Below are 72,089 nucleotides of genomic sequence, written 5' to 3'. Positions count from 1 at the left end.
GGCAGCTGCATGAATCAGCTCATCCATAGAGGAACTGGATAAGGTGGTACAGCCAAATTTACTCCTAAGGAATGAAAAAGCAGGTATACATGTGGCCTAAATCTGAGCTAGTAAAACACTGGGTTCCAAAAAGGAAATACAGTAAGAATGTATTGAATTAAGTGCCAAAGTGTGTGTAGTATTGATTAGCTAATTTAACTGACACATCTTCAAGCTTACTGCCCAATCCTTTTTTACGGCTGAAAGCTTTGCTTTTTGGTTCCAGCAGGCCATGGCATGGAGCCCTACTGCCCACGTCAATCTCTGCTTCTGGCAGCTGTCAAGCAACACGTGCAGTCAAAAAATAGTCATTGTCCAGTCTGTGGAATTAAAAGGAAAAGGTGGAATGAAAACATCCCTTCCTGCATTTCAATGAAGTGTGGTGTATTTTTGATCACCTTCTTCTAGATGTAAAAGCAAGCACATTTCATTTTGTGAAGGCAACAGTAAGGGAGAAAGCAGGAAGGCTAATGAAAGGGTAACTGACAGATAGGAATGACCATCCTCTTCACTTTTGAGCAAATGAGAATTGTAAATGACATTGAAGTAATCCTGAAGTCACTTCTATTCACTGCAAGCACAGCCTAAAGAACACTGAAGTTATAAACTCCTATTCAATTAAATTGGCTCTCAGTGGAGGCAGGCTTCCTACAAATCCTCCTGAACTAGAAATTTGACCTGGAATATTTCAGTCCATTGAAATCTGTGAGTGCCCAAACAGTGCCTCCTATATGCAAAAGACGGGCAGCCCAGTCTCCAACATCGTGCTGCATACACACGTGTGCACCAAGTGGAGGGTTCTGCATGGAAATAGCCTCAGCAGCTGAAACCATCTGGTGTGGGGATGAAAGCTCATAAAGGATGCCGTTATTTTAGATAATTTCACAGAGATTTTCTGCTTGGCTGAAGGCACAAGGGAACTCTCTTGCTCAGTGTTTTGCACAGCCAAGTGTTGAATCACTTCATATCAGAGCTGAACCTCAGCCTCATCACTATCAATCTTCTTGATTGGCTAAAAGTCTTTGCTTTCTGTCAGAAGATCTAAAATCTGAGTGTCAACGATTAGTATATGAAGACTTTCCGGCAGAGAAGTGACCTGCCTTTTTCACCCCCTTTTCCTCTGCTGCTGAAGGGAGGGAGCATCCTCCGTGTTATCTGCACTCCACTACTGGCTGTACAACCAGCCTGAGCTGCAGGTATAACCTTCTAACACTCACCTCCCCAGCTCAGTGAGGCTTTGTACTCATGTACTCCTTATTATTCACCTATATCAAGTAGTTCTGGCCAGGAAAACTACAGAGTTCCTTGGGTGTGTGAAGTTATCAGTCCAGAAGATTAAGTTAAATGAAAATGGTGCTATACGGAGAAAACGGTCTTTAATCTCCAAATCCAACGGCAATTCCAGCTCTTTTTGTTGTATGTCACTGACAGAATTTACCATTTCACCAAAGGCTGCATCCTGGTCTTTAATGAACAGGAGCTGGTTTTGGCTCCTAGGTGATCGGCCACCTTTGTGCTTAAGAGGTGTCCTCCCTAGACTGCAAAGCCACTGCTGCAGCCATCCTCAGACTCACACTGTGGATCTGCAAGGTGTAAGACTCCTCCCTTGCCCACCTTACACTGGCTAATGCTTCACCCATCCTCAAAGCAATCCATACAGGGCACCCAGATTGCCTCCCAGAGAATATAACCATAGCAGGCACCTGCCCGTGTTGCAGGTCTTGCTTCCCAACAGCAGAGGAAGTGATGTCCAATGAATTACAAAGATGTTTTCTTATGTCGGACTTCATGCCTTCTTGTCCATCAGATCTCTTAGACAGCAGCTATGTGTCTTAAGCTTGCTGTCTGACTGACACCTTAGTCACAGGGTATTATTTCAGTTTTGTAATTGAATGACTGAAAGATTAATAAAACAAATCAAGAATAACTAAAAAAGGTATGGTGATGCCTGAACAGGCGAATGAATATGAGCATTAGGATGATCAATAGACATGTCTCAAATACTCGTATCAATAAAACTTTGGTGGCGTAAACAGACCATTAGGAAATAAAAGCAGGATGCCCAAAAGGTTGAGGAGGACAAATGCTCGGGAATCAAATGGGTGTTTGAAAACAAGTTTTCACAACCTTTCACTGGTCAAGCAGTGTGGAAAAGAAACATTAACTCCCAGCAAGATTCTCTGGGACCACTCTTGTGATGTGCAGCCATGTGAGATGCACTGAATGCAGAAGTTCATCTCTGTGATTACCGTGCCTAGTAATGATCTATTTGCAACCACAGTAACTCCACTGGAAAGATGCCTTGGTGAATAAGGCTGCCAGAAAGCTTGCTTACACAGTGTGTGTAGAGCACTGTTTCCCTCTGTGAGCTCTTTCTTGCAGCTTATCCCCACGGATCTGACAGAACCACAGTGGAGCTTTTGCAGAGCAGCTTCACCCGAATTTGGAAGGCATGCTGCTGGTTAAAGCTGAGGTATTTCACTGCAGAAGGTAATGTTTGCACTGAATGTCAATGCGCATTTTGGTTTGGTCAGGATAATGCCTAGCCAATGACCTTATTCAGCCCCAATTAGCTGATAACTGCCAGTGAGTCTCATTCCTTATTGTTAGGAGAGAACAAGGCGATCATGGGAGAAAGGTAGCAATAATAGGAACAGCTAATTAGACTGTGAGTGGTACACAAGGCAAAGAAAGAAGGAGAGATGTGAGTGTTTCTAGATGGTCTGGCTGCCAGCTGAAGATGAAGCAAGGATCTGGAGCCCAGGACACAAGCACAGAGCTTAAGTCAAGGTTCAACTCCCTCTGCTTCTACAGCCTTCTCTTCAAAGCCCTTCATTGCTGCTTTGCAACACAGCATCCTTGCAGTGATGCTCAGATAGATAGGCACAGTCCCTGTAGCATGGCATTGACACAAAGGTGCCAGCTCTGGTCCTGAATTGATGGTGGCTGGGTGACTGCAGTGCTCAACTCCTGGAGAAGGCAGTGGTCCTTCGCCCCATGCTCTTCCCCAAAAAAATAGCAGTGCTGTTTTGCCTGCACACTGGTGGCACCCAAGAATCGATACCACAAGGGGATCTGGACCTCGGGTGTCTTGGGGAGATATAAGGAAAGTGGCATGGTTTTTGGGAGCCCATTCCAGCACCTTCAAGAGATGTGTAGTTCCCCTGGGGACTTGGTGTCCCACAGCATTTTGTATCAGCAGCACTGCTATTCCTCAGATTGGGAAAACCCTTTCTGAAATATGCTTTTTGAGGAATTTTCGCTATTAAATACACAGATCTGGAGAGCAAAAAGTCATTTGGAGAACCTGAGTTCACTTCATACTGCCAAGATTTCTAGATGAGGGGAAATATTTAGGTTTTATCCTATTGCTGTGGTCATGCCTTATGCTTCCTGCACGCTTGCTCCAATTTCAGTTTGTTTTATGTCACCCGTGAGAAAAAATGTATATGTATTCCAGCTTAATCAAGCCACTAGAAATGCCTAGTCACAGCAGTATAATTCTACTGAAATTATGAGGTTACTGACATGCACCTCTGCAATTCCCTTACCTGTGCCTGCAGGAAAGTCACTTTGGTGGCATTTTTTAACAGTATTTGCTTTGGGCCTGCTGTCACTAATCCTCCTTAAAATCTGGGAATTTCTATTAACGTTGCTAGAGCTGACCTGGACCTGCATCTAGGCTGGATAACGGAATTTGATCATCTGCATTTATAGGAAATGTGGTCTTCCGTGTACTGCTTCAGGGGAATTGTATTTCCTGAATTGGGTGGTGGGTATTCCAAGTGAAAATCAGTGATTTACTGCTCAGTGCCCTGTGTGCATCACGAGAGACTGGGGATCCAGCCTGAAAAGCCCCAATGGTTCAAATGGCAAGCTCTGGGAGGCAAGGGCTATTACAGGCTGTAATTAGAGGGGGTCCCTGATTTTAGCAGAGAACGCAGAACATCATTACTGTGAGACAGATACAATAAAGTGTAAGTAAGTCATTTGGAAGAGAAGATAAAGCGCCACTTAAGGGAACCACTGACAGATGGGAGTGTGGCTCTGCAGCTCCAAGCAGGGAGAGGATTGGGTGTTTGCCCCTTCTGTCGCTGAACCTCCTCACAATGCCTGGAGAATAAAAGCCTCATGGCATAATGGTGGTGGTGATGACAAGGGTAATAAGGCTCATGATAATAGGGACAAGCAGGGTTTCCATTTCCATTACCAGAGCAATCGATTGGGATTTAAGTTTTTTTCTTGGGCTTTTTTTTTTTTTCCTGTGTCATCTAAAGCAAGTTCTGTGAGGGCTATGAGATAAAACCTTGAGAAAGGCCTTTAAAAAGGTCTTCGGAAGCAGTGTAGAATTTTAAAATCCAATCTGTAATTTAAAGAATGAAAACTAATATAATTCCTGTCCAGTCCATTTCCATTAGGAGGATGCTGCAGAATCATCTCCCCTCAGCATAGGCTAGATTTTCTGTAGTTCCCTTCTCTAGGGAATCTGTGTTTGCAGAGTAACAAATGCTGCTTTTGGCCTGTTAAACACACATACACACGCATTTTTCTCTCCAGGATAGGGAGAAAAAGTTGCTTGTTCAACAGAGGTAGTTTTAAACCCGTCACAATCTTGAAGCTGCGTAGACATCTGAGAAGTTGCGGCACCTTGCTGCTCCCAAGAGATGTAGGCTGCATCATCGGGCAGCCCCCCTGACACAGCAGGCGGATGTGATCCCCTGCAGCACTCCTTGCCAATATCATTGAGTCATAGAATGCCAGACTGGTTTGAGGTGGAAGGGAGTTTAAAGCTCATCCAGCCCCAACCCCCTGCCATGGGCAGGGACACCTTCCACTAGAGCAGGTTGCTCCAAGCCCCTGTGTCCAACCTGGCCTTGAACACTGCCAGGGATGGGGCAGCCACAATTTCTCTGGGCACCCTGTGCCAGCGCCTCAGCACCCTCACAGGGAACAACTTCTGCCTCAGAGCTCATCTCAATCTCCCCTCTGGCACGTTAAAGCCATTCCCCTTGGCCTGTCCCTACAGGCCCTTGTCCAAAGCCCCTCTCCAGCATCTTTGTTGGCCCCTTTAGGCCCTGGAGCTGCTCTAAGGTCTACCCTTAGGAAGCCTTCTCTTCTCCAGGCTGAACCAGCCCAGCTCTCTCAGCCTGTCTCCAGAGCAGAAGTACAACCACTGACTCTTGCAAGTAAATAAATCAGAAGATTAAGTCTAGACCTCAGTGCTGCGACCACCAGCCTGGCCTGGCCTCAGCTCGAGTCTGCGCAAGCAAGGAGGCAAAGGTAGGGGCCGTGAGGAGGGATGTGGGATGCCTGGGGCCATGGAAGCAGCCAGGGGTTGTCCTGGAGAGAGGGGCTGCTGGCAGGAGAGTTGGTGTGAGCTGGGCTGGGGGAATAACCTGGCTGCTGCTCAAGGTAAAATCATGTTTTTCCCCTCCAGGAGCTTGGAGCCAAGGCTGAAACTGAAGTGCTACAGAAATAATCCTTGCCCAGAGCAGTTGGCTTTGTGTCAGGGTTGGAACTGTGAGTCAAAGACACGTTTATGTCAAGACTTGCTTGAAATCACTCACTGTGGTCCATTTATTTTATCCTGTGACTGGGAGGAGCACAGTGCAGATGGGTAATGATATTCGGGAGCTTGAGGATGAGCTTCACTTCCAAACAGAAATGTCTTCTCTGTGTTCTGCCGCCTGTTGCTCATGGCTATGTCTCAGATGATGCTTGCATACCTCGTAATGTTCTGACTGCATGTCATACAGAAAGCAATCATAAGATGTATCTTGTGAGAGTTTGCTAGCGAATGTGATATACACGTCCATCAGTCAGGTGTCCACGCAGACAGGATAGGAGAAAACTAGCAATCATTACTTACTTTTCCTCCATCTACACTATCAACTGTCCAGATTGTATCTGGAAGGAGAAAACTAGCAACCATTACTCATTTTTCCTTCCTCTACGCTATCAACTAACCAGATCGTATCTGGAACAGCAAACCTCAAGCAGATGAAATGAAGGAAAGGGATGAAATTCTTTGCTAAGTAAGGAGCATCACATTAAAATAACCATCTCGTTTGCTGTTTTCTCATTACAGCAAAAAAAAAGGCAACCTTTGTTGAGGTCCGTAGTTGAAGCAGGACTGGGCAGATGTAGCAAACATTTGGTAGGATGGGATTTTAAAAAGGCACACAGAAAAGAGTTCTTATCAGCTGAGAGAGGAAAGATGAGAGCAAGGAAGGGTATGGTTGGGATCTTGCACAGAAAACAGAAATCTTCCTCCTTAAAAAGAAGATCTGACATGAAAAAACAGTACTGAAAGAAGCTTTGGCATGAAAGCATTAGGTGTGAAACTTGAGGCACTTATGCAGAAAGAAAAGCTTAGAAACAAGGGACATTTGGTTAGGAAGAGCTATATAGTATACCTATAGTCACAACCCCACATTACACACACCTCCCACCTTATAACCCCCTTACAGACATAGAGGGCTGCCTTGCTGTCTTCCAGAAGATAGGGAAGAAAATCCATAGGCCTTTAAATGGAAAGCTTAGAGGATGGGATTTCAAAAGAGCACGCGGAAACTGGAAGCTTTGCTTTGATTAAATTCCAATAGGATTGTCGTGCCTCCATCAGTTGGATGGCCCCTGGAAATCACAAGCTGCAGCGTTTGAGTGAACCCCTTTACACATACACACAATTTATGTTTTAGCAACGCTCCTTAAGCTCACACTTTTGCAACACGTCGTTTTTCCCCTTTATGAAACTGTGACTTAATTCATAGTAATGGCATGTCAAAGGCAGCGTTACAGCCCTGGTCTTGAATGCAATGCTGAGTCTCCTGTCATGCGTGGAATGTAATTACCATTAAGGCTGAAAAATGAGGGAGATGAACAGTAGTGGCAGTTTTTCTCAAGTTTACATAAACACTGGCTGCAAGAAGAGGGCAGGAACATTAAAATCAAAGAGTTCCTGTCACATCAGCGCTTTAAATCTCTAAGCGGCTCCTTGAAAATCATCTGGCCTCGGTGAACACAAACAACCGATAAAAGCTTCAGTTAAGGTCTGCTCTTATCTGCGAATTTCAGGGCAGTCTTGCCCTTTACCCACTGTCCCTTGGAAAGTAGTGATTTTGGCACTTTCTCTTGGCTTGCTAAACTCTCTGTTGTAAGAATAATAATAACTAGCTGGAAAGGAAGTAGAATCATAGAATCCCAGACTGGTTTGGGTTGGAAGGGACCTTAAAGCTCTTCTAGTTCCAGCCCCTGCCACAGGCAGGGACACCTTCCACTAGAGCAGGTTGCTCCAAGCCCCTGTGTCCAACCTGGCCTTGAACACTGCCAGGGATGGGGCAGCCACAGCTTCTCTGGGCACCCTGTGCCAGTGCCTCAGCACCCTCACAGGGAGGAACTTCTTCCTTATACCCAACCTAAATCTCTCCTATTTAAGTTTAAACCCATGACCCCTTGTCCTATCACTACAGTCCCTGATGAGAGTCCCTCTCTGGCATTCTCGTAGGCCCCCTTCAGACACTGGAAGCTGCTCTGAGGTCTCCACGCAGCTTCTCTTCTCCAGGCTGAACAGCCCCAACTTTCTCAGCTTGTCTTCATATGGAGGAATTGAAGGTCTCTGAAGAGGAAATCCTGGTCCCACTCACTGAGCAGCTGTGAGGAAAACTCTCCATGCTTTGCCTGTGTCTGCTCATAGTTCAAGACTGGGCGATAGTGGGTACCACTCCTCTCATTTCTAAAGCTGGGTGTCGTCTCTTGGGCACAGAGCACCAAAGCCTGACCCAAAAGCTCCCAAAAGCATGGGCAGTCTCTCTCTCCTATCAAAGAATCTGCAGGGTTCATGTCCTGCTGGAAGTGCCAGAAAACAGGAATGCCTTGGGAAGGAAGAAGCAGCAGAGATGTTTTAAGATCTCACCCCCCGAGTCATCGAAGTAATTCTTTCCCTTACTTGTGCTGAGTTAACAGCCATAACACAAGCCCATGAGTTTCAGATTTCATTAGGGACCTGAAGCTCTCAGCAGGTTTGCCAGAGGATGTTTCAAAGGTAACTTTTCTACATGAAACTGGGCTGATTTATTGTATCTGTGGTTTTATTGAGCGTTTTTGGCTTCTGTTTTCTCTCTTTTGTGTGTGTGTGTGAAACCTGATGGCTTAAGCCAGGATTTGTTTTGTGGCTTTGATGAATTGAGGTCTCCTCATCCCGCTGCTCTTAATGGAACTGTGCTGTAAAGCACTTCAGGTTCAAACCCCACAAAATTCAGTGCTGGGTCGCTCATGTCTTTGTCTCCTGGATGTTGCTTCCTCCAGGACCGGTTCTGGGCATTGGGCTGCAGCCATCAGCAGGCAGCAATCCAAGCTAACTTGACCTGCATCTTAGGATAGACCTCCCCTGACTCCCTTTGGCTTCCTATATGCAGCATGGATGCAAGCTCAGCACAGAGATACCCCTGTCAGAGCCTCATCATGCTGTGATGGAGAGGAAGAGAGAAGGAAGAGGGCAGGAAAAAGAAGGGGAAAAGGACACCGCACTGGCAGTCCGTTCTCCAAAAGCCTCTAAAGTCTTCATTAATGAAGACAATAATGGAGACATTAATTTAAAGACATTCATGTCTTTAAACATAAAATAAGTGACAGTTATTTCCTTCTGCCATTGCAATCAACAGTTTCAGTGCCTGCTTGAGCTCTTGTGAAAATGGTCGTCTTGGGTCCAAATAGGCTCTTCTCATCTTCCAAACTGAGTCAGGTTGGTTTAGTCTGTGTGGAAATTGTAACCAACTGCGGATGATTTATCTACCAGCGACAGAAGAAACAACAGGAAAAAAACAAAGAATAGGAAAGTTTAATGCAATCTCACTTGCAGGCTTTGAAACTGGTACTTATTTGCAACAGAATAATCATGCGCTTTTACAAGTATCTTCTGTTTCATGAAAACATCGCCTTTTGTGGCGCAAGCATTTTTCTTGTCAAAGACTCTCCACACGGGCTAGAGATTCACGCTTGCAGAAATCCTCTCCACAAAGCACAGGAGGAGTGCCATGGCTCATAGAGACGTAGAGTCATAGAATGGTTTGGGTTGGAAGGGACATTAAAGCTCATCCAGTTCCAACCCACTGTCATGGGCAGGGACACCTTCCACTAGAGCAGGTTGCTCCAAGCCCCTGTGTCCAACCTGGCCTTGAACACTGCCAGGGATGGGGCAGCCACAGCTTCTCTGGGAATTTCTTATTCTAAAAGTGCCTCTAAGCCCTCAATTAATAAACTTTTTGGGGTCTGCCCCATAGTACCCAAGCACAGCAAGCAGAGTAAGTCTGGGGATCATCACCAGGCTTTTCCAAAAGCCCAGGTCACTAGATGAATCCGTGATGATGAGGCAGGTCCACAGCCACACCAGGACTTCCAGGAGTCAGGGATGAGGATATACAGGACCAAGCATGGACATATCAGTGACATAGCTCAGGCAGAGATCAAGAACAGGAGCCTGAGCCTCAATGAAGCTCAGGAGGGAAGGGGAGACATGTGGAGGTTTCTCAGGGGCAGACCCCCAGGATGGAGGAATCCATCCAGGGCTGTAGCATGGATACACTCACCCTTTAAAGTTGCAGACAGGTGTTTGCACTCCTAAACCCTGGAGGGTACTATGAGTACCATAAATCATTCAGGTATTCGTGTTCCTCAGTGATAGCGATCAATATGAACAACTTCAATGTTCATTGCTGGTGCTCAGGCAGGACTTCATCCAACCTTAACCCCAGTCAGGTGGGGGAAAATGCCATCCATTAAATATTAACTTAATGACATAGTTGGAATAAACGTATAAATGTAAACACTGCAGCACTCAAGTGGAGTTGAAATCACCCTGAGGGATAAGTGTTCTTCAGCACAAGTGAGACAAGAATTGGATACTTCAGAGATGGTGAGAATGTTCTTGAGAGTACAACCCTTTTTGCAGTGTCACACAGCTAAGCCAGACTTTTATCAAACCACTCTGGTGATAAAAGCCTGGAATTGAGAAAATCAAATGGAGAAACTAAAAGTGGGAGGAGGGTGTTAATGAAGTGTAATGTGTCATGTGCTGTGTATTAGTTTTTAATCAAGTTCTATATGTGGCCACAGTTAAAGAAATATGATGAGATTCCTCTGCTAATACTTGACATTCTTATTGGTGGTCTTATTTATTCATGCTGTGTTTTTCTGGATAAAATCACTGGGGGTGGGCAAGAAGAAGTGGGAAAAGCAGAGAGGAAAAAGCAGAGACCACGCTGGAAAATTAAGAACTCCTCTGAGTATTCCTTCTTTGTGGAGTGCATTCTGCATTTCATTCCATGTGTGAAAAGAAAATGCAGTTCTGCTCCCCAAAGTATCAGTGGACAAAATGGGTTTGACTCCTTTAAATATAACGGAATGAGATCATTCAGAGGGTTTTTTTCTCTTTCACTGAGTTTTTCACTTTAGTTGTAGACAATTTGGCCAGTGAGTTTTGATCAGAAAGGGATAAGCTCCGAACGAAGAGGAAATCATTATGCTGGGGATGGTTTTTGCAGACTTAAGGATAGCAGATGAGACAATTTGCATGTCAACTCTTAGCAATTAATCTCTGCAGCTTTGATCAGACACAGAATGAGTGCAAAAAGAGAGATTTTAGGCTTTTGTGTGAATTCTCTCCTACCATGCCAGGCACTGCCCCTATAGCTTCTTGCAAAGGTTTGAGTGATGGAGTTTTACTGGTGTGCATATTCAAAGGAGGCAATTTAGGAATGACTTTGACATGACTAAAGGGAAAAATCTCCTTCTGAAATGCTAGAGATGCTTGCATGTTCATTGTTCTAATAAGCAAAGATAGTACCGTGTGGCTTGTCTGAACAAATTAACCCAAAACCTTTTCATTTCTTCCACTTATATTTATTGGTCTGATAAAGGATAATATCTCCTCCTACACAGGTTGCCAAATTAGTACAGTTCAGACACTGAATATCAAACACTGGCAAAGGACTTGGAGAGGACTGAGAGAGATAACCTTGTGGAAATAAAAGCAACAACACAAAAGGTTGTTAGGGTTTGGGGTTTTTTTAAGGATGGGTATTTTGAAGGAAATTATGAATTACCAACAAAACTAAACTGTTTCTTTCCGTATTTGTTTCATTTGGATTCATTTGCCTATTAATCTGTATGAGGTTTTAAAGAAAGGAGATCAAAGAATACAGTGGTCTGTAATACCACCTATAGATAAAACCACAGAACAACCCTTTTGCTGCTCTGTGACCCTGCTTCAGCCTAGGCTGTCGTCCAGCATGTTAAATGCTATGTCACATGCATGATACTGTTTGTGGCACTGGGCACTCAGCTGCAGCAGTTTTTTCACATACTCTATTTATAATTATCTTTTTTTAATTTGGGCATCAAGTTGTACAGATAAAAATACTTCATCACTCACAAACAGCCAAAAGTTATTATTAAAAGACCCAAGTATGCATTATTTGTCATTTTACCTATGGATGAAACATAAATTGTACAGAAACTTAGAGAAGATTCCCTCTCTCCCTAAAAGCAGGTTGCGCAGATGTCTAACTCCTCACTTTCGTGCAAGGTCATCCCTAATCTCACCATTTGGAGAGGTGAAATAAGTACAGCTCTTTTAGAAGGAAGAAATGAAATCAGAGTGAGTTTTTGGTTCCACAGACAAGTGTCCTCAATTAACACTGCCAGCTATTTAATTTCATTTAAAGTAGGTTGGTTTAAAACATGATTCTTATCTCTCTACTGCAGGATGAACGAAGTCTCTCTTTTAGAGTCACCCAGCAATGGGGATTAGGGGAACTCAGTTATATTTCTTTCTACAGAAACCTGAGCTCCATTAGCAAAATATAGATTTGGGCAGATATAGACCCAGCATCTGGCCTCTTAGAAATAAGATAAAACTGTGAGGAGGGAATTAGAGACGATCTAAATCCCATTTAAATCAATAGGGTAGCTCTGTAACCTTCACTAGGTTTTGGATCCCACTCTGAGAGAATAGAACTTGTTTACCATAAGGGAAGAAATCATTCTCAGTTCATTAGGACCTTGATTTTGGTTTTGCTCTAAAATCTCTTATTTCTCTAACAGCAACTGGTTGTCTTAAATAAAATGGGCAGCAAGTGATGCTATGGTGAAGAGGAGCGGATAACGTCCCCGCTAACAGGAATGTGCCTAATCTAATGTACTGGTCCCACTCCAAATGCTGCTCAAAGTTTAATGTAACAGCGTGGTGCTCCATGTGCTGATCTAAAATTGGTAGCATAACAAAACCAACTACTGTGAAAAGAAGTATCTACTTTGAAAACATCTTTTCACGGTGAGGAATGCTGATGTGTTTTGGTTAGTTCAGTTTTGTGGGCTTCTCATTTCTCAAAGAGATTTTTGTCTTTCTTTCCAAAAATTCACTGATATTATTGATGGAGACTTTTAGTTAAAACGCACAAACAAAATCTGAGAAAGCATAAAGTGGAAAGCATGAGAAATATCTCTTAGCCAGCTCTAGACAAGCCTTTAAAAAGCTTTAATTTAATGAAGTGAGAATAGCTGATCCTGAACTGGTTGCTAAGAAGGTGTCATGTAGCATATTGGGTTATATAAACTTGTTGTTTGTGGTGATTCCAAATAGCTTCTTATCTCTGGGGATGTTCAACTCCTGAAACGTAAAGCTTGAGGGCACAGCTACTAAATTAACATTTATCGAAGTCTCCTGGGCAGTTCTACTGCCAGAAGAAGTACCCAAGTTCTAGTCCACTGGTGTCATTGCATGTGATGGCTCCACAGCAGACCCCTAAGACACCAGGAAAGCTATGAGAAACACAGCCTCCGTTCCTACCAAGGTATGGGCATCACCGGTGAGGGTTGCAGTAAGCAAAATCCACTTTGGGTGGTCTCAATCTAGACCACAGTTTACCATTTGAGTAGTCCAGTTCTAGGCAGCAAATAGGGTTTTTTTCCCCTCTATCACCAATGAACATACAGAAGAACAGCTGCAGTACTGCTTCAGCCCTCCTGAATAAGTGAACATGATGAAGATATCTTCCACCACTCACAAACAGCACCTATATAGAGCTTAAAATCAGTACTTCGCGTTCCTCCACCAGGTGTGGAGCTACCACACCTGTATACAAAGGCATACCTCCCTGCATAGGAGAGTGTATCTGGGGTGAGGAACCTACTTAAGGCTCTCACACGGTTCTGGTTTCCTTCTAGGTACTCTTGGGCAGATGCTGACCTTGCTAAAGCCAAAAGGAAAGAGTAAAGCTGTTGAGAGATGTGAGTATTTCCTGGTTAATGCGTGAGTACTCTGGTTTGCGCTTGTTTATCTGGAGGTCCTTGGGCTGACAGACATCTGCATTGTGTGTAAGGCTAGTGGTAGCAATAGAGGGAAGGGCTATGGAAAACCACCATTTACTGGAAGTTGTAGCATACACCCAGAGCATCTCCAAGGACACGTATGGGCAGGCAGCCCTTCCTTGCTATGTTAGTTTTTCAAGCTGGTGCTATGTTTGATCTCCCTTTCTAAAACTGCCTTTTTATCACATGTGGTGCTTGCAAGCAGTGATGTTATATCTTCTACAGCTGTGGTTAGCGGGCTGTCTAGTGCTCCTGAGAAATGTTGGTTAAAACTCAAGTTGATGCTGTATGTTTTAACATAGTCTTTATTAAATTACACAGAGCGTGACATGGAGGTTTAGGAAAGAATTGCCATGAACTGGAAAAATAAACAATTTTCTGGACCTCGGATGTAGAACTTTAATTATATTACAGTGGTAAAATACTGCACCATTTGAGGTGTCTCTGCTTTTTAGTCTGTGTTCTTTGTTGAGATTCAGATACAAAGAGTCTACTCCCTGCTTTTACACCATTTTGAAAAGATCTAAGTATAGAAACACATTCACAACCCAGATTTCACTTGGCAATTATCAGGGGTGGGGTGTTTGTTGTGAGCACCACAACATGTTGCTTTTCTCTGAGTATTAGTGAAGATCAGTAGGGGTCAAGGTGGGAATGGTTATTTGGGTTTGGTATAACTGAAATCCATGCATCATCTGCTTTAGACTGGTAAATGATGAAATGTTAGAATTTCTTGGATAATGTGAAGAAGCTTTTTTATAAGACAAAGCACGACATGAATGATACCTGGAACTGCTTAGCAAATTCTGATGAATCTCCCTTATGGTCAGGAGAGGTTGGAAAGGCTAGGACACTACCAGGTTGTTAGAGAGGGAGAGTGTCCTGATAGTCCAGCACAAGAAAAAACTAAATGGAATTCCATGTGTCCTGGATTCCTAATGAGGGTCTGCTTATCTCTAGCTAAAGATAATCCCATCTCTTCCCGATTTAGTGTGAGAAACTGGATGATGGGAACTCATAATCTTCCACTTCTCAACCCTCCTGTCCTAGAGTTCAAGTACCCCCAGTGCTTCTAAGTTCTCTGACACTTTTCCAGCACATCGCTCCCATTCTTCAAGCTCCTTCCCCATTCCCAAACCATTCCCACCAGGAGTTTTCTGTTCATCCCCTCAGAATTATGCATCTACCCCTCCCCATCCTCCCAATCCCCTTTTTTCACCTTAACCATCTTGTATGGTGGCAACCTTTGAATAAATCTGTCGGAAGCACTGTGTTTGGTGAGCTCTCCTAGACTCTCCCACTCACTCCCCCAGTGATTATATCTGATGACTAGGTTTTCAAGCACTCACTCCCAACTGCCTACAATGGGAGCTGCTATATGCTGAAATATTCCTACAACCTAAATAAAACCAAATCAGACCCTATTCTAAGGAACAAAGGAAAATGGCATGAATTTCCTCCTGATAGACAAGAGATAGTGAGTTTGGGAGTGCATACTAGTGAACATCTGGTAAAATCCGATTTGGTGATGAAAGCTTCCTTCACATGGTCAAGTCCCGACAATATCACCCACTGTTTAGTCTAAAGTTTTATTTCACCAAGTGCTACACTTCTGCTTTCAGTGACCTTGTACGTCAGCCAGGGCATGCCACACACGCTGCTGTTTTCACACTGAATAGGGAGGCTGAAGTTGAAAATTGCAGGTTGGAGACTCTACCGCCCCGATGCTCTGTCTCCATTGTTGTGGTTAAGCTTGTCATTGTGGAATAATTATTGCAATGTCGACAAACCCAGCACTGGGCCCATGACCTCTGCAATATCAAGAATGCTGTTTTCATGAGACTCATTTCAACAGACATTTGCAAGCGAGCTCGAACTGCAGCAAAGAGATCCTGCTGTTCTTTTGTGGTTTAGATGGTCTACGTAGCGCATGTGCGTGATAGATTCCTTCCACAATGATCTCCAGGAAACCTTGATTGTTGTGTGTGTTCTCATGTAGCCGTAATGATGGGACCTAAACTGTTCTTCTCAAAGCAGTGTCTAATTGTGCTTTATTTCCACTTGCCTTGTTTTGTTTCATGTATGTGAAAAAGGGGGAAGGGAGGGGAAAAAATACCATGCCATCTGTATGCTGGTGGTTTTGCTATAACTGTATTCTTGAGCTCTGGTACATGGAGAATTGTTATTGCAGATGTAAGAACTCTAGGACAGGAGGATACCAGCATCTAGTGCTCTGTCTTTTTGCATGTGTGTTTCTGATCACTTGAGGAGCTTTCACAACCACACAGTTGTGGCTGCACTCAAGTTAGCTGTACTACCCAATACATGCTGTTGGAACATTTTCCAAACACATGGAAATAGGATGCAAGTCACTGGTTCTTTCACAAATGGGTAGGAGATTACTACTGACTCTTAAAACTGCTTTAGAAAACTGAGAAAAGACATTATTTTGTTTTTAAAAAGAAAAGTTGAAGGGCCAAGGCATAACAGCTGATACAGAGTTTTGTAAAGGCTCCCTATGACAAGATTTGGAATAAGGTCTTTGATCTGAATGTGGACTTTACGTAGGACAGTTCCTTCTAGCATTCTGAAAGTCCCCTCTTTCATTAGCAAGCACTTCTTGAGGACATGTAGGGACAGATGTCATGAACAGGGAAGGCTGCTGCTTTGGCTTTGAAAGACTGTATGCTCAAAGGGAATGGGTGCACCAGGCGTGACACTTTGTTGACCTCTCTCTTACATGCCTATTTTAAGAGTTTTCTGAAATGTATTACTAGTGTACCACTTGATAAAGTTCTGCAGGAAAGTATCTTGCAAGTCTGTGCTGATCTGAATGTGGAGGAAAGTGTTCATGAGATAATAGTCCCCTATTTAGACAAAGTCTAGACGCAGAAGGTTGAAAACCCATCATTTAAATGAAAATAGGGCCTACTGTAGATGCAGACGGTGACGATGAAGCTGTTTGGCTGCTAATGTGCTGAAATAGAAACTCTGTGCTGTCAAAGTATGAAAGCAAGGATGTTTTGTTACTTCCAGTGTCATGAGTGAAAGATGTCCAAAGCATATTTTCACTGGCAGTATCCCTTTTGTCCCCGACCAGACAGTCATCCACAGCAGAGTTAGAGGTGGTAAAAGGAGAAAGATTGCATGGTCTATTATACGGCAGCCCTTAATATATTATGCTTGTAGCATGTCTGAATGAGTCTGCCACTACCTTGAAGCCCCAAAGGTTGAAAGACCCTTTGAAGTTATCACAAGAAAGCAGGACTGGAGCAGTCACCCTCTTACCCACACTGGTAGACTATTACAACAGCAATGCAAAATTCTTCTGAACTGCTCTAGAGAAATATTATGAAAAGTTTGGAGGGGTTTTTTTATACACATTCGCCACTACCCATGTTACAACTTTAAATTGGGTTGGACCCCTCACAGTGCTTTGCTTGTCTGGACTCTCTTCTTTCTATGGCTTCGCCCACCTTTTTCTGAGAGCACTCCCTTACTTGGATGGTCTCACTGAAAAGGGAAGCCGATCCTATGCAGGAATTCTTTTAAATGTCATATCTTGAAAGAAAATTTGAAAATCACATTGAGTGCTGTGTAAAGCCCTAAACCCCTTGTAATTTAGTAGTGACTTTTATCAGAAAACTGACATTTAGCATACTGTACTGATTAATACATGTTCTTAGAGTATCTCAAAGACATTTCAAAGGCTGGAATTTCATAGATCTTCAATAATTGCTTAGTTCTTGTCCAGCCAATTGACCTTCTGCAGAATTAACCTCTTTGGAGGTTGAAATGTTTTATCTGTATCTCTTCCACTTGTTAAGACTTCCACGCGTGCCAGGTGGACAAATATCTGTGCTGCATCCAGAAATAAGCTTTCCAGTTGCCCAAATCTACTGAGCAGCAAATTAAGAACTGGAAGATATTTAGTTGTGTGCATATATATATATATATGTAGAATCATAGAATAGTTAGGGTTGGAAAGGACCTTAATATCATCTAGTTCCAACCCCCTGCCATGGGCAGGGACACCTCACTCTAGACCATGTCACCCAAGACTCCATCCAACCTGGCCTAAAATACTGCGAGGGATGGAGCATTTATCATTTCTTTGGGCAAAACAACATAATATAAATATGTAGAATGTATTTAATTGGAGGAAATTGGACAAAAGGAGTTATAAAAGTATGATATCAAACAGGTGATAACCATTGCTTTTTCCAGTAGACATCATTGCATGGGGTTTTTCTTCTTGCTGTTAACATCAGAGCCGGGTCTTGTTTGCTCTTTACCTCCAAGACATACTGGATAGTTGAAGCCTTCCTGAGACCATCGTGTCCCAGATCAGACCAAGAGAGTCTACACTTGGCTGAAAACTCCCCTGTTTCCCACAGATATCTATGCACAGTGTGGAGGAAAACCTGTTTTTCAAGTCAGGTTCTGAGGTTGCTCACATTCACGTGGTGATTTCCAAGCTGTCTTCCCTGGAAATCAGAAAACCATGGCTTTGCACTCCTGAACTCTTTCACTAAAATTAAAAGCATCAGAAAGAAAAGGGGGACAAGCCCAACCAACAAAACTGGGATCTTTCTTCCCTTTTTAGCAGAGTTATCATGCCTTGACTGTAAATTAGAATTTCAGGACTTCAGAGAGGAATGAAGCATTTGGCTGCCTCATTTCATGCTAAATCAGAAATAATGTAAGAGAGCACTTATTTTGCAAGGACCGGGAGACTCCTGCCTTTGGACCCAAGCCCTTGGGCCCCTTTCATCTCAGACCCTGCTATAATTGTAACACCTGCTCTGGAGCTACACCTAGAGCTGAGCCGATAAAGGTACCAGTTTGCAGACCTGAGCACAGTGGAGTTCCTCAGCTTTTTGGAAGGACCCGCTTTCTCTGGCCCTAATCCAATACATCACTTAGACATCTGCTTAACTTTAACTATGTGAGTATCCCCTTTGAAGTCCTATGTATATTGTTTTGCTGGACTGAGGTCAGTGAGCTCAGTACCTTGCAGGATTGAGCTCAGAATGTCAAATTTGATTAAATGCTCTTTCTCCTCTCTCCCCCAAAAAGGCTAAAACGGCCTCAGGAAAGAAAGAAAAAAACCCTAAGCAGCTGGTGGGAAATGAGCCTGGCTCAGCTGTAGTAGCTTGGTCTTAAACTGTTGCAGACCTAACCAGAAGAAAAGCAGAGCAAAAAAACTCTGATCGGTTAAAAACTAAACTATCTACACTTCCCACAGGGAGCTGCAAAATCTCAGCTAGAAGTGACTGCCTATCCATCATGCTGCCTTTTCCTCCTCAAACTCTTCTTGCTGTTGCTTCAAGGGTACAACTGCCCTTTTCATCTAACTGCTCCCTGTTAATTGTGCTCCAGCTTCTTTCTTTTCCACCCTTGAAACTCCAAAATGTGCTCTCCACAAGCAGAATGAACACGCTCGCTCTCTCTCTCTCAGTCTGTTCCTTGTCAATTTGCATCAGTCTAAGGTCAGGAAAGCTAACAGGGAACAAGGCACTGCAGCATTTGAACTCAACCTTGCTTTCCCAAGGAACAAACTGACAATTAGCACAGGGATCAGCATCAAAAAAGAGCAACCCAGCGTGAAGCCTGTCTAATTAGTCATATGAACGGAGGGCTTCCCCTCCACTTCCTCGGGAACACATGCCTGTCAGATCTGATACAAAGAGACTTCTCTCCCTGACATAATACTGAAATGAGGTTGAGAACAGGTACCCCTGGCTGAATCGCCCGTTTAAGCAACAGGAGGCTTAGCTGCAACATCTGGTTGTATGCCCATACATCTACAGTTGCAGCGTGCTTATGACCATGTGCTTTGCAAGCGATTTTAGGATGTTTCTTTCCTTGCAAAACACAGGGAAGAAAAAAAGAGGAAAATAAGAAGGAAAAAAAAAAAAGAAGAAAAGGCCTTGATCCTGTTGCTAATCTTCTCGATTTAATAATGCTTCTCGTTTAGATGGAAAAATGAGCAAAGGGAAAAATTAGAGATGAAAGCTGAATGACAGCCTCCTAATCTCAGAGAATTGTGCTGGTTGGGAGACTCCATGTGTCTGACCTCTTTTCTTTTTTCCTTAGTTTTATAAACCAAAACATGCATTTATTCCCTACAGTCTATAAGACGGAATAGGTAGCAGTAAAACTTTGTGATTATTGTTCATTTTGCCATAGTATCTAGATAGTGGCTAACAGTTTGAGCTAAAATGAAGATCCTGTATTATTCACCCCATGAATGAAGAAGACAACCAGAGTTCATGCAGTCTAACAGCTTGTCTATACAGGGGGACACGGGGAAAAATCCCCATCCAGATCAACAGTGTATATCTTATGATTAGTTAAACTCCATTTAAATTCCTGAGTCAGAATTCTAATTGAGTTTAAAAGTCCTTAACCTGATTTTGTTGACGCTACTTTGGAAGTGAAGCAAATGAGGTGAAATAAAAGCTCCTTTTCAATGTGTCCTGGAACTTTTCTGATGTGGGCTGCAGAATACATGTGGCATGCTAGGAGTTCTGAATTCTCATTTTGCTCCTGAACATCAGGTATGTTTTATATTGGCATAGCTTATTTCTGGAGGGAAAAAGGAATAAACTACTCAGACATAACAAGCTTTTGCATGGAGGTAAAGAAACATCCACATAGGGGCTGCATGCATATAATAAGTAAAGAAAAAACCCATCCCCACCACTGCCATGGTTTTATCAGTTCGTTTCCTGGGTGTTCATGATGGTGACCTGTTGCAATAAGTCCTTCAGCACTGGTTTCCATACAGATCAGAGCCGAAATTGGGCTTGTTATTATTACTTATTTTCTTCCTGCTTTATGCCTTGGTTTCACTGACACAATTGGCCCATCAGACAGGCTCTCTGTTCTTTCTGTAGGGTTGTCAAACAGCTGTCAGAGAAGCTTTGCTCCTGCAAGGTACCTCTGGCTGTTTGTTTCCAACAGGAGACTGAGAGCGGCATCTCCAGACGTGGATTCCTAGCACGGCAGAAGAATGCCAGTACCAGTCCAAGCATCCATATTCAGGTGGCTCCTTTGTTTATACACCAAAAAGGAGCATGGATGTTTTCTGTTTGACATAGCGTAAGTCTCAGAAGATATTGCATGTGCTTCCTACCATTTACCTTCTGGTACTTCAGAGGACAAAGCTGAAACAAGTTGTGTAGTTCTTCCTTTCCTACCTATCACTATATGCTTATTTACAAAGCACTGGAATTGCACCACTGAAAAGTGTGATAAAATGCCTTTTCATCATTACTTGCTGTTACTACTATTTGTGCAGTAACACTGCAGCTGTAGCTTGAGCTAAGCACAGGTTTCATGAGAAGCACCACTGCACCTAAGCAGAAATGTCCAGGAGACTCCGCAGCTGAAATCTTTGTTTCCTCATGTACCAGAATGATTTCTCTGATACACTGAGTGATACCGAAGCAATGCCATATGTTTACCAGCGAAGCTGCATCTCTCTAGCATTCAGATGAGCGCTCCTTGCTTTCTTCATGCAGATTTTCCGTGTATTAATTAACTGAAATCAGATGCCTGGTGTTTTTAGCAGCTTGTGTTTGAATAGACACTTGGTGGCACACTTTGTCTGAAGAGTAGTGCTGAGGGATAACGTAGCTCTTTTGCTAGAGTCCCTTTTTGTTATCTTCCTTTGTCCTTGGCATGGTGTGTTCTTACAGGCTGCCAGCCTTGTCCTCTGCCTTTTGTAGCTTACGTGGAGCTGCTTTTAAGAAATAAACAAAGAAAACGCTTTCCCACTGATCTCTCTTCAGCTCCCAAGAAAGAGAATTGACAGCTACAGTATTCTGCAGGTTTCAATGATCATCTGCATGGTCCAAGCTCAGCTGAATGTCATTGTACTCTTGGAGTGCTGGAAACACAAAGTCCTTCTCTCATGGACTTCTTGGCCATCCCTTCCTACTCCTACATGGCTGCTTTATAGAAGGCACAATACTATTCAGTATTTGCATATACTCAGCAAAACAGCATGGGCTTTTGCATTAGCTAGTCCTTTGTACTAGTAGGAAGATCATGTGGTTTATGATTTTTCCTCAGGTGAATATTGATGGTGCATTAATAGTATTTCCCCTGATGCTCTTGTTACAAGAATACTTACCTGATACTATTGCTCAACCAATATATTTGCTTCCAGCAGAGTTCAGTGGCGTGAACTGGCTAACATCAGCATCATCTCTCTGTGAAAGAGCTGGCAAAAGAAGAATAGTGTACATTGCCCTGAAATTATACAATTTTACAAGGCACTCTGAAAAAGTATGGGCAGTACCCAATGTCCGTCCACCTTCTAGCTCTCATCATCTTTTCTTTATGCTGCTTCTACTAGCTGGTACTTCAGCAACACAATGCACTGCACAGGATTGGGCACAGGGCCCACTAATGAACCAGCACTAATGAACTCTGCCAAAATCTACTGCCGTTAGAGCACAAATGTAGAGAAACAGCCACGGTGCCAAGTCTTTCATGTACGTAGCCACGGACAAGAACTGAGGGGGAAGAGAGAACAGTGGGACAGTAGTATGTTGCGTGTCAAAGATGCATGTCATATGATGATGAACTGGTAACTGGTTCCCTGGTGCTTTTTCTGCAGTTCCCCCAGCCCTGCAAGCAGTACTTTAATTAACAGGCTAGTTGTCCAAAGCTGTGCTTCCTTTTCTGCTTGCTTTCCTTACTCAGTGTATTACAGCATTTGCTGGTCTTTAAAGCTCTGAGAACTTCTGTGAGGAGGATAAGAAACAGCAGATTCAGTTCCCAAATGCTCTAAAGCTCCATTTGACACCAGAGAGCGCATCAAACCTTCCTATCATTCGTATGGGGAGGCTTTGGATGATATAATAGTATCTTTTTCATCCTTTTCAGCTCTGGTTCAGCTCTGTTAGCCATTTTGGCAGTGTCCCTCTGAGGGAGCACTAGCAGTGCTGCTGCTGCTGACTCACAAAAGGCTCCACTTCCTTGACACATCACAGTGACGGCGAAGAAAGCCTTTCTCAATGTGAGCCATGCTGCAGCTCAGCCTGGTTCTCATTATGTTCCTCTCCGTACCACCGTACTTCTGCATAGATGTGGTACCCACCCAAATGGGGTCACGTCTGCTGCTAACAATCTGCTGACATCTTAGATAACTTATATGGGTTTCTTCATAGTTGCCAAGGGCAAAATATTCCCACATCTACAGTATTTCATTATCTTTTCTTTTTTTTTATAAACCAGATGCTGGTCAAGCTGCAAAAAGCAGGGAAAGTTCCCAAAGTTTTGTGCTCTCTCCTTATTAATGCTGCTTGTTTTCCCCTCCAGAAGTGTAGGATACAAAACAACAGGGAATTAGCAATCGGGATCTTTCCCCTTGGCCTGTCTGAGGAGTCTTTTGCTTTTTGCTGCTTCTCTGATGTTTGCTTCTCACCCAATGTGGACACTGTGCAATTTGCTTTCGGTATCTCTCTTTACTGAGGGAGGTCTCATCTAATGATTCACCTACAGGAACTTCAACACTCAAGTATGCAAGACATCTTAATGTCTCTCCCACAGTTTTTGACCCCAAAGCACTGTCTTTGTTTGTATAACACAAAACAGATATGCTTCCTTGTTGTGATTTTGCCATGAGGGACCTAGGCTTGTTGCCTGTTTCTTAAAACTGGCTTCCTTAAGGAAACAAGGCTGAAACAAATCTATCTGTCCTTCGTATCCCTCCTCCAACAGCACTTCTGAACTACTTAGCTAATTTCAATTTAATTTGTAAATAAGCATGAAATATCAATGATATTAAATGTATACTTGTTTTGTAAATATAGGCAGACTAATATAGGAAGCAGAGATTCTCTTTATACCTCCACTGATGGAAGAATTACAGCATAATTTGGTTCCCTTTCTTATTAGATAATTATTTACATAGCAAACTTCATCATGAGACATAAATTTATGGGTGACCAGCCTTCATAGATTCTTCTACTTTATGCAAAGTATTTCTTTATGTCCCCTTCAAAATGTGCAACTGAGAAATTGGACCTAAATTTGCATATAATGCCTGCTCCATGGCATCAGAGGAATAGCCTGGTCCTCAGTAAACCCCAGGTGGGGTAAGTATATTAGTAGCCTTGTTCCTCAAGCCTAGCAACTGGCTCTGGTTTCCCAGCATAAAGAGTTTTGTGACATCTGACATGTTCTTCCTTGCTTTGATTACACAAGTTTATGTGATTGTTTCATTTGTTATAAACTTCTGTAAATTCAAATTATACCAGAGGGGGCAAAATTAACTTTAGCTGTGTTGCATCTGCTACTATCTCATATATGACAGTTTAAGCCTCTTCAGTCCCTGGCACTTGGATAACTAAATGAGCTTCTTAGGAGCTTCACCATAGCCTTCAAACAGGACCACACCTAGGCACGTCTGAAGCTATTTGGTATCAGCATGGCACATTAATATAAAGTCTGTTGAACAGATAGAAAATCTGGTTTCTGTCTCCCTTCTTAAGAAGGGAACCCAACTTTTGTAAAATCTGGGTTCCATATGCAGAGCCAGCTATGAAGTCTTTCCTTTCACAGGAAAAGCCTGCCCCAGTGTCCTCAAGTTTCACCATCAGCTCTATTATGTCTGTCATGTCTCTTCCTTTCCCCCCCACCCCTCACTCCTCAGGAGATTCAAAGAACCAACGCTTTGGTCAGGCCTGCCTCCTCTTTACTAGAGACAGATGAGGATAAGTAGGTTTCATGTCCCCACTACCTGTTAATAAGCAGAGGCTCAGAGGTAAAAGTGATGGGCATGTTGCAAGGACCTATGTAAAGAGCCTGGTGAGGAGCTACAGCTTCTGATGCAAATCGTATGAGTCAACAAAGAAAAAGTGGCCAGGTTATGAACAGCCTATTAGTATAATTCACTCTTCATGAATATATTGGTATAATTCACTCTTAATTCACTTTTGGCTGCAAAAGTTTGCTGCAATCCTCCCCCCTTGATTTATGGCTCCGAGGAGAGGTTATTTTAAGATACTAAGAGCTCAGTTCAGGAATATGGTTAGCTGTTGAAATGACCCCATCTTTGCTAGATCATGTATGGCATGTTTCCTGTGGATAGCTGAGCTAAGTTCACCAGTAACTCTGGGTGTTAGCAAAGATCCAGCTAAATAGTGGCTTAAGAAAGTAAACTGGTGACACACTGCAGGAAGAACATCGCAGGATGAGCACTGTTTATTAACTCCTCTGGATCTGGGGTCGAATGTGATGATGTTTCAGCTTTATCTCAAAGCTTATGTACCCTGTGAGAGGGCTGGCATTTGACAGCAGGAATTGCTTCTGTCTAAAATAAATAGAAGTGAAATGAGAACCCAAGTGAGTTACAGATATCTCTACAGATGGCAGGCTGCTGGTGATGGCCATGAGCTAGCATTCAGATGACCTAGGCAATGCTTGAATAAACTGAAAATTCTTTTGTTTAAAACCTCAGATAGGAATAAGGAAGATGCCTTTCCAAAGGGCTAACCCTTCCTTTCTTGCTGCGTGTGTACAACCTCCCTTCTCTACCCGTGTAGCCCATGCAGTTCTCATTCATGTGCTTCAGATGCGTGATACCTCTTTGTGTCAACATAAGAAAAACTGGGTAAGCAGCAGGGATACATTAGAAACCCACTCTCTGTGCAGCACCTGCTTCTCCAGCCCCCATCTCTACCATCTGCAGCGCTGTCAGTGAGACAAGTGATTGCTGCTCCTGTAATTCCACCATCACCGCCACTGAGCGCACAACAGACACAAATTTCCAGGCAAAAGAGCACGGTCTAGAGACAGACAAGAAGTGCCAAGGTTAACATGTTATTCAAAACTGTATATACTCAGTTTTTAGCAGAGAAGATCAGCAAAATAATGGTGACCATTGTGTTGTGCCCCTGACTGTAGTCTGTACCCATTCAGCCTTCCAGTGCTCAGGTCACACATTAGAGAGGGATCAGTCACTGCAGATTAGCACATGTCATCCATTTTAGTGACAGCAGAACTAAGTAATACTCCTTTTCCTGCTGCAGTCGGTGGCTTCTCTAAAGACATTTCCAAATTCAATTGCTGTTGGGTTAATTCCTCTTCTCTTATATCATACTGCAAACTGGACAGCTGCCTCAGCTGGTGTCTGAATCCTCAATAGAGAAGAGGTCAGCGAAACTATTTTTCAACATTTAGCAGAAATCTACTGAAACTGTCAATTTTAGAAAGCTGATGGCAAGCTGTTTGACAGATGCCAAGTGCTAAGAGCCCAAATATACTATTGGGAATGTTTATTTGTGGGCATGATCTCTCCTGTCAAACTGAAGAAAAGGATACCACGCAGGTTGCAAATATTAAGTGACAGATTTCATAGGGCCTTTCTTTTGCTGAAAACATGAGTGTATGTTAAACATAGAAGTGCTTTTCCCAATCCCGAGGATCACATCAGAGCAAAAGGCTCATGACCTTTTGAAACAGAATTTAGGAAAGAAAGAGTTCAAATATTGGTTGCTTTGATAACAAAAGTATGTAAAAAGCTCTCCGAAATCTGACTTAATTGAATATGATGGTGTCATCAGCTGCTAGTGAGTAGCAATGCCAGCCTAAGAATAGACTCTATGTTCTCCTTTGTGAAAGCCCAAGCAAAGTCTACACGTCAAACTGTCTTCCAAGTGCGCTGTTTTATAAGCAGTATTAATACCAACTCTCTATATGAAGCTTTTAATCAGCAGACTCCAAAGCCTCTTCTACAGCAGGCTGGTATCTTTGTGCTTGCTTTGGGGCAGAGCAAAGCAGGAATGTAGAGCAGTTCAATTCTGGGCTGGAGTCTAGGACTAGTAAATTCCGTCTCATGTTCTACTTACCATCTTGTACTGATTGAGAGCAAATATGGCACTGCCAAGGAAGGGTGGAGGTGTCACCTGATGTACAAAGCTGTCATCACAGCTGTAAAAGTTTAGCTGTGCTTAATGCGCTCTTTTATTCCCAGCAAGTATTTCCACCCCTGGGACTTAACACCAAATCTTCTCTCTCTCAACCCTTTGGTCTTAATTTTCTTTTCATTACCAGGTATCAGATATGTCCATTTATTTTGCCAGAATTAACCTTGGTTTTCCTTTGTGATATAAAATACCTTTTTCAAAGTACTCAGTAAATTATGTTCAGGCTTCTCCCTCCTCACCTCTGTTGCAGCCTACTGTATACCATTATTTTTCTTTTACAGTACCAGCCTTGGTTTTACTACCCGCTTAGTAAATCCATACAATTTATTCTAGTAGGCTAAAGGGAAGTTTCAATTCCTATTTATTCTAGGCCTTTTTAGGATATCCACACTTATCACAGAGAACAGTTATAGTATTTTGTGCACTATAGGAAGGTATATATCATTTTCCATGGGATCACTTATGTCCAAGTATTTCAAACCTGAGAGTCAAGGTTTGTCTTAGCAACAGCACTCGTAGCATTCCTGGTGCTTGAAAGAATAATGTATTAAAACATTATTTCTTGTACTGTCTTTTGGCAGCTGTCTCTGAAATGGAAAGGTGCACAACAAGGTTCTGTACTCTATTCTTGCTCAAGGGTTTCTGTAAAAGAAAGATTAATGTAGTCTTAGGTATATGAAAAGGGGCTATGCCATGGACTTTTCAACTTGTGTGAGACCTAAGCTCTTGGTCAAATCCTTAACTTGCCATAAAGTGACAATGGAAAATATGTTTTCAACTTTAAATATATTGTTCTAACATATTTTAAATAATATTTTCCATCAATGGAAAAATCTTTCAACTAATGGAAGAGATTTATTATTTGACAAATACTCTTTTTTACTTTGATTCCATGAGCAGATGGAATTACAGCCTATGGCTTCAGGTTGATTTTCGTCAATCCCTTCATCAAAGAAAGATCTCTTCAAGAGAAAAAGGGAAAGTATTTAACCTTAAATTTAAGAAGCTGCCATGGAGGCAAAGTCAGTCGCTGGTTTAACTGGGCTAGGCTCAGCCTAGATCTCAGCAGTGGCTAGGGCTGAAGACAAGAAAGCTAATCAACTACTCAGGGCTGCCCTTGCTACTGATCATCAGCTGTGTTGGGATTCAGTTGTATTGGGCAAATATAGACATACAGAAAGGCCAATTCCTGTTCCAAAGAACAGGAGCCTCCTCGGAGGCAAGGGAAGGGCAATGGTGGATGGAGGGTCAGGTCTTCCTCCCCTGATGGTTCCTTTGCACAAGAGGAATCCCTTCTGCCTAGCAGTTTTTAAAATTAAAAGCTCCCATTTATCTTCCTAATGCTGGGCCAAGAGAGGACATTGCAAATGTAGTCCAATCCCTGTGTAACAAAGAATCACCAAAATAAAAGCCTAGGAACAGGGATTTCTCTGCTATGGAGAAATAAGAATCTTAGGATAAGTACTGTCTCTGTTTTGGTAGAAAAGAGCTATTTTCACACCTTCTTACTTCCCATTGTTTTTATCCCTAATGCATCAAATTTACATGACTTATATGCATTTATAAACTATACCTATGATTATATTTATTGGTTATTCACTCAACATGTGCAGTGAGGTAATATTCTATTATTCTAAGGGACGCTGGCACAGAAAGGGTTTTCATTGCAGCGGCATGAAGACAAGCATCTTCTTGTCCCATATTGTGTGGGACATATTCTATCAGTTATATGTCATTTGTACTTGTGTTTCACAGTAACAACAGTCACAATTTTGGCAAATATTGTAACCCTTTCCTGTACCTCATAAAACCCCAATTTTGTATCCTGCAAGAACACTTGAGGCTAACACATTATTTACTCTCATTTATTAATTTTACACTCATTTGTTAATTTTAAATTAACAAATTTGAGCATTACAAAATCTTCATTAGCAAGAACTGGATATTCATTTTTTTTATTAAACATAAACTGTTATAATCTCAAGTCTGCCATAGAGAAATGTTAATTCCTATGTCACCCAGAAGCCTAATTGATTTGTATTTTCATTACCACAATCGTTACTGCTGAAAGCTTTAAGATTTACCACGAATAGTGTACTACAGTCAACAAGTTAAGCTTTAATACCAGCAAAAACTCCCCGGGAGGCTTCGTAAAGTTTAACTGAAGTGTTGGCTCAGGTTCTTCTCTGATCCACGCTAAATGAACTGTTAACTTTAAAGGGGCCAGATTTTCACCTACGATCGCCTGCAAGCTGATGGCAACCTGCTTGGCTTTTAGCCACGTTTTACAGTGCAAATTCCAGGTGGATTGGTTTCCTCACTTTGATATATCTAATGGAAGCAAGCTGGCTTCTTCCGCGGGCAGGGCAGGAAGCGCTTAGCTCGTACGCTTTTCTTCACGCCGCTGCAATGAAAACCCTTTCGGTGCCAGCCTCCCAGCAAAGCACATACTGGGAATTACTCAAACTTGTGAACTGCTTTCCCCTGGTGTTCTTTACGACCACGTTATTTCAAATAAGCTTAGTTTCCCTCTGCAAGCTTAGCCGTTGCCAGATAAATCAGCATTATGTTATGGGTCCTGAAATGTGTTTTCCAAGCCCTAATCCTGAATACTTTGGAAACTGCAGGCTTAAAAAACAAAATAAAAATCCTTTTCACACCAAAACACCCCCAGTCCTGTCCTCCATACTGTTAAAATAAGCAAAAGCAATGTCTTTCCCCACACCACGGTGTGGGAATGCTTCTCCCTCCGTCCTTACAGTGTGGAAATAAGCCAGAAGTATCTGGCAGCCCTGTCTGTGGTGCCTGTCGGGCCCGGCAGCGTGGCCCTATCTGTGAGCACTAGGTTTCTGCAATCGTGGCTGGTAAGGCTTTAGACAGCAGAGAGCTGCTAGAGCAGTTTCTTGGTGACAGCAACGCTGCTCCCAGGCCATATAACACGCTTTATCGCAGGCTGCTCTGTATGATCTGGGAGAGTTGTAAATCACGACGCTTCTTTTCACTTTGTGAGTTCACCAAGCCAGAAGTTAAATCTTTGTTCTCCATTCACCTTATATCTCCTTGATTACTAACTTTTTGTTTTCTTTTCTTTTTCAAACTTCCATTTTCCTTTACTTGTGATGCGGGATACAAAACATAGATGCATCACTGAGCAAAAATAGAAAAGCATCCGTTACTGAAGCTTTTGGGAAGTGGCTGATATCTTTAATTCTTTCTATCCTCGGCCCTCAAAGCAAAACTCGTTGTCTTTGGGCGTATTCCTACTGCTGTATGTTCACAGAGGGAAAATATGCAGAGGTCAGCAGTTTCAAAGGCAGTCTCTAATTGTAGGTTCTTAGCTTTGGATATTTTGGGACAAAACTTTGGACACAACAAAAGAAGTGTCAAGGAACTATAAATCTAGATGAAGTAAGTAACACCCAGGACATCTCAAACCGGAGACCCAAAACCAGAGACTCTTCTATTTAAAATGAAATTACAAAAAAAAACCAAAAAAGTTTTAGCATTTGCCAGAAAATGTTTTTTCTTAGTTCTTGAGGTTTCCATCCTTCCCCACACTTCCCGCTATTCCTATTTTCATATCGCCATTACAGGCAACTCTGAAATTCTCCTAGTAATCCAAGGCCTGCAAAAGTCGAGGGGAAAAGAATTACCCTTTCTCATAATGCGCATGTGATCATCTTCAGACTGAGTCCTGTGTAAAATCTCATTATACTTTTAACCGAAAAAAGCTTCTTGAGACATTTTTATGTAGCTGAATTTGTTCTAAATAAATTGGCAATTTATTGTTTAGTAATATCTTTTAAATATGCAATTTAAAACTTCTAAGCAGCAAACAAGACACCTATTTAAATTCTAATCGTGTGATAAAGCTCAAAAGTGCTGATTTCTTAAGTACTTTTTAAAATTATATATGAAATATGGAAAAAGTCAAGATGACCTGAAAGAAAGTTAATTTAAAACAGGTTCGCTTAAAAGATCAGCCACAGATACACAATAAAATAATATAATATTGCTTCAGGAGCTCAGGCACATCTTCCAAGCAGTCCCACCGCACAATCACATCACTCAGTAGCCAGAGATTTGCTTCAACCAACAAATGATTGGAGGGACAGCTCTCCTGGAGCTTTGGAAAGACCCCTATACCTGATAAAAGGAGAAGGAGCCATCGCAATTTGCAGTCCACCAGGAACTGCATCTTGACTTCCATCTTCAAGTTGGAAGTCAAGAACAACCTCAGTGCTATCTCTAGGACAACCAGGCAGACATACGTGTGCCTGTCAGGACATGATAACTCCAATGAGACTTTAGAAGTCATGATCCAGAGGAGATTTTTCAGATGCTCCAGCAAACAGCTTCCACGTCACTGACACACATTTTTACATCTTTAAAATGAGCACTGAAATACAGAAATCTTGTTTTCCACTAAACCTTTGGTCCAAAGCAGTGGTTTCAGCTGACAGTAAATCTTCCACTGTGGCAGACTGCGGGTTGCTTGTGTTGACTTCTGGAAGGCAACTAAGAAAAGCACCACTGGTCAAGTTTAAGTGTGTGGTACCGCAGGGTGATGTGGATAGATATGTATCCCTACACACACATCATTTTCATGTTGAATAATGTTCCCATCCGTTAAGTAAGCAAGTCACATTTTATGCTTTACAAAATCTGGAAGAGCGTTCTGAAATGCTTTGTGTGTAATGAAATTCAAAGTGCTTTTTCTGTGAAGAAACCAGGCAAACAGCTCCTTTTGCCAGCCACTGACACACAGTCCCCTCCAATGAAGTAGCTGGAATGTGAACAGAAAGTTTTATATTCTCTGATTCTTTTAAGACCTATGAAGGAGCTTTTCTGACTCTCTTCATCCATCCAACACGCCAGCCTTTCTGCTTCGTTCTGCCAGTTAATTCAATGCATGTTTCCTCCACCTCTGCAAAACAGGTGGAAGGGCTCTTAAGGACCTTGATTTGAAAGTGAGCATGTAATGGATGTATAAAAACAGAACGCTAAAGATCACCACTGGCTGTTGTTTTAAACCCCGCATTCCAAAGTGGGTGCTTGGTGACTGCAGGCACAGGGTGCATGGCGTGGGTCCTGGCCATTCTGAGTGTTGGTTGGGGATGACTTATTTTGCTTTGAGTTTCACTTAAATGATGTTGGGAAAGTTGAGCGAGACAAAATTGTGTGTTAATTAAAAAAAAAAATAATAGTCCCAAAATCTTACAAAAAGAAAAGGCTCATGACTTCTGGTCATGATGACGGGGAAGGGGGCAAAGGTCCCTCACTGCATAGAGGCAGCTTTCTGAGTGGGGAATCCTCAAACCTAAAGAGATTTTGCAGTATTTGAAGGAAATGATCATGTCTGGAGTCTTGCACTTCTTGGTGGTGCTTCATATTATAGCTGCAGAGCATTAGGAGTACAAACCCTTAGGGGAAAGTTCATCAGCTTTTAGTGCTGGGTTTAAACCAACAAAATAAAACCTGTGGAGTACCCAAAATCGGATTTTTTTTAAATAAAAATGTCATTGCTTCCATTAAGTGTAAACTTGAGGTTTATGTGGAAAATACAGTGTATTTTCTGCACATGGAAGGGGTGTTGATGTTGAATCATGCCCAGCTGACGTGCTGATGTATGTATATACGGTATTGCCCGTTGGAATAGGTGTTGGTGCACCCATGGGTCCATCGATACTCACACTCTTGTACCATGTGTACGTGAACCAGGAGCAGATCTGCTATATGGCTTTGGATCAGGATGGATGAGTTTAATGATGCCTCTGGCTGTGAGACCTCCCGAGCCTGTGTCTGTCTGTCCGTGTGTCCATGTTGAGCTATTCCAGTTTGTGCTCTCTACGGACAAAGATGTCTCCCGTTCAGGAGTGCAGCAGCCTGCAAAGTGTGAATAATTTTCAGCGAGGAGTTACACTAAGTGGGAAAGCTTTTAGCACATTATCCACTGGCAATTGGACTATAATCTAATTGCCAGCCCTCGGGTCCTAATAGAGCCTTTCTCTTCCCACCATTGGATTTGCATCTGGGAGATGCCTAATGGGTTTAAAACGCCTCGCTTTTTTGCCCCAATAAGCCGCCTTCTCGGCGTAGGTGACATTGAGATGGTTTTGTCGGGAAATTGGATCTGGGGTACCTGGGCTCCTCCTTTTCCAGCGGGAAGAGCGCGGGAGAGGGGATGGAGCTACCCCGCCGCAAGAATAGCGCTGGGAACGGGGCTTGCTCCGAAACCGGGGCGCAAAGAGAGGGGGAACCAGGTGGAGAGGACTATGTAATTATGTGCAGCAGAGGAGTGGAAAGGGGAAAGAGCCTGAAAGCAGAGCTGATAATCGTGTAGGGTTGCGATGAGCAGAGCCGGAGCCGGGCAGCCCTGCGGGCTTCCCTTTGCAAAGTCGCGGTGCACTCGCAAGACATGAACGGGAGCTCTGGAGACCCTGACCGAGGGAATAACCCTGATTCCTTCGGACCAGCCGGTTTCAGCTACTGGGGAGGGAGGAAAAATATAAAGACAGGCAGAAAAAGAAGCAGAAAAAGATTTAACTCCTCTCCTCCCGAGGCGGGAAAGCCGTCAAGGCAAAAGCAGCCCCGCAGGTTATCCTGCTGTGCGGGATGAAGGGTCGGGCACCGGCTCCCGGTAGCACCGGACCGAGAGAGGTCAAGGCAGGAAGGCGACGGTGAGGGGCTGGCAGCGGCATCCCGCACCCCCGGGCTCCTAATTAAAGCGGAAGGGGTCTCGCCCTCTGCAGAGACGACGGCTGCAGAGAGGAGACGGGAGTAAGGGAGGAAGAGAAAAATTATATCTATATATATAGATATATATGTATTTCTTTATATATAGAGGTGGCTCCTCCATCACTACGCGAAACTGGCTTAAAATCCGCGCGTGGTCCCCGTGCGGTCTGCGCCCCTTTTTTTCCGCACACCGAAGGGCTGCGCGGCCGCGCTAAAGCGCGCAGGGTGTGAGCTCCTGTCACCCAAGAAAAGGCTCACCTGAAATCATCGGCGGAAAGGCAAGCTTCCAGGCGGGTTTCCGCAGGTTTCTGTCCCTCGTGTCTCCTTCCTGCCGTGGTTTGGGCCGGGAGGAAGCGGCGTCCATAGTTTTCACGGGATTAGGATTTTCGCCGTTGCTTGTCAGGGAGCAGAGAGACGTTTTGGAGAGGGGCTGCAGACTCTCTGTTTGAAACCTGAAGGTGAAACCGAGATTTAATCCTGATTAAAGCTGGTAACGGAACGAGCGCAACGGGGTGTGCGGCATTTCCCCGCAGTGATGCCCCGCACGCTTCTTTATGGACAGCGAGGAGCTTTTCACGCAAAGGAGGGTGGAAAAAAACCGGTATTTTGAAAGCAGAATGAAGCCTAATGACATGGCTCTGCCCTACCAGACAGACGCTAGCGACAAACACACGGATTTGCTAGATAGAAAACAAACTCTGCGGTGCGGATGGTGTCTTCTTTATATACGGGTAAAGAAATAACGAAGGATTTTATTGGAACGGGTTCACCCAAGGCAAGCGCCCTGCTCGGGGGCAGCAGGGCTTGTACCTCTGCTCTCGTGAGCGGGCTCGGTACATCGGTGACAGCCGCTCCGGCACCGCCTCGGCGGGGACCGGCTGCTCCGGCTCCGTCCCCCGGGAAGGGCGCCCAGGGGTTTATTAATTACGTTAGTTAATGGGAAAGCAGAGGGGGACCAGGAGCATTGGGGTCCCCTATTTCTGGAAGCCCCCCATCCCCAGACAGGGCCATGGGCAGAGCCGCTCAGGGCAGCCGGCGTCTCCTCCCTTCCCCACCCGGGTCCGCGGGCGACGGGGGACGGAGCCGCAGCGAGGATTAGGCGGCCGGAGCCGAGCCCCGTTCATCGCCCACGGGGCTGGGGAAGGGGTTGCTCTGGACGTCTAGACAAGGCTCGTTTGCTTATCGGAGGCGGAGCGAGGGGGAAACCTAAGAAAATAAAAGATTCTCGTGGGATAGAGCGAAAAATTGCGCGGCTCCGCTGAGCAAAGAAGAGCCATCCTGTGGGGACGGACGCCGTATAAAAATGAAATTATTAGAATAAAGTAAAATAAAATAAATAAAATCAAATAATAAAGCTCCTGGTTTCTGTCCACCCCGGGTTTTCTATCTCCGAGGTGCGAGGAAGGACCCGCAAGCCCCCAAGGCCGGTCCCTTTCCCACGACAGCAGCCCCCTGCCCCGGTCTCACCTCGCCCGCCGAGCCGCTCCCCCCGCCGCGGCCGGGGCCGAGTCCTTCTCCCCCGGCTGCAGGCAGCTCACGTTCCACTCCATGGGGCTGGAAATCCGACGGCAAGGCACAGCAGAAGGGACTCCGATCCCGCACGTCGGTGGTTTCCATCCAGGAGCGGTTAGCACGGACATATTCACCCCTCCCCCGAGCCCCGACGGGCCGCGGGCAGCCCCTGCCAGCGACAGGTATGTTACGACCTGGCTGCTGGGGGACGAATAGAAGCAAGGGGAAAAGGGAGAGCTCTGGTGGGTTGCTTGGTTTTGGGGTTTTTGTTTTGTTTGGGTGGGTATTTTCAGGATCTGAGCTGTTACTTTGGCGGCACCTTGGCTTTTTTATTGTCCTTATTTGCGCGGCGCATAGAGGAGGTAGGAAACCAAAGCGGACTGAGGCATCACCACCACCACCACCGGAACGGTGAAGAGGACTCCTCAGGCTATTTCGCAATCCTCTCTTGTCTTTCTTTTCAGGCAGGCCGGACCCTACTTTCCAGGTAGGGCCAAGCGAGTGCAAGGCCGGGACCCCCCCCGGGAGCGGGGAACCTGGGCTGTAAAAAGGAGGGATGTCCCTCGGAGTAAAGCGGTCTGGGAGCTTTTTGTTTGTTTGTTTTCTTCGGGTTGATGTTGGGAGAATCGTTCGGTCCCGGTTTCGCTGTGGCCGGACGACGCTTCGGGGGTTGACCCGGCCGCCACAGCGGGGTTCCTCCACTGCTCATGCCGTAGGTGAGACCGGGCCCCCAGACCTCACTGTGGGCCACACTGAAGTCCTCAGCCCTCCACCAAACGCGTCACGCGCTCCTAAATACCCTGATTGTGATAGAATACATATATTTCTATTCTATCTATATTTTCTATTCTATGTAACCTATCTATTAGCAAATTCCGTTAATAAAATGGCAAACCGCCGCTGGTTCTCCCTCATTTCAAAGCGATAAAGCACTATTTCATGTTGCCCGCTTCACTGGCTGTAAAGGGGTGACCCCAATAATTGTTTCTCCGTATTCATTAATCAGTTAAGTTCAGCAGGAATAGGAAGAGCACAGATCTGTCTATCCCTGGTCGGGGTAGTCCTTTTGCCTCCTGACACAAGCCTGAGTATTAAATTCAGGTTCTAGGTTTAGAAATTGGAACTTTAGTGAACAAATTTCCGTGCCCTCTTGAGTCGTTTTAGCGAGTGAGTATTTTCAGTCCTCCTTTTATTTAAAGGACTTTAGTTAAATTACTCGCGTTTTTATTTATTATTAACGGGAGGATGCTTACATGATGTGTTTACAAGAGTCCTGGTGAGAAGCTTACTTAAATCACTGCCTTGGAATAATCTGCTCGTTGGAACCATCAGCCCACCCTGGGTTTCTTCTCTGTCTTATGTGCTTGATCGATACCAACCTACTTTGGTAGAGCCGATACGAAACGGGGTTGGAGAGAAGCGGGCAATCTGGGACAGGAACCCCGCAAGGGTCTGGTCGGGGCAAGTAGAGCTGTTTGAAATGACAATATTTGGGTTCCGGGCGCGGGAAAACCAAGCGTACGACCAGCTTTAGGGAACCTTCTGCCGCAAAAGGCAGAAAGCGACTAAAACCGGCTGCTTCAAAAGTTGCGGTCTTTTACAATTTGAAGGTAAAGTAGAAAACTGACACACAAGTGAGTGCGTGAAAAATTACAATAAAATAAAATATGATAAAATAAAATAAGATAAAATAAAATAAGATAAAATAATAAAACAAAATATTAAAGAAAAATAGAAAATATAGCCAAAACCAATCTCTTCCTCCTCTCAACCATCTTTCCATTGATTCTTGCCTCGACAAAGGGCATAGCCTAGGGACCTTCTCGGAGCATCCCCGGCCTGCATCCCCTCCTAAAAGGGCTCCTAGGAGCGGGGAGCTCACCCCTAACGGCAGCCGGGGGGGGCTCAGTGGGCAGCGGCGCTAGGTTGCCCGAGGGCGGAGCGGCGGCGGGGGCCCGCCACCCCTTGCCCACCCCGCGGGCGGGCACAGCCTTCCACTCCTCTTCTTCCTCCTTATTTTCCTCCTCTTCCTCCGCCCTCCTCCTCCCCCCTCCGCGGCCGGGCCGGGGCCCTTGACGTGTCCCGCCGCCGATTGGCCGCCGGCCGATAGGATCTCCGCGGCCCCGCGTTAAGGCGGGGGAGCGCGCAGCGCTCGGCGCAGAGCGCTTCCCTTCCGCCCGGTATCCCGGCTCTGCTGCCCCGGTACTCCATCCCGCCCGCCCCGTGCCCAGCCGCTTCTCCGGCGGGTGGCCATGGAGTACACACCGCCCCCCAAGCCGCAGCTCTCCTCCCGGGCCAACGCCTTCTCCATCGCCGCCCTCATGTCGAGCGGCAGCTCCAAGGACAAGGAGTCCCCCGAGAGCACCATCAAGCCGCTGGGTGAGTGGGGACTGGGGTGGCCACTGGTGTCCGTGGGGCGCGGAGCTCCCCTCCCTACGTCCGTTCGTCCGTCCGTCTGCCCACCCCCCTTAAAGCCCTGCAGCCGGTTTCCCCCTTGCCCGCAGGTTTCCCCTTGCAGAAGTCAAAGCTCCGCCGCGAAACCCAGAGGAGCCTCTTCGTGTACTCACCGCCTTTCCCCGGCGAGGCTGGTTATAGCATAAACCGGCTCCTATAGCGTAAACCGGCTCCGAAATTCCTCCAGCTTAAACCACGTCTGTCAGTTACCCGGCTTCGCCATTCGTAGAACTACCCACACCCTGAGGTAGTTACATTTCTCTTCGTTGCCATCAAGTGAGCCTCTTAATAGTTATAGCAAACAAACCATGGTTTTGAAGCCATCTAAGAGAATCTCCGCTATAGTGCCCAGGCTTATAAGGGGTAGTAAAACTTGTACGTAGACCTGAAAATCCACTCGCAGTAGGCTCATACAGGCTGTTTTACTCTACAGTGACTGGGAGGATTTTTCTAGTAATTCCTGACGATTTTCGGGTAAGCGATTTCGCTTTTACTCGCTCGCCTTGATTCAGATTCTCGCAGGCTTTAAAAACCCCTCATTATTAGCTTCTCCTCCTCCTCCCCCCAAATTCCGGCGGTCCTTGCATCTATCCCAGAGTTTGCAGGAAAATACTACTACAAGAAAAAAAGTGTTAAGCTTCCAGGGCGCCAATGAAGAAGATAACACTCGATGTTATAGGAATTCGGAGAAGGCAGCGCTCTCGGCGCCTGCTCCACCTCATCAACAGACTCGACAGCTTCACATAGTCCAGGGGTTCATTGTGAACTTTACTTTTTAGCCTAGGCGATAATGTAGGCCGGGAATGTTGTAGTATTTCCCGTTTGATATATTCGCACGGTCTTGTGTTCGTGGGTTAAACGTAGCTGCTCTTCTTCATTTAACTTCCTTTTTGTTGTGAAATCGCTCGTTCAACTAACTTTCCAATCATGTTTTTAACTCGTTCCCCCACGCCATTGAATTGGGAATCGAAGGGAAACGACCGCCCGTAACTCAGCTCCTATTAACCGGAGATTTGGCCGAAATCCCCCGGCGGTGGGGCCGGGCAGTGGATCCGCGGCCTCATCCCGGTGACGGGCAGAGCCCCGCGCCCTCCTCTCCTTCCCCGCGGAGCCCCCAAAGCCTCTCAGATCTTGGGGAAGGGAGGGAAGAAGCTCCAGACGGAGCTAGCGCCGGCGGCAGCTTCCGCATCCGCGCAGCCAGCGCCTCCGCGCAGCTCTCCTCCCCGGAGCCTGTTTCCCCAAGGGAGTGTGTCGAGCCTCAGCAATCCGGCTGGGAGGCAAGGGCAGAGCGGGCTTTCCGGGCGGGTGAGCTAGCGTTAGGAGCTCGCTTCTCCGCGGAGGAAGCGCGGCCGCGCTAAGGCTCCTTCCGAGTTACGCTCTCTGCCAGCGGCGCAACTGAGGAGCAGCCGCCAGCGAGACCCTCGGAGGCGAGCGCTCCCGTTTGAAAGAGAATTAGTGGCTTTTCCATGGAAACCCTCGGCTGGCAACGCGGGGATCCCGTCCTGCCCCTCCGCTCCCGCGGAGCCGGCAGCAGCCGGGCGGGATGCGGCGGGGGCTGAGCCGCTCCCCGGGCTCTTCCCAGAGCTCCTATCCGAAAATCACCGCCTCTACCCTAAAATGATGAGCAGGCGCCTTAGAAAGAGCGCGGCTGTGCGGGGTCAGAGGGGGCAGCTGAACCAGAAACGCCTTTTGATTTAACTGTATTTTTACATAGTTTCTCTCAGCCGTCCCCCTCATCCTGGCTGAATCGTGTCTCTCTTCTCTTTTTTTCCCCTCTGAAACCCTGCAGAACAATTCGTTGAGAAATCCTCTTGCGCCCAGCCTTTGAGTGACTTATCCAGCCTGGACCCTCACGGGGATTTTAGCACCAGCCCTTCATCCCTGTGCACCGAGCCCCTCATTCCCACCACCCCCATCATCCCCAGCGAGGAGATGGCCAAAATCTCCTGCAGCCTGGAGACCAAAGAGCTCTGGGACAAGTTTCATGAACTGGGTACCGAGATGATCATCACCAAGTCCGGGAGGTAAGGCTGGGCAGCCCCGGCATCCCTGCGGGCAGCCTCCGTACAGTGCCTTTGGGCAGAGGGAAACGACGGGAAACTAAACAACCCCCCATAGCTCTTATTTTGGGAGGGCAGCACGGATGGGCTAAGGGTTGGTACGGACACGGGGAAACGCGGAGTCGTGGGGAATGAACTTGGTCAGGGCTTGGTTTGCTTTGGTTTTGTTTTCTCTCGGTTGCAAGAGAATTCTAGGCTTCCTCGTCCGCTTCTTCTGTAAAGCTTTTAGGGTTTGGATGAGTCCAACGCAGTTCGGAGGAGCCGAGTGGCTTGTCGGGTTTTGTAACCCGCAGAGTTACTCGTTATTAATGCAGTTCCCTGACGGTTATTTTTTTTACCACCATGTGCGTTAAATATTTTAAAAGCACATATAAAATCTGCAATTTGAAGTTCGAAAATTTAACCTACTTTAAAAGTAATTTGACCATTTCGGGTCTGCGACGAAACCTCACAGTTTAAAATCGCGTTTTGTCGAAATGGAAGTAAAGGAAGTTTTTAGGGTTTGAAAATTCCTCTCGGAAACAATCGCAAACACGCATCTAAAATACGGGAGACGCTGAACGGTAATTTCTACGCTATTTCCCTAACACTAGTGTGGATCCTATTAAAAAATCACCTTTCTAAGGACTTCTGTACCTTCGGTACAAGTACTTTCTGAAATCGTTGTGTACTTTTAACTAACAGGTAAAAAGTACTTTTTTTTTTTTTTTTCCTCTTTAATTTTTGCCATTTTTTTGCTTCCAAAAAATCGTTCTGAATTCAAGCTGGTTTTTTTCCCCCCTGTCCGTATTAGAGACACACACAGGATTTAATTTCTACTATGCTGAAGCACAATCAATAGATGCTTTATTTTTTTCCCCACGTGGTTTAAACACAACCCTTTCTTTCAGAAGCTCTTTTATTTCTCTTCTCCATCACCTATTTATTTTCTGATTCTCCTTTATTTCAGGAGAATGTTCCCTACGATCAGGGTTTCCTTCTCGGGAGTGGATCCTGAAGCCAAGTACATTGTGTTAATGGATATAGTTCCTGTGGACAATAAAAGATATAGATATGCCTATCACAGGTCTTCCTGGCTGGTGGCTGGAAAAGCTGACCCTCCGCTCCCTGCAAGGTTTGTAGATTTTATTGGTGGTATTCTTTTTATTTTCTTTACTTTTCCTTTATTATTATTATTATTATTATTATTTCATCAAGAAATACCCGGTGTTAAGCTTTTCACACTGTTTGCAAACAGCGCGCTGAGATTTTGAGTCTGTGCTCAACAACATTGATTGCAAAACCCTGATCAATTTCTGTGATGCAGAATCGGGCCTCCGATCTCTGCTTGAGGTTTAGTTTATACTGAACGTTCCAACGCATGCAGGATTTGGCTAAAGGCTCTTTTTATTTTGTGAGTGCATATACATATACGTGTGTACATATATCTACGTGTAGATATATTATTTTTATATATATATATAAGTAAAATGAAGTTTGCCTCAATTCACATAAGAAAGCTTTAAAAAAAATTTAAATATATCAATTTGTCTCTTGGGTTTGCTCCCCTGCCCCGGTATTTGACTTCATAATTTAAAGCAATCCAAGCACCACCAGTCAAGTCCAAGTTGAAATACTCCATTGCAGTTCAGCGCTGTTTATACTTGAAATGATATATTATTTCTTGATAACACATTCAGCGTTTGCTGAACAATACTTTTATTCTTGAATTTAGCTGTCTCTTAGCCAGCAGGCAAAGCGTGGATCAGTTCTACAGCACTGCATTTATTATTATTTATATTTTGTTAAGGAATCATGACTTTTTTTTTGAGACACTATGAAAAAATCAATTAAATTCTCCCCTTTTTCAACATAGGAACAAAATCCTGTAGACAATTTCTATGGTAATTCTGTTAATGTAATGAATGACTGACTCCTTTGAGCATGGAGAAACTGAGGCTGCAGCGCTAGGCTGTGCAGCGGTAGGGCACTTCAGAGACCCACACTTCATCGTATTCAGCCCAGCACTTCAGTACCTACTTAAGTCCCCAAGTCCCGTAAGGCTGAAGCACATGTCCAACGGCTTTGCTGAGTCAGAGCCGGAGATATGGAAATAACCTGGATGCCTCTCTGGCTTCAAAGAAACCTTCCATGGAGGGCTCGGTGCAGGCACACAGATCCGCTCCAGGTGGCTTAGCCCGGGGTTAAGAACTTGCTTATTACAGAGGCAGAAATTAGAAGTGAAACACAAGAAATGGAAGTGGATTCTTTGGTGTCTGTGAGTATAGGGACCGAATCCCGCACGCTTCCCTCGTATAAATAGTTCAGCTGGAATCTTGCTGACTGCTCATCTCTGGAAGGCGGCTCAGGGAAGCAAACAAACAAAAAGTGCATGCAGAGAAGCTGTGATTAAAGACGGCAACCTAGGAGTTATGTTGGCTTTGTTTTCATGGCCAAAAACTCCTTCTTGCAATGTGGTTAACGTCTGAGGGCTTCATTTGACGTATTGTAATGGGCACTGATCAAAACCCAAAGGAAAAAACCATGGATCCTGCTCCAAAGGAGTCAGCATCAAAAGGAAAAATGAGGGAAGGACAGAAATAGTTTCTAAGGCAGAGTTCTCCCCTTCTTATTTTTCTGTTCATGTGCCTTCTGGGATACCTTTAAATAGATTGCTAATTCGCACTCTATTTGGTTTAGAATAATTAGCAACTGCCCTACTGAGTGTTTTAGAGCTGGGGTCAAACTTTCTTGGTGTTTAATATTTATTATCATAATACTGTGGTAGCTGTTTAGGGTCCCCACCGGAGAGTGCCCCTGTGTGCAAACGTGGTGCTTCAATTTCAGGCTGTTTTGACCCGTGTGTAAATGCATCCCGTTCCTGTTTCATTTTCAGGATGCTTAGCTGAAAAGACCATTGATCATAGCACAGGCACAGATTGCTTTTTCTTTGTATGAAGGGCACTTACATAGACACACACTTTCTCCACCTTATGCTCCTGTTTGGTGAGAAAAGGGTGTCAGGAGGTTCAAATGTTTGCACTACTTGTGCTTTTTCTGCTAATGCATCTTTTGAGGTGGGAGGCCTCTGTCTTACTCAAACAGATTAAAAGTCATACTCCTCCCATCTTGAAACAGGCTTGGTCCTGCACCAGTAACAGGAGCCCTTAATGAAGTTATGATTTCTTGTCCTCAGAACACACAGTTTTAGCTCTACTTACTTGAGTGTCAGTGAGGGGGGTACATGTGCTTAGGACCTGGTATCAAGGTGTGAACTCCTCCTGCTCATCCCTGCCTTCATCTGCACGGGCACAAAGGCATCAGGGGAATTATTCAGGAGCCGCATTGTGCACGGGTGTAAGACTTTGCAGGATCCAACCCCTTAGGTGTTTTGCTCTTTGCATTATAAAAATAACTCTCAATGCTAAATCAGCTTTTTGTCCCTTAAAATTAATAAGTATTCTGTTTGAAAGATTAGCCCTTCAGGGAACTTTCTATTAAAAACAGTCTTCTTGACAGGGCTAAATGTCTTCCTGCCATTTAGCTCTCAATGTTTAAGACACGTTTATGCTACAATGAAGACTTAAATAAAAATACCTCTCAGAGAGTCTTTTGTAAATCTTCTAAAGTGCTATCTGGGGATAGAATGCCTGTATGATACTTTATTCCTCTAAATTGCTCAGAATGTGTGAAACATCAGTTTAATACATTTCAGCATGTACCTTTATTTGTTCTTCCTTTTTCACCTCCTTTCTTTCACTCAAAAGTCTTTTTTTTGTTTATTTTTTTTACTGTATTTGGCTATGAGCATGTTTTTAATGAAGTTACAGTGTCCATACACTTACAAAGGCCTCCAGGTAGGAAAACTTTAACAGGTATTATATTTGAGACATTAAAGCCATTAAGAGCAGCATGCACGGGGTGTGTAGGACCAGACCAACTGTTAAGCTAAATAGGAGACCAATGTTGCATTCCAAAATACACCAGAAGGAAGCAGTACCCAAATCTCGCATAGATCATGAAACATTATATGTAGTGGAGCAAATTCACATCCAAATATGGCCTCTGAAGCCTTTGTGAATTGAAGTGAGCAGCCCCTTGCATCTGGCCAGCCTTCGGCAGCAGAGCCTGTGTAAGCTTCTGGGTGAGCCTTGTGTGCTGCACTGGAATGTGTACATTTATCTCCCTAACCCATTTGCTTGTGCACACTCACAGTCCTGTTGATGAATTCTACTTCGGAGGGTGATACATCTAGTTTTCAACCCTCTTCTCCAAGGTGTACGAGCTCGTGCTGTAGCAGTGTGCGGATAGGTGTAGTTCACCAGGTGGAACCATGTCTTGCAGTGGCTTGTAGCAAGTCAGTAAAGCAAAGCAAGGTCTGTCAACACATTTATGCGACCCATCCTTCAGTGGCTTTCCTGTTGGTGCTCTGCTAACATCCAGGCACTTGGCTGTTTGAAAGCACTGCCAAGCATTAACTGCCTCTGGTGTTAAACAATTGTGCTCAGCTTTTAGACACACCAAGATCTTTACTCGTTCCCCAGCACATAGCTGAAATAGTTTGGCTTTTTGGTCCCAATTAGCCAAACCTTGCTCAGCCTGACACTTGGTGGTCACAATAAACATTATTAGCTATCCAGCCTTTCAAAATTAGGAGTCAGTCTGAACAAAAAATGTATCACAAGAGTGGCTGAAAAGTTGACGACATGTTTGGGACTCTCTTTCTTTTGCCTTCTCTAATTCCTGGCTCCAAAGACTGAGATTTTCATAGGGTTTTCTTACAGGAAGGCAAAGTTATTTTTCATGAGAGGTAAAATTCTTTAGACAGAACAGGATTCCAGGTCTTGGATTTTCAGATACACCATAATTTTTCATGAGCTTTGCAGTGCAATCAGCGGAGTTGATAGCAGTGTATGCTAGGAATATTTTATTGCAACAGGAACCCAGGCTCAGCATCCCTCCTGCGGACACAGCTCTACCAGCCAAGCTGGGCTTTGGATCAATGTAAGGAAAACATCCTGCACATCTGAAGCGAGCTGTGCTGGTAAACTTCAGTTTCCCTGTGTCTTGGGGATTCTGCTGGCAAAAACGGAGAGTGCGGGATCAAATCTCTTTCCTCTTTGAGCAACAGAGCTGTGCTCCCCGGAGTCTTTAGGACAGGCATTCCTTGATTAGGGATCAGCGCAGTCTATCAGAGAGTTACGCCCCATCATTTAGCGGTTTTTCCATTCTCCTTTTGCCTAAACCAAAACTGTAGCTCAACAACAGCAACAAATGTTTATCTTTCTAACGCGGCGTCTCGGTGGTGCTACACCCACCTAATGGAAGAAATCCATGCCCGTGGCCAAAGACATCACCCAAAACAAGAGTCAGGCCCTCACTGAGTGATAACCAACACTGACAGAAGCAGAACAGGTCTGGTTTGCACTAGCTAAAGGTGTTGTTCAGCTCTTAATGCAGTGTCATGAAAGAGCACTGGAGCTAAATAATTTTCTGCAATACATTATTCCTAAAAAATAATTCTTTTTTAAACAGCCCAGCACTTGTTATTAGTCTGGTCACGATATATATAGCATTATATCTACATGTCTTCTGTGCTTCCTTCTCTTCTGCTTCATCTCCCCAGCAGTGGATTGTTAATTACAGAGCTGCAATTAATTTTTCATGTCAGACCACTGTGCTGGACTGCAGCCTTCAACCTCTTATAAACAGACGTCACCACAGCTAACGTGTGATCGAGTGCAGGTTAAAATCATTATCACGGCTTAATATTACATATAAAGAAAAATGCATTTTTATCTACATTCCCCCATTATCTCTCTAATGACACCATGTTTTTTCTCTTGGAGTTGTAGTCATTGTTATTTTAAGTGCTTGTTAGTACAGCTGTGGGGAAAGACATGATCAATTTTTCATTTGGGAAAAGACGCAACAGCGAATGTTAGTTAATGTCTCCATTATAGATAACTGGATAAAATAATAGGTATGGTTAGAGAGCAATCGAGCACTTAGACAGGGGATTCTTCATTATGTTCCAGTGAATTAAAACAACTTGAGGCATCTGCTTCGCTGTCTTTCATGAATGGTTGTTTTTCAGGCACTCATTAACTAGGGGGAGATTGAATCTTGTTTGAGTAGCAGCTCTGTGTTACCCTAAGCTCTCAGGATATAAGTGTCTGTGAAACCACCGTGTATCCTGAAAGCAAGATATTACGGGCTGCTTACGAGGTGGTGCCCGCAGGCAAGCCAAGAGGTGAGAGTTTTCATGTCCCCTGTGGTTTCTAGGTTGTACGTGCACCCTGACTCCCCGTTCACAGGAGAGCAACTGCTGAAGCAGATGGTGTCCTTCGAAAAAGTCAAGCTCACCAACAACGAGCTGGATCAGCATGGCCACGTGAGTAGCCCTCCTGGTGGGAAAGGGTAAAGGGAGTGCCATGGGGGAACGGCTTCAGAGCTTAAACATGGTGGGGTTTAATCTCTGTTGTTGAGGAACAGGTGATTTCAGGAATCAGGATTTTTGCCTGCCCATAAGGTAGAGCCCAGGTCAATGCAAGCATTCAAGTTACGCTTCTATTGCCATCAGAGGCAGAACATCCATTGGGGATAAGCTCAGGATGGAGCTGAGCATCAAAGCAAGGGAGAGAAGGGAGGAAGGTGAGCTTTTCGTCATGCTTCTGCCTGCATTTTAACATGACTTGGCATATATGCTCTGCCGTGTGCACTGGCTAGCAAGCTCACACACTTTTCCACGTGTACTTGGAAGCTCCCTCTCGTTACAGGCAACCTAATAGGGTTTGGTCCATCAATAAGAGGTCTTTTACTTCCAGACTTCTTGTAGCATGGGCACAGTCAGCAGAAAATGCTGACATGACACTAAAGCAAATGCTACTGAATGATAAAAATAAGTGTGCCTCAGTTTCCCTTCAAATAACTGCAGGGTGCCTGCAAGTCAAGGTACCACAGGGTGGACTTGGGCCTCTAAAGGAGACAAGTCCCAGCTTTGTTTGGTACCAGTTTGTTGTCGCAAGCCCTGACACTGAAAGTTGGTAAACAGGATGCAGAGCTGTTAGCCACGAGCTCCTACTATGCTCCATCAGCAGGGACAACTCCTTTAGTTACTTGACTAATGGTAGGTGGCAAGAAAAAGTGTTGTCTGTCCTGTCCTCTCCCCAAAAGTGCTTTAAAGTGCAGGACCAGCTTGGTAGCACCTTCAAATTGCAAAGGAAGAGCTAAAAGTCTTGCCTCTGGGCTTGTCTGTTCCCCAGGGGAAGGCTGAAGGAGCAGGGGGATGGATTTGAAGGGGTTGTTGGCTGAGAAGGAACATAAAGGCAGTGTTAGTAAATGAGGTGTCAGGAAGAGAGGAGTGATTTTGAACTCTGAAGCATGTGTAGGGGTAACTAACTTGCCAAGCTGAATAATTGTGGCATACACACTATCAGAAATCCCTCCTCTAGTGTGGTATTTATTGCCTTTTCGGACTCTCTGAGATGGTGGCTGTTCGAGCCGTTCTGTGCAAACGCTTCTCACTCGAAGGAAGATTTTTGCTCCTTTCAAGACCTAAGAATTGATCCAGGGCCATGACAATTCAAAATACATCCTGGAAACAACAACAGCAACACAAGTAGTTAAACAAATCCCAACAACGACCAAAAAAACCTGACCAAAACCCCCATTGAAAACCCACAAAAGCAAGCCCAGAGAGATGCCTCTGTGAGGTCCTTTTGTAAAGATCTGTCTGTGAGTATATTTTTCTTGAATCTGGTTCCCACCATTCCCTTCCTGACTAGGGAAGAATGTATTTTTGTTTCCCTCTCTCTTTTATTTCATAATCTGTAGAAGGGCAAAGCTGAAGATTTGTGGGCTCTATCACTGAGTGATGATAGAGCAGTATACGTGCGCATTTAAGAAGAAGCATTTTTCATCATAACAGGGGCCATGTGTGCCTCTAATAAAGGGCTTGCAGCAGTATATTGCAAACTAGTTAGGAGCAGTGCAGTTCCCAGAAGCCCAGACGAGTATAAAGAAGAAGTAGGTCTGAGAAGCTGTCGGGAACAGAGACATGTGACAGAGCAAGGAGATGTAATCATCTCAAATACAGGCGGTGGGAGAAAATGATCCATAGCGTTGGCGATGTGGCCTCCTGATTAACTTCCAAGGAAGCAGCAGAGTGGATCCCATTCTTTACATAAGGCTTTGGACAGCCAAAGTCGATGGGAAGTTTTACATGTTCAGTCAAGAATAAGCCCCGAAGGCTTGATCCTATGTTGAGGTGTGTGTGAGAGATGCCTTCCTGTATTTTGTGGGGTTTTATGTTCCAAATTAGGGTGCCAGGTTTTCTGTGCTGCTTTATTGAAGATATGAGATTACCATCATGGGATGCTCAGTAGAATTAAGGAAGAAATTAATCCTCTGGAGCCTTCAAGAAGGGCTCGCTGTGCTATGGTGTTTCCGAGCTCCCATGCACCAAGAGAAGGGGAGAATTGAAATGCCTCCTGAAACATCTCCCTTCAGTTTGAAAGAGCCCTTTTTCATTGATGAGATCCTTTTTAATCGACCTGCTAAAATCTTAATCATGTTTGCTAAGGTGTGTTGGTTCCCAAGGAAGTTCGAATGACCTAAAAGATGCTTTTAATTGCTAGTTATGATGTAAAGAAGTTGGATGTAAAGAAGTATAGATGTAAAGAAGTTGGATGTAAAGAAGTATAGATGTAAAGAAGTTGGATGTAAAGAAGTATAGATGTAAAGAAGTTGGATGTAAAGAAGTATAGATGTAAAGAAGTTGAATCCAACCTGATTCCAGCTTGTTCTAGTAGCTTGCTTTCTCCACCCTCCAGAAGACAGTTTTGGTTGTGAAGGTAATTGTGGTGTTTTATTCATAGGGTGGTTCGTTTCCTGAAAAGGAATCTGAAGAGAGGCATTTGTTTGTTCCAGCATTTGTTTGTTTTCTCTTCTTCTGAGACTTTTGGAGCTGGCAAGCATCTCTGTTTGTGTATCTTCAGCATGCATAACCCCATAGCTATGTACATATTCTCCCCAAGCCACAAGCAGAAGTCTTTATCTCTGTGTGCATGATATACAGCTTGCTCCATGGAAACACTTTCAGCTATCTTTGCCAGAGGAAGGAAATGGCTCCTGTCTCTGGATTTTTACAGCCAAGCGAGTAATTCCCATTTTTCTGCTTGTGCAACATTTATGAACATGATTTTTTTTCCAGGTTCCTGGTGATGTTTTTTGCACAGACTGTTGCTTTCAGGCCTTTTGGTTGCATTTAGTCAGGGTTGCATGATTTATGGTTTATAGTGAGGTGAACCACGAGTGTATACATTATCGTAATTGCTTTTCTGGCATTCATGATAGCAAAACCCAAACACATGAATGTTTGCAAAAGCAAACACAAAGGTGTGAACATGGCCAACAAGTAACTGTGAAAGCAGGAGCTTCAGAATAGCCACCAGGAGTTATGCCCAAGGCTTTTTTTGAGTCAACCTGGCAGAATTCAGGAACCTCCATGCTTTTAGAAAGCAAACTTTGCCTGGTAACACTCTTCATCGGTGAATATGGAAGCTGCATTCACAGCACAGTTCCTAAATTCAAAGCCACCCCAGGGATTTTGCAGCTGGCATCCAGATTGCCTCTGGTGAGTGGTCTGGAGCCAGTGGGAGCCAGATGCCTACAAACCTGCCTGACCTTAGAGCAAACAGTTCCTGTAAGGATGGATCCTGGTCCAGGACTGGCTATCAGGACAAAGGCAGATGGGATGGCTGGGGACCTGGGACCGTGCTGTATTGCCAGTAAGCCTGTGCCAGGGGGGCTGCCTTAAGTATACATGCACTTGATGTTTCTCTTGGGGCACACCAGCATGAGTATTGCAGAACTGGCATCAGCCTGGCTTCGAGACCACCCTTGGGGGCTACTCTGTGAGATGTACCCTCTGTATCTAACTCCTTCAGGCTGTTTTGATCGTCCTAACATCAGAAGTTGCATGGATATTAAGGGGTATCTTTGTGCAGTATCCTGCTGATTTTAGTATCGGTGAGTACTGCAAAATTGGCAGCCTGAGTGGGGATGCAGATGGAGCACTACCTACACAGGCCCTCATGAAAAGGAAATAGTGACCTTAACCTTGGTCACGGGTCTTTTGTGACCTGCTGGATATATTTGGTACTGGCTTTGTACCTGAATGACCTGACCTGCCTCTAGTGGGAATGCACAGTGTAGAGCATTGTGACAGGGAATGTTATTCATACGCACTTTTGGTTTTGGAAAACTCATACAGGATTACATGGTCTTTTTTGAGAAATGGAGTTTCTTTATGACAATTCGTATTCACAGAGGAGTGAAAGGAAAGGGCATGTGTGGGATCTGCTCTTGTCACAGCTTTTTCCTCCTTCCTTTTGGCTGCTGCTCAGATGTAATGCCTTAGTGTGGATAACACGCCCATGAAAGGCAATGGGAAGCACTGAGCTCTGTGGGCCAATCCCTCAGTAAGCTTATCACCATTCACACACCAACCTTTAAAGTGCCTTTTCCAGCTGCTTAGAGCTGCCCAAGTGACCAGGATGCTTAAGACAAAATCGTACAAAGAGAAGGAAGAGCGCTAACGCTATTAAAGCCAAAGTCAATGGCCGTTTTGTGTGTGCATATAGAAAATGGTGATGTGAGAAAGCAACTGAGGTGGTAAGAGCACATGCAACACTTTCAGGGCAATGGTTCCCCATCACTGTAATGACTTTCTTGTCGTTGTGTGCCCCCCCCCAAGTCACAGTGCAAGTCTCAGCAATATTTGGCTGCAAAGGAAAAGCTGATGGAAACTTTAGCCTTGGCAAATCTGTTCCTAAGCTCTCCCCTCCAATGCAACATGCAACCTCTCCCATTGACTGAGTTAGCATGAAATACAGCACCCCTTCTGCTGTGTTTCAGCTGAAGTTAACGCTTCCTGAGGAATGCACATTAGCTATTCCAGATGTACAGATCTGACTGTAACGTCGTTATGGCCCCTGCAAAATAGAACCACCCACACCATTGCCAATTTCGTCTTGTGACTGTGATTATATCCAAAACAAGGACTGGTGCAAGCTGAGCTCTGTATTTAATTCTTATATTGTAATACTGTGGTTAGAGGCACCCAAACAGGCCTCCAGCCAGTGGTAACTGCAGCAAGTGGGACGCTGCGTTTGACTCCAGTGAACGCTGAACTTGGTTAGTTGGTACATTAGGTTTAGAATTGTTTTGGGAGCTCGTAAACAACTATTAACGAGAATAAAATGGCAAAACCTGGTCATTTGGGGGTTCTGTACTGGTTTTCCTCCTTGCTCTCATTTTTGGTAGTCTGGTTTTGGTAGTCTGCGGTGAAGAGCGTCTACGGAGTAGTTGGCTTTAAAGGTTTGCCAAAGTAAAAGGATCTGGGGAGTTTTATTTTTGGTCAGGTTTATGCTGCTGGATTTTTTGATTGGGTTTTATTTTCTTCCTGTTTTTGGTCTGGAGATGTGTGTGTATTTAATTTATATATAGTATATATATAGTGTATATATATAGTGTACACATATATATATATACACTTTAGGGATTCCTGGCTGTTTTCATTCTGCACCTGCACATTTCTGCAAGTGTGGATTCTGAATCATGAGCTTTCACGAGTACCATATTTTCCCTTGCAGCTGACACCTGCAAACCCGGGCACACGCTAGCAATAACAAAGTCTGTATGTAAAACACCTCACCTGTAGGAACAGGTATTTATGCTTTAGAAAAATATGTGCTCACCAGTGGCGTAGGAGTGAGAGGAAACCAGCTCCTGGGATGGCTGCTTTTCCACCTTCCTTTTCTGGGATTGCCCAAAAGGAGCTGGAGAGTTTCCTCTGAAAATCAGCCCCTGGCTAGCTAGATTTCAGATATCTCCCCTGCAGTGTGAATTAGACCTTGTTATCCCCCCCTATGCCTTTGAGGGTGCTGTTAAGCTTCCTCTCAGGACAGTGCCTTGTCACTCCTTCTTGCAGATCATTCTGAACTCCATGCACAAGTACCAGCCAAGGGTGCACATTATTAAGAAGAAGGATCACACGGCTTCTTTGCTAAACCTGAAATCGGAAGAGTTCAGGACGTTTATCTTTCCAGAGACAGTTTTTACAGCTGTTACCGCCTACCAGAATCAATTGGTGAGTACACTCGCTAATTTCCATGGATTTAACTAAATCCCACCCTGCTGAGAACTCCCTTTTCCCCAATTCCAACTTTCCCTTTCCCAATTTTCCAGCTAGGAAACTTTCTGATATAACTTCCCTTTCCCTGCCAGTGTCTGCTGTGACCATGCCCTATCTAATTCATATTCAGGAGTAATTCTTACATATATGGGTAGTACTACCAACTTCAAAGAGCCCTAAGGACTATTCATGGGAGTAAAGATGACATGAAAGTGGCTTTCATTTGTCTTCTCTTCTGCCTATACAAAGCTGTTTGCATATTATAATTTAGTCCTTTTTTAATTATAGCTCATTAAGGAACTGTTCTTATTTGCAGAGATCTTTGATGCCACAAGCTATTAGCTGAGAGAGACTCCGGTTTGCACAGGATGATTTCATGGCCTTAAAAAGCTGACTAATTAAGATGTAAGGCTTAAATGTAAGGGAAATCACTCAGAGATATGCTTTTCAGAGGCTGCCCAGATTACATCCAGATGTTTGAATTTCAATTTGCATGCCAGTGAATAATATATACAAAATGGAGGAGATCATAACAATGGATTGCTAATGAGTAATTTTAGGAAGTATATAAACAGAGAGCAGAGGCTCTGCTTGACAGTGGATAGGGCTTTAATATTTAAGTCAGTGGAAATATGTTGTTGGCTTCAGTGCGATTCAGAATGTGCTTTAAGGGCTTAATGACTGTGGCACTTAAAGAAAAAATACCTCTTTCCCTCCTTAATTCCCCCAAGCTAAGAAAAATACAAGTACTGTCCCAACATGTGGGCAGGAGCATACCAGTACCCCAATGTACCTGCTGGACTATTTAATGAAGCAAAAGTAATTAATTTCTAAATGCTATGAATAAAATGCAACTGCTGCACAGGGGCAGAAGAAGCTCTGAAGATAATAGCGTAGTATTAAGTCAGTCCTTGTGACAGATCCCACATCCCACTTTAAGGCTTTAATATCTGAATGCATTGATTTTAAACTGAGGTTTGTATGTGAATGCTGCAGAAAATGCATCCTGGCAATCTCAGGAATACAATGTTTGGGCAGACAGAGTGATTTTTCCATGTAACTTTCGTTAGAAACCAGCAAAATAGTTACAGGCACAAAACCATCTAAACCTGAAATCTATTTCTGTAGGATGGATTTGTGTTTACAGATGCTGTTTACACCAGAGATGTTTCTAAACTAACCTTCCCAAAGCACATACATTGAGTCCTGGAAAACTTCTCAATGGAACATCTCCAGAACCCCTAGAGGTTGATGCTGTCTTTTTATTTATGACTAATGAAAACAGAGCCTTTTTTCATTTTTGCCATTTCTTTCAGAACTGTTTTAAGGAGGGATTGATTACATTTCTGGAGGTTATTAGATAAAAGCTAAATACATTACACTTTCAACAAACTATCTCATAATTTAAGATTTAAAGGGCATGCATTTATTTAAACAGTCAAACCACTGCCACAGAGTTGAATTGTAGGTCAGATTTCATTTTAAAATGCTTTCTAGCAGATGTTCTCTGGTTGTTTGTGAGACAGTCTCTCAGGAAAAATATGGCCGTAAATGATTGTGAGTCTCATCTGGCATCGGTGTATACAAAAGGTTTCTCTTGTGATGTCATACCAAATCTTTAATATTAGAACATGTAAGTTTGATCGGTGAAAACATGCTCAAGAGATGAATAGATGTCCTTATTATTCTGCAGTGCAGTTGGCTTGGTGTGTTGGTGATCTAAGTCAATGGAACTAGTTAGAGCTTGTCTGTTTTCAAGGTAGTTTTTAGGATGCTGCCATAAAAACGTTTGCTGTACGTGAGGCACCAACTCTTTTGCAACATCACCATGAGTCAAGGGCTTATGGGCATCTTGGGACTAGAATAAGACTCTAACTAACTTGCCGAGCTGTTGCAAGGTCCTGTGACAAGGCTGGTGTTCAGGGAGGTTTCCACTGGTTGTACTTGATGGTTGTACCATCATGAAACAGCCTCAAACTCTCAGCCAGCACTAAGGTCCCATGCTGTTTGACCAGCCATAGGAACAACTGGTGAGCTGCAGCAGCTCCTGCCTGGTGCCTCAAAGCAAGGACATTCACCAGAGAGCTTGGGAGACCTGTATGGACCCAAGATGCTGGGCAGGGAAGGCAGCAGCCCAGGGATGCAGTGACTTTCCCAAGGTGGCAGTCGCGCAGCACATCATTCATATACTGCGGACCAGTAGTTAAATACTCATGTTTTGTCTTTGTAAGCCTTTCCCTCCCAGAAGATCTTTTTCTCTTAATGAAAAGTTGGGCTCAGTTGTCCTTTTCAACTATTTTTCTTTATTTTTTTTTTAATTTGGAGGAGAACCCACCCCATTTTGAAATACTGTTGTTTGAGACCATTTGATTGTTTGAGGATTTGGAAAAAATCCCTTTTCTTGCTGAGTCTCAAGGGCCAGCTATTAAAAAAGAGGTTGTGGCCTCTTCAATACAGGCTTTTTTTGAGGAAAGCCAGGCCGACATAGCCACTCAGTCTGAAGTGCTGAGAGCTGTTATTTCCATGGGCTTGAGCTAGAGTTGGTGGCATTCACTGCCTGGCAGGACAAGTCCTGTGTTGTCTCTTGTCAAGCTCTAACTCCCACTTATAGTTTTAGTTTGAATTCCTGGAAGAAGTATGGCTGGAAAATCTGAATGTTATTATGGTGCCTCAGGTTTTATTCACCAAATTTCATTTGGTTGGACAGCTAGAACGTTTCATAAGGGTAGTGGTGTATTTTCTTCCTGCTCCCATAAAACCACAGTGACAGCCATCACCTATGGCTGAAAAGTTTCACTGCAAAAGTAAGGGGAAGCCTGATGCTCTGGGGCAAAGGGGCTCAAGCAGAGTGGAAAAGCTGACAGGATGCACTGGGCAGGTTTGTAGCTGATTTCTGAAGAAAGGATGAGAGTTTTAGTTGTAAGAAAGATCTCTGTTTTCCCAGGACTGTGATGGCTTTAATGGGGTTAATCCTTTAACCCAGGTTCCGTCACTTTAAATCCGAGTTCTCCCCACATTTTAATTCCCTCATGCCCTTCCTCAGCCTCTTTCCATAGCTAAACTGCCCCAGTGTGATGGCTGGTAGGTTTGGCTGAAAACATTTGCTCCTAGTTTGGGCTCAAATGAGTTGATGTGCAGCTCCACCACCGAGGCTCAGACGTTAGCAGGGTGCTCTGTATTGCTCATGGAAAAGACAGCCTGATTCATGCTCTTAAAGCATTTGGAAGCAGTGATGCTGTAAATATGGGTGGGTTCCTCCTGCTCTGGCTAACATGACGGCTGAGACCACTGTGCCCTTTGGTCTTTCCATTGCCATACGCGTAATACAACCTGGTTTGCCCCTGCCAGCTTTGCAGCATCTCAAGAGTAGCTAGCACACATGCACACACACAAGGAGCATGGATAAAATCAGCAGTGAAGTCAGGAGGATGGATCAGTTAACACTTTGTACGCTGCAATACCTTAACGCTATATTCATGTTGCGTTGCTCTTTTCTGTGTTCCCAGATAACCAAGTTGAAAATTGACAGCAACCCTTTTGCTAAAGGATTCCGGGACTCTTCCAGACTCACTGATATCGAGAGGTAATGGGGACTTTCTGTTTACTTTCCATGCAGATAAGATAAAGAGAAGAGAGAGTTTGTAGGAAAAGCATCCTTTCAACTCCTGAGAAGTTGTGCATTTTAACGTTATCTTGTTGCATACAGTAAGCCTCCTCCACCTCCTTTAAAAATACTTATAAACTTTATGAAGAAAGAGCTGGTTTGAGTTTTGACATCTGTTCCAGTTGGGACTGATATATTCATCTTCCTGAGGGGACTTCTTGAAGGGGGTTGGGGAAAGGGTCAGTTTTACAGCTTCAGAATGAAAAGCTTTTTTCTTATCGTGCCATTTAATCCTACTGAGGGCTGTGAATTGGGTCAGTGGGAAACAAGGGTAGTGGTCCTGTGAAAAACATCTTTATAGCTCCCCACTGCTCCACACAGTGGAAAAGAGAGGGGAGCTTCCCAAAATACACTTCAGCAGTCCCAGACACTGAAGTCAGCAATTATTGCCATCAGGACGAACCCCATAACTCCCACCCTGACGACAAAGATGCCATTTTTGTTTCACCAAAACTGTACTGCAGGCTGCATCAGGGGAAAGCTTTATCTGGAAACTGTTGAGTCTTGTGTGTGTACAGCTCATTATAAGCAACTGCTGCCATAGGGAAAGAAGCATTAACCCACAGTTGAGTAGGAAATAAACTTCAATCTCTTGGTAGCTCTCCAGCATGTCACATTTTTATGATATCATGTCAAACAGTTTGGCAAACGAAGCAAATTAAGCTGCCTGTGTCCTTTAGGCTGGAAGGGAACTTGATGGAGATGGATATAGCACATCCAGATTTCCCTGTAAGCACACAGTCATGAAAGAAAGTTTGGAGAGGCCAAAACCCTCCAGGCTCCTATGTCATCTGGGGATATCCAGATGTATCTGTGAATCATCTTTCGCAGGTGCATATAGGGGACAAACTGCTCAATGAAGTCATACCCATACAGCTAGGGAAAGTCTTTACAGCACTGCAAAAGTACATCAATCTAACCAGCTCCAAGGATGGGAGTTAGTGGTATATTTTATACCTTGCTAGTAACCAGACCATTAGTGATACGCTAATTGGCTAAAGAAGAGTAATTTTGCACTGCACACTTGCAAAGTTGTTAAAAATTGCTTCCTAATTGAAAGCCTTCATTGAAATCGGAAAAAGAAACAAACCAGATTTGGTTAAAATAGCATAGCTTGCTGTATAGGCAAAGTACTAAGGTAAAGAACACCCAAAGCTGAGGTTTGTTGCAACAAATAGTCAAGACAAGACCTGTAGGAAGAGCAGATACTTTGATTTTTCACACTTCAGTTTCCTTGTTCTACAGGCAGGCGACATCTAATGACACAGCTTTGCAAGGGCTGAGGGAGTCTGAACAGATAAGCTGGGAGAAAAACTTAGTTAGCTCTGTGCAGACGAACCGACTATCGTGGTGCTGGATATGAAGGGAATTTTTCCAGAGGACATCTTATTATAACAGCACATGGCATGGAGTCAGAAATGCTGAACACAAACCGCAATGCCCTTTTGTTTATTGATAAGTGTAAGAATAGAGCCTGAGACAGGCAGCCTAGCCCAGACACGAACGTTGCTATGAAAGATAAGGTAGCCACATGTGAAACCTACAATAAATACAAGAAACAGAACCTGGAAAGTATTTAAATGATATTAAAACACTCTATTTGAGAGTTTAAGCGTAGTTAAGGACTTATTTTGACTTAAATTGGAAAGTTTGGCCCTCATTAGGGAATGGTATTTAAAAATAACCCCAGAAACTGCTGCACAACAGATTAAGTAATGAGATAGTCGCAGTGTAACACACAGGAGGACTGGTAAGAAACTCTTTGAGAATTTCTTAAGTTATCTGATATGGTTCAGAAATACCAAGGGTTTTATTCAGTTCCAGCATTAAAATATTCAGGCAGATGAGAATGCCATTCTTTTAAGTGCCCACTGGTTCTACAGACTTCATGTTAGCGCCAGCAAAATTGCTTAAAGGAATCTGATATAAAGCGAAAAGAAAAAGCCAAAAGTGAGATATTTAATATGCTACGACAATGAAACAAGTAACTAGGGCAGATTTTAGGTTAGACATTAGGCAGAATTTCTTCCCTGTGAGGGTGCTGAGGCGCTGGCACAGGGTGCCCAGAGAAGCTGTGGCTGCCCCATCCCTGGCAGTGTTCAAGGCCAGGCTGGACACAGGGACTTGGAGCAACCTGCTCTAGTGGAAGGTGTCCCTGCCCGTGGCAGGGGTTGGAATTGCTCCTTTCCAACTCAAACCAGTCTGTGATTCTATCCGACAACAGGAAGAATTTCTCACTTCATATCCATTGTGACATGCATTACAAGATGAATAGTGACAGATGGAATAGTACAGCATGATCCTTGCTTGGTCTAGTTGGAAATTTAGCTATTTCTAGAAGATTACAGAGAAAAATACTTATTTTCTAGGAAAAAGGCTATGCGGGCCAAACACACATTAGCACAGGTCTTGAAAACTGAACAGTTACTTTGAAGCTGTGAAAATTACTTGCATGCACTGCCTCCTAAGCATGTGCATGCATAATCCGCACAGTGATCCTAATGGTCTCCCGTAAAGCATCCTGTGATGTTAGGGCCAGAGAGCACTCATTTATCACGAGTTCCAGCTTTTCCGAATGACCTAAGTAGTGTGAAAGTGTACAGAGCTTTGTATTTCATTTCCAGGTATTTAAGCCTGCTTTTTCCTAAACAGCCTTTGGGGAGGGAAACAAATCAGATCAATTGATCTTTAGAGACCTAAAGAAATTAAATTAGTCTGGAGTCAGTTACTGCACTAAACCATCCAGTAATTGGATTGCTCCTTGTAACTGATTGAAAACAGCCTCTATCTGTAACAATATAGGTAGCTTTTCTTTATAGTACATCTGAGAGAAAAACACATCTTTTTATGACATGATGACAGAAATTGCACTTTTTTAACCTAATTGAATATGATTTTATAAATATGTGACTTTAATGATTTCAGGCTTCCCATTCTAGATTTACGATCCTTATGCAGGAAACCCAAGCTGAAAACGCATTTAGGATTAAATCTGTTTGCATTATATGTGTTGGAGTTAAAATAATATACATAAAGATAGTGAAATTTGCAAAATGCTAGAGGAGCTAGTAACAGCAAAGCTGTTGAAGTGCTTCTATTTTCTTTTGTTCTTGTCTATATACCTTACAATGGTTTCCTTGTACTCATAGCTATATATGCAAAGCTTTTAACTATTGAAAACATCTTTGGTAAAGTTTGGTATATATCAAATTTTCAGTAGGACGTGAGATTCCTTCCATAATCAGCTCTTTCCATACGTTACTTGTGGTAATCTATTTATGGCAATGGGGCAGACTTTATCTGGGGCTACTGTGATTTAGATAAGTAGCTGATTCACCTTTTGATCTTTTCACGTGGTATTTACATTTCCTCTATTATGAAAAGGGCTCCCACAGTGGTTGTTATTGGAAAAACTGAGCACTTAGCAGCAATTGTCAGAATGTGGAGCCTATCATACCCTGGTGTTGACTATTGGATGTTAAATGCAATATTGTGGATGTGTGTGATCTCTTTTTAATGGTAGCCTTTGTTAAAAAGACTAATGTAGGTGTTATAATGAGCAATTCACTCTGGAGATGAGTTTTAAGGGAATATCTTTATGCTTCTGCTTAAGAAAAAACTGCCAAAGACATACAATTATGCAAAATCAGAACCCAATTGGTTACTTTTTATCTAGAGCCTGAATTTATCTTTTGAGTTGTGAAGAATTGGCATTTTAAAAAGAAATAGATAAATAAAACCATTGCGATTTAATATCATGCAAACAATCCAGGGGAAAAGGTGATCATTTCAAGAGTGTGAGTGAACAGAACTACTGAATTGTAAAATAATGATCAAACAAGAACTGACAGATCACAAACACGATCTGAACGTTGCTTCTCTGTTTGATCCAGTATGTGATAGGCAAGTCAGGGTGTGGACTTGTAGCTATTGGAGAGCTAAGTGAGTACACCCATCTGCATGAGTCCAATAATGCTTCTGGGAGGTAGATACATACTTCAAGAGGCAATCTGGACACCCAAGTAATTTTTAGGCAAAGAAAGGAAGGATTGGGGGATGGAGAAGTAAGAGAGCTGCATCCCAGCATCCCAGCTGGATTTGCATGGTAATCAGATTCTGAATCTTCCCCTGAGGAACTTCATGTCTGAGATGTGGAAATACACTGTACTGGCTTACAAGGCTGTAAGTGAAACCAATGCTAATGTCCAGATATGGGCACTGCCCTGCTGAAGTGGCACTCAAAGCCATGTGCTTAATGATGCGCTGTCCACAGCAGTCCCCTCTTCCATCCCCTCTTCGAGCTGCCTTCCTCCTCATTCCCGTTGCTTACTGCTGGTCTAGAGCAACTTCTCTGACCCTTCAAAGTCCCCTACCAACAGCCAGAAATACTTACTCTCTACGACTTCCTCCTCTGTTCATGATTAAGTAGGGCTTTGTCATAGTTCTCCAGCAAGTCAAACTCCCCAGCTGATCTTTTATCTCCCGCTAGTTCTCAGTCTATGAATTTCAGCAATCAGCCATGGGAGAGCACCTCCAACACTTAAGTTGGGAGAAAAAGTGAAATCCTGAATTTAGAGAAATGCCAGGGACTTCAGTGCCTAAATGCATGGTATCTGGTGCCATTCCAGATGTGCTGAGGTTACTCCAGCCTTCAGCTGCTCATTTTCCACTTAGGTATTCTGTTATTTATCCCTTTTACCTGTGCAAAATTATGATATAAAAACAACTCTATTTTGCTAGTGTTTTCCACTCACCTCGTGCAGGTGTCATACGTGCATGGGGGGAGGGCATGATGTCAGACCAGAGCCACGGTTTCCAAGCCAGAGAAATGTAATTTTATCTTTGTGTTTGTTTGTTTTAATTCCCTGTATAAAGATAGCTGGTTTTCTCAGTTTTATTTGTAGTTGGGAGAAGCAGGGTGGCTATATTTGATAACCTCATGATCCTTCTTCCTAAGAGTCATTACTTTTCCCATGTAATGGCTTCAGCCAGGCTACGTAACCTCCATGCATATTGCAGCTCTTCCAGCACTGCCATCAGTAGCCAGAGGATTACTTGAGGCTGCCAGCAAACATCACTTTGGAGGTACATTTGTTCTTTCTCCTGCAATCATCAAACCCTAGATTTTTTTTATGATTTAATTCTTGTTTCACTTTTTTACAATCCCAGACTGGTTTGGGCTGGAAGGGACCTTAAAGCTCATCTAGTTCCAACCCCCGCCATGGGCAGGACACCTTCCGCTAGACTGTATGTATTCTTGGAGTACTACATCCATCCAAAACTTGACCAATAGTTTTGACTTTGTGAAAGTGTTTGATGGTTCTTTATCAGCTTTTAGGCCATGTAAGCCAATGTAGTCTGATGGGCCCTGGTTCTTCCCTGGTCAGAACTGGTTCAGTTTCAGACTAAGCAGTGGAAACAAGCTACTTTGTTCTGGTTGAGGATTTGGTCCATGCCATGTCACAGCTGAATTAGGTTCAAATGGTCAGCCCGTAATATTCATCTACCATATAAAAGCAATGACATACAGCAAATTAATATGTCTGTATGTTTGTGCATGTGTATAAGAGCACATAAAAGCCACAGGAGTGTGAAGGCTGAGTGATATCCAAACAGTGGTTGTTGTTCACTCTTAGCTGCTGTTATGAAATGTATTTGTCCCTCCTCCTGTGTTGGTTTTTATATTTTATCTTTTTTCCTGTTTGGGTTTGTGTTTTTGTTGGTGTAGGGTTTTTTTACAGACTTGTTTTTAGTACTTATGTCCTGGGCAAAGTAATCATCTTTTCCCTTAAAGAAAATAGTTCTACTACAGTGCGACTTCCGACAAGTTTATTTTTGTGCCTTCTCAGCCCATTTATTCCATCTGTCTTCACCTCACCTCACTTCTGATGTCTTCTGTTATCTGGGCTTTCTTCCAAACATACTAACTGGCAGCTACAAAAAAAGGAAACCTTTGAAATGCAGAACTAAAGAAGTCATTCAGGCTGCAAACTGATAATTCATACACTTTATATCCTGTTCTCTATTTTTCTTTGTGTTGAACTGAATGGCCAAGCAAAACATGGTTGTCAGTTTTAATATTTTATCATTTTTCCTTCTGCCTTTTTTTTTATTGTTATTGTTAACATTGCCTTTCTTCTTTCAAAGAAAAAGGCTGAAAAGCAAATCCCATCACACCAGGAACAGGGAGCGGATTCTGAGGGTATCCTCACCTTTTTGCTTACCTAGCACATGGGTAGTGAGAGCAAAAGCAGAAAACACTGACAGGCTACTCAAATCTGCTCTGAAATTGGAACCTCTTGTTCCAATTCCAATTGTCCTTGTTCCAATGCCTGCGACAGTACCTTCTGCAGATGATACGCGCTCAGAGTGCTTGGCTCTGCTGCCTGCTCCTTCTCACCGCAGTCTGGCTTTTCCACGTTGTCTTCAAGGGAGGTTGAACCTGGCTCCCAGTGGAATGGGTGGCTGCCTATTCCATCAACTCTATCCTCTTTGGAGCCATGGTATAGATCTAAGATGAATACTAATCCAGGCCTGGCTCCAGCAAGCTAGTTCTGGATTAGCTTTTCTAACACCTTCTGCCAAACCCAAATATATTGCCTCAAGCCTCCTCATCCCACAAGAGGAGGTAGGCTTCCTGTCTCTATCCGTTGGGTAAGCTCTCTGCCAAATTCAGGAAAACACACAGGCTTCAGGCATGTAGCAGCATCAGTGTTGACAGTGCACTGTGGCCAGGTGAGCCCTCTTCCATATCAGCAGGGCTCATGGTCATGCCTTTCACAATCAGGGTCGTGGTGATCACCAGGCTGCTGTGAATGCAGAGCAGAAGCAGAGCAATAGCAAAAGGAGCAGAAGAAATGACACAAAGAAGCATCAGAGAGATGCCTGCTGAGAAGCACTCTTCTTTTACTTTGATTAAAGATGCTGCTCAGGATAATCTGGGACTTTACCATCTCCTGAGAGAATCTATGTAATCTGGGTTGACAGCAAAAGGAAGTGAGCACCCTCATACAGGGCCTCACTCCTCAGCTTCTTCCCAGGTCAGCTCTGTTTTCTGCCATCTCCCAGCTCATATCCCTGGCAAGATCTTGGGTTTAGTCTGTAAAGAGTTAGTGAATCATTTGTCAGCTACATCAGGATTTTCCTATCTACTTTCGATCCTCTGAGACTACTCTGTAGGTACAGGGCGGTGTTAACTAACCATGGCCAAAGACTCAGCTTGTAGCGGCAAGACATAAAGCACCCCTAGACAGAAGTTTAGTTTTGGAATCAGTTGCCAGCAGGGACAAGAGTGAAATGTTCAGTCAAGAGGTTAAAACCTGCAGAATGGCAAGATGCTCCCTGTGCACCCTAAAACCTCGCTAATTGATAAAGTCTCCCAGCCCTTCACTTCCTTCAACTCCTGGTTCCAAATTCACTGCTTTATTTCTTATACAAAGGAAAGAAGTGCTTCATCCATAATAAGCAGAGATTTACTGACAGGGCTGGGCTCAAGGTGTGTCAGGATGCAGATAATCAGGATCAGCCTGAGCTCCCTTTCCCTATTGTCTCTCCTCACATTTGTCTTGCCTCAGCATCTTCTCTTGGGTGCACTAGCCAATATGAGCTTAGATTTTTCCATTTCGTTTGGCACATGGTTCCTTCTTTTTCTCAAGCAGCTTCAGCCCCTAACTTGCTCTTCTCCAGCCTGTCATCTGCTACTATTATCCAGTAATACCCATAGCACTGCTTAATCATAGTGATATATTATGCCTATGTGTGTGTTTCTCCCCTCCTCTGGGTATTTACAAGATACCTGTGAGTTGAAGAGCAGTCTGGAAGACTGCAACTTGTTGGTAGATCATACAAAAGGATTTGACAGAAAGAAGACATCTTTCCTTTATCCAGCTGGTGGCTTGTGATCTCTCAAAACAAAGTTTATTGCTAATTTATTGCTAACAGAAGAAACTATGGCATTCTAACATACTTTAAAAGGTAAAACTCATTAGGTCCAAGTATTAGACAACAAATGCCTGATCACGAACTGAGTAACAGAAGTTGACCATTGAGTAACTGGAAGTCTTCAGCCAGTTTAGTGTGGATTAGCTCTGAAAAAAACTAAAGGAAAGCTTTAAAAACGCAACTCCTCCATACTCTTCATTTGCTAAATTATTATTATTATTGAGCAGAATCATAAAATGGCAATTAGTGGTTATTGTTCAGTAACTTATAGAATTATTTTCATAAATCCTTTGAGCTGCATTGAGATATCTGAAGATGCTGCGTACAGAACTATAAAGCCAGAAGGTTAATGCCTTTCCCTCTTAGTAGTAGTAGCAGTATAATTTGGGACTTTAATAATGTATTTTATCTATATTTTGGATACCCTAAACAGTTCACACTTCCATATACGGAATTTTCAGGAAGATTTTGATTGAAGTCCTTTAGGCCCTGGTTGAAATGAGGGTATAAACAGGAACCTGTGTTCCAGATTGTCAGCTTTGTTCTTGCTTTTTGAACTAAATTCCACGGGTACTTCAATCTCATCCTTAAAGCTTTGCTTCCTCCCATACATCCACTTTGAAGAAAGTCCTAAATCACCTCTGTCTTTTAAGGGTGGTGGAGGTTGGCCTCCTCTTTCCAACCTATGTGGAGAAACTCCACATTTCCATTGATTAGATGAATTGCAACCCCTTTCTTCTCCAAGAAGATTTCATCTCCAGGTGGTGTTCTCTGGGCATGAAATATTTGAGCATGGTGCAGAGGCAACCATCCCTTTCCTTTGAAACACAAAGGGAAGGAAAGATTATCTTTTAACTTAGGCCACTTGGCCAGGATGGGGAGGGGGAGCTGAGCGCAACTTCAGCTCTTGGTTTTTCTAGGTGGAATAAATACTACTTGGCAGGATAACTCAGAGATATACTTCGTGAGTGGAGAAAAATCACCTCTACTTGCTTTAATTTGTGTCCTTTTGCACGCTTAGGTGTTTTCCTGCTCAGCCTTTTGAATTTCGTAGGTCCGTTTGGAGGTTTATATACATGCAACGTGTTGTTTGCGGAAAGATGAGTATCCACCTGAAGGCTTTGGGGGACAGGTGCCTACATTCTGGTGTGAATCTCAACGCATTGTGCTCATGATGTGAATCACAGCCTCAAGCTCTAAAATGAAACATCAGTGGGTGTGTTGTGATTCTAGTGTAAGCCACCACCATGGTTAGGCAAGATAAGCATACACACTTTTGAATATTAAATCTCAGCTGCACAAAAGAAATAGCTTTTGTGAAATTCGTTGCTTTCCCTGATCCAAGTTTCCTCCTTAGACTGTTCCCTCTGCCATAAAAGCCTTTGCTTCTTGTGCCAACGAATGAGACTAATCTTCTAAAACCTTTAGCAAACTACCTGCGACATTACAACATTAAAAAAGAATAAACAAACTTACTACACAGTTCCCTGGTTTCAAAGTTTGCAGATTCAGAGTTCATTAAGAAGTCACTTCTCTTTTTCCTTTAAAAGAAGACAACCATATAGAATAATAGAGTTCTCTGTCTAGCATACAAACCCATCTGGAAAGAATTTAGTCTGCAATAATTGTGGGCATTTGATTTAGCTTTAAATCCCTGTAGGTAATTCAAATGTAAATTTATTGGGGTGAGTTTATCCCCAAACCACCATTGGATCCAACGTTTTAGAGATGAAATTGGCCCACTGCACTAAAACTAGAGCCTGCATTGTTTCTGTTGCATCAGGATATTGTTACGTGCTGTAATGTCTGTCATTACAAGCAGACCTTTACTAGAAATAAAGTCAATAGAGATGATTCGGACAATCAGTTGAATCCCATTTATTTTTCAGACCATTAAAGATTAGCTATACTTTGGTTATGAGTATATTTATAGACTGGTATCTAAATTACTCAGACAACACTGGGCTAATTCATTATTTGGTTATTCTGTGCTCATCTGAGAGATGGAAAATTTTTGGTGATGGAAAATTCTTTGCATTTCACATTCTGCTTCAGCAAAGAAGGGAGTTTGAAGAGGCATTCAGCACATACTGTAAACAATGCCATCTGTCTTTTTCTTTGTAAAATCTTCTTCGAGATAGCCCTGATATGCCTACTGTTTTCAATCACTTAAAAGGCAGTAATCCAATTAGATCATCCTCGATGTAGGAACCGCCATTGCTTTCAGTCCACTTCCAATCCTGACACAAGTAAATCACTTTGATAAGATCCCCTCGTTCTTTACTTTTTTTTCTGAGGAGACCAGCATAAGTAATGATGCCACTGATAGACCAAGGACAAAATGACCATAATGGGCTTTCTGTAGGAAAGGAAAACATGTGCCATTGTGATTTATTGTGTTACTTGGAAAATGGGTTTCCTTGGAATTTTTGCAACAGCTATGCTTTCCAAATGAAGGGCATTAGCAAGTAGGAATGGCCAAATGGTAAAGTCAGACAAAACAGATTTAAACAGCTATCGCTACCTAGATTTCTTAAACGGGAACAGAAGGTCAAAGCCATTTTGGAAACGTGCCTAGGTTGTATTCCTCTTTGGTATAATGCCACCTACTTACATGGAAACGCGCAGGGAACGTGTAAATTTGGACCTTCCTTACAAACTGCTATGGCTTATCGTGCAGATATGCCTTCCTTCTATTTAAAAATTGTCTGGGTGACTTCAGTGCTTTGTGCCACCAGCGAGGCAGGGGCCCGGAAGGCACATCTGACCTCCCAGAATAGACATGGCACAAGATCAGGAGTATCTGTGGACTTCCTGCTATATGAACTGGCCTCAACTCTGATGCTGAGAGAGCATGGTTAGAGCTGAGCTGTCTCTGGATGCATCTACCTCTTGCCTGGTTTCAGATAAATGGGGCAGCACCACATGAGGTGGTCATGTGTGATGTGAAAGCCTGTTTGAAAGGAGCTGGCCCACAGGTGTCTCTTTGAACCCAGAATGATCACTCATCACAAATAACCCTAAGTCTTGTTTGTTCAAATTCATGAAGAGTGCTGGTCTTACATCCACTGTCTGAGGCCGAATACAGGAAATGCAATGAGAAGTTGTCTCTACTTTGCTGGAGAAGCAGTACCACACAGGTAAGAGGTGATCAGCAATGCTAAAACACCACAGGCCAAGTTCAGCATTTCCAGTGACATGCTAAGAGGTAACCCTTCTGTTCAGTAATTTTGGAGAGTCTGTGTGAGAAAGCTGTGATCTGGACAGGGAAAAGGCAGCACGTTCGCTGTATTTAACCACATGAATCAAGAGACTGTTCAGGACGTTATTGATACAATAGGTTGTTTCCTTTCACAGAGAAAGCGTGGAGAGCCTTATCCAAAAGCATTCCTATGCCCGATCCCCCATTCGAACCTACGGAGGAGAAGATGATCTCGGAGATGACAGCCAGGCAACACAAAGCAGAGGTAGGAAAATGTGCTCATGAGGTAAATTGTGGTGACCTATTTATGCTTGGGAAAAGCAGGACCACAATCAGTACTGTGGTGCTCTGAAGCATTTCTCTGGTGTGTCTCTCTGCCATGAAGTCCTATAATACATAAGGAGAATACCTGTTACCTCGTGGCTTTTCTGGACATCTTATATGTCCATGGTACTGGTGTGGGTGGCTAGCTCAGGAAGCATCTAGAGATGTCTTATACAGCCTTTGCCATCAGAAGGGATCTCTGCTTCCTCTTCAAGAAGGCTAAAAAACAGGCAACATCATTACCATGGTGCTGAAAACAAGCCAACACTCCCCATCACTTGGCAGGACTTACTAGCTAGGGCTCAGCACCATTTGTAAAGTACCATGCAGATGTGCCACTTGTTGCCTCTCCAGCAAGACGACTTGGTTATGAGCATCTTCAACCAGCCTGTGGTTAACCTGCTTTGCCTCTACAGGAAGAAAAGTCCATAGCTCCCTGGCAAATTGATGTTTCGTTGTTATCTCTTGGTCTCTAAAAGGTGCCCTTCCTGCTGAGGCAATTTAGCTCAAATGGTTTGTCTACTTTAGCAAGACAGAGTTGTTCTTCGTGGGGATTCTCGCTGGGCAAATTGCATTTGTCATTATTTGCCACTGGAAATACATCTCCAACCCATCTCATGGGATCACTAGCATAAACTTGTGTTGTATTATTCTTTGCATGCTGACTTTGTGACCTGCCTGATATGCAACAGCCACTTGAGGTAAAGCAGTTCTATCTGCCTTCCAACTGGCAGTGCCCTTGTCTTGTCCTCTAACTCCATACAGTGTTGCTAAGATAAGAGCATTATTTCTGGTCATAAGCTCTTTGACTTGTGCAGAGGAAACACACTTATTTTTAACCATGAGTTGCTCTTCAACAAGCTGTGATTAGGTGGCCTTGTTCATATGCGTCTGTTCTAAGAGCAGTCCCTTAGATTGCGGAGTTTCTGGAGCAACTCCTCAGCTGGTACGATGCCATCCTTTCACATCCTCCTGGGGGATTACCTTGCTTCACGTCAGCTTTGATCCTAGGCCAGTCATTGTCAAAGACAGTGCTAAATTTCCACTTGCGAGAAGTGCTCAGAGCAAGGCATCTTCTGTCCAAGAATTAAGTTTCTCCCTGGTATGATACCCTCCTTTGGAAGTAACAAAGTGAACCTCAGTATGAGAGCTTGCCATTAAAGCCTCCCTCTTCTGAAGAGAATCCCTAGAAAGGTGTCATAGGAGGAAAGAACAGTTTGTAACAGTTGATCTTACAGGGTACAGTTCTGCATTTGCTCGCAATATGGCAAATGAGTAAGTGAGGAAGATGATGAGTTGTGGTAACCGATTTTCTTCTAATCTGGGAGCCATATGCTAGCATAGGATGTGATTGTTCTGGGCAACCAGAGGAATGCACAGAGGGTAAAACATACTGCTCTTGCGGATGAGTAACTGGTACTTACTGCCTCCACTCTCTGTTTAGGTCTGGTGTACTTAAATAAGGAAAAGTCCTCCAAGACATGAGAAGAGAACTAATGATCTTGCAGAAACTCCACAGACATTTTCACTTCTTCTGTTGCATTTTAAAACTACCCTGCTTGCAAAGTTGAGGGATGTCCTTCCATACGTATGACAGCCAAATATATACACACTGCTGGGTCCTATGTGTTATAAGCTCTCTGAGGCCTCAACAGCCTCACAATTACTAGAGCACATCTCCTTGGTGCTGGCAAGAGTGGCATGAGAGACTTTTTGGAGTATCAAGTTGCAGTTAGAGACCATTGCTGTTTGAGGAGGAAAGGGGCTTATATATGTTCCTCATGAGAATCATAGCACAGTTTTGGTTGGAAGGTCATCTAGTCCAACCTTCCTGCAATGAGCAAGGACACCAGGATGCTCCAAACCCTGTCCAACCTGGTCCTGAACACTGCCACGGATGGGGTAGCCACAGCTTCTTGGGGCAACCTATGCCAGTGCCTCAGCACCCTTATTGTAAATACTTTTTGCCTTACACGTAGTCTAAATCTTCCCTCTTTTAGTTGCAAATCATTACCCCTTGTCCTTTTGCTACAGGCCCTACTAAAATTTGTCCCCATCTTTCTTTATAAGCCTCCTTTAGGCACTGGAGCTGCTCTAAGTTCTCCCCTTAAGGAGACTTCTCCAGGCTGAACCAGCCCAGCTCTCTCAGCCTGTTTCCATAGGAGAGGTGTTCTATTTCTCTAATCATTTCATGATCATTCACAGAAGGAATCACATATTTTATTGTGTGTAGAACAAACGAAGTCTATCCCTGCTATTTATTTCTAATTACTTCAGCACCCACGTAAAGCATTCTCAACTCAGCCAATTTCAGCCATCCAAAGATGGAGGCAGCTAGCCTTCAGTAGCATATTTATCACAGGAAGTCTACTTCCAAAGGAATTAGCAGATATGAAATATATAAATCCAATTAAATCTCTTTAATGCATAATGTCTGGGTGCCTGCACTCCAGCATCCACACACAGGTTTCACAGCAGCCACCAGGAACAGAGCCAAATGTAAACCTTCCAGGCAAATCCAGATTTGCATCCTGTTTCCCTTGTAGTGCAATAACGCTGAGATACCCCCTGATTTGCTCTGGCCTGTGAGTACAGTGTTAAACTTATAATTTGGCTCTGGATCCTAACTTCCCAGCATTTTGGGTTTGGTTCAGTGGTAGGGACAGGGTCTGGTTCAAGTCCGTTTCCACTGCTGAATCAACATAATTTCTCTTTTACTGGGCCATTTTACTTGTTTTGTTAAGCAGGGGAGGAATTAATCATGAGTAGCTCTTTTTCCGATTTGAGAATATATCCCTAAAGAGGTTTATGATTTTAAACAAATCATTTTCCTTTTCTGCTTTTCTATTGCTGTTTGCTTACAGTTTTCTTTTGAGTACGTGGCCACAGTTGGTTAGTATATGTCATTCCAAGAAGTCTACCTTAACAGATAGCTGTCTCCATATTTTTTCTTTTCACAACCTGGATGAACCTATCCTCTAGAATCAGATTTATGAAACTAATACCTGTTGTAAAATGTGTTGTCTCAGAATGTTTTGCAATACAGAACTGCAATTACATTTTGCCAAATATCCTTGCCAGTAAATTTATTTCTTAGAGTAAGAAACATTTTCTCAATGGACAAAGTTGGACAAGAAAGAAAACACAGAAGGGACATGAGCTGAATTATTGTTTGAATAGGAATCAAAAGAGTTTATTTATCGGATTTTATGTATTCCCATTTCTAGAAATCAGGCATCTGATGATAAGCAGATGCATAGAGGAACTGCAGAGGTGAAGGGCAACTTGTCACGTTATGATCTAACAATGACCATGTATAATTAACCAAACAAATTATTGTTCCCCCCCTCCTTTTTTTTTATCTAAATTAGCAATTACCCTGAGAGCCAGTTCTTAATATTTTTGTGTATTTCACTGAAAACTCCCCATCTCTTACTAGGATTTAGCATTAGTGTAGTTTCCCAGAGCACTGTATATAGCAGGAAAAATAACGAATGCTTTGACATTTTAGAGGTTTTATTTTCTGTATTTTGGAAAAGTCAGGTTGAGTGAAAAGATGCCATATTGACAAGTTCTATTGGGATAAAATAAAAAGGAGGGGGAAAGCTTGTAGTGCAAACACATTCTTCTGCATTTTTTGCCAAACTAAAATTTGAGAAGAAAACCCTAAACAGTTCTACTGAGGATGTGATGTAAAAAGCTACAGCATCTCTTCAAAACAGGGCTGTAATGCAGGGAGATTCCATGTCAGAGTAGCTGTTTCGGTGTGCAGTCAGCATTACAAGGTTCTTTAGTGTTTAACACCAAAGATGTCCAATGTGCAAAACTGATTTTACTGTTCAAGCCAGTGCAACCAACTCCTTAAAATGGAAATCTGTCTGCGTGATAAAGGACAACAACTGGCAAATAATAATATAAAGAAAGATAAAAGGAGAGAGAAGTATTTGGGAAGTATTTCCCATGACAACTTGATATTAAAATCAGCCTTGCTGTGAAAGGCTCTTTTTCTCCCCTTTTGCTATGTTATCAGCTCTGCGTGCTGCCTGAAGAATGAAGCATCAGGCATTATTTCTCTTTGCTTGCAGGGTCAGCTTTTACAACATCTGACAACCTGTCCCTCAGTTCCTGGGTATCCTCCTCAACCAGTTTCCCTGGATTTCAGCATCCGCAGTCTTTGAGTGCCCTGGGTACCAGCACTGCATCCATAGCTACACCCATTCCTCATCCAATCCAGGGATCTCTGCCTCCGTACAGCCGCCTGGGAATGCCTCTCACACCCTCTGCTATAGCCAGCTCCATGCAAGGTAGTGGCCCCACTTTCCCTTCCTTCCACATGCCCAGGTACCACCATTATTTCCAGCAGGGTCCTTATGCAGCTATCCAGGGACTGCGCCACTCCTCTGCAGTGATGACGCCATTTGTATGAGTGATGTAAGACAAGAGAAACGTGAGATTTTCAATGTGCAAGTTTGGTATGAAAAGATACGAGGGACCTTCCTGCAAGGCCTGTGGCAGGAGCGCTGAACTCGTCACAAACCAGCTAAGAAAATGCATTACGGATATAGATTCCTCTGTTGAGGGATCACGAGAAGAGTGCGTGCAGCTTGGAGCTGCTCCCAGATCTTATGTGTAACACAGCCGAAATGGATCCCAAAGTTCCCAGGATGTTTCGTCGCGTGCAGCTCGTTCCAAAGGTGCATTATACCTAGCGGAAAGAGATGATGTTTATGCAGCAGTGTACAAATTCATTGTGTATAAGTCTTTTTCTTTTCATATGCTAGATCGATTCTGGAAAAGGCAATACTCCTACTCATCTTCATCTCTTCTTGTGACTGATGAGCACCTAGGCAGAAAAACGTATTGCTGTAACTCTGAGCATGTTTTAGCTATCTCAGCACACATCTGCTGGGAACATGACAAAGTGGAGAAGACCACTGTCCTTTTTAAAAGACTGGCTTATATTCACCAAAAGCAGTATTTCTTAGTTGCTACTATAATCCCAAAGAGAAAATTATTAATGAGTCTTTCTTTATTTGCTTCTTTCACAAAACACTTATCAGTTCAAAAAAGAAAAGCAAAAAAAAAAAAAACCTGTGTTACAGAACTGTAACAGTAATGGTGTTTTCTGTCCTTCAGTCTAAACAGAAGCTTGTCCTCTAACCTAGGAGGAGCAATGTAATTATCTATTAAGGTATGATGAAGGAAAACGTTGATTTGGGAAAACCTGTTACTTAGAAACCCAAGATACCAAGTCTTTAAAACAATGCTTGTTTGCTGCCGTGTCTGCCACTGAAGACCTGTTTCTAGCTGCAAATGTGTACCAAAGTAACCAAATGTCAAGCTAGATCAGTCTATAGATTCTCTATGTCAAACTATAATCAACGGACTGAAATAAGACGAGTGGCATTGCAGTATCCTTCTATTTCTTCTGATTTTTTTAGGTTTGGTCATGGCTGTTACTATACAAGCTCTTTGGCCAGGAAAATGAGGGTTGTACTGTCTGGTTTTCCCTATCCCAGTAGAATGGTGGAGTTTCCTTGGGAAAATATCAGTGCAGAGCTTCACATGTAACTTTCTTTTAACTAATATCTGTCTTTTTTCAGTTACTAATTAGGGTTCCCATTCAGTCCTGTCCACTTTTTCTAGTATGTTATATCTGATG

The 72,089-nt window shown here is 43.6% G+C and overlaps 1 protein-coding gene across 1 annotated transcript; it reads left to right on the top strand.

Annotated features, from left to right (window-relative positions):
* Positions 1-36,856: 36,856 nt before the first annotated feature.
* Positions 36,857-70,853, top strand: TBX20 (T-box transcription factor 20). The gene is made up of 8 exons (XM_030494693.1): positions 36,857-36,983; positions 38,848-39,082; positions 40,068-40,232; positions 45,383-45,491; positions 51,093-51,251; positions 54,803-54,879; positions 66,259-66,368; positions 70,513-70,853. Exons 1-8 carry the CDS (start codon positions 36,857-36,859, stop codon positions 70,851-70,853), a joined length of 1,323 nt encoding a protein of 440 aa, XP_030350553.1.
* The last annotated feature ends 1,236 nt before the right edge of the window (positions 70,854-72,089 follow it).

The sequence above is a fragment of the Strigops habroptila genome, chromosome 1 (genome assembly GCF_004027225.2).
Source record: "Strigops habroptila isolate Jane chromosome 1, bStrHab1.2.pri, whole genome shotgun sequence".
In the NCBI taxonomy this organism is placed as follows: domain Eukaryota; kingdom Metazoa; phylum Chordata; class Aves; order Psittaciformes; family Psittacidae; genus Strigops; species Strigops habroptila.
Note: the sequence above shows the minus strand (reverse complement) of the source record. Positions and strands in the feature narration are given on the sequence as shown.

Bases quoted from the DNA above. Each gene is read 5' to 3' on its own strand.
- TBX20 (XM_030494693.1), top strand. From the start codon at position 36,857: ATGGAGTACACACCGCCCCCCAAGCCGCAGCTCTCCTCCCGGGCCAAC. The intron at 51,252-54,802 runs GTGAGTACACTC...CTGTGTTCCCAG, and splicing joins CCGCCTACCAGAATCAATTG to ATAACCAAGTTGAAAATTGA. The intron at 54,880-66,258 runs GTAATGGGGACT...TTCCTTTCACAG, and splicing joins AGACTCACTGATATCGAGAG to AGAAAGCGTGGAGAGCCTTA.